The sequence below is a fragment of the Lampris incognitus genome, chromosome 7 (genome assembly GCF_029633865.1).
Source record: "Lampris incognitus isolate fLamInc1 chromosome 7, fLamInc1.hap2, whole genome shotgun sequence".
NCBI lineage: Eukaryota > Metazoa > Chordata > Actinopteri > Lampriformes > Lampridae > Lampris > Lampris incognitus.
This window is the reverse complement of record NC_079217.1, coordinates 49,692,823-49,764,911: the sequence shown is the minus strand read 5'-3', so window position 1 is coordinate 49,764,911 and position 72,089 is coordinate 49,692,823. Positions and strand designations below refer to the sequence as shown.

The 72,089-nt window shown below is 44.5% G+C and overlaps 1 protein-coding gene across 1 annotated transcript; it reads left to right on the top strand.

Annotated features, from left to right (window-relative positions):
• The first annotated feature begins 23,185 nt into the window (after positions 1–23,185).
• si:ch211-136a13.1 (HHIP-like protein 1) lies at positions 23,186–64,150 on the top strand. The gene is made up of 15 exons (XM_056282875.1): positions 23,186–23,494; positions 37,162–37,453; positions 38,742–39,021; positions 39,759–39,884; positions 40,142–40,285; positions 49,804–49,916; positions 51,950–52,090; positions 53,275–53,349; positions 56,787–56,913; positions 57,285–57,430; positions 58,973–59,054; positions 61,155–61,237; positions 61,581–61,720; positions 61,838–61,997; positions 63,468–64,150. Exons 1-15 carry the CDS (start codon positions 23,186–23,188, stop codon positions 64,148–64,150), a joined length of 2,901 nt encoding a protein of 966 aa, XP_056138850.1.
• Positions 64,151–72,089: the final 7,939 nt, after the last annotated feature.

Here is a 72,089-nt window from a genome sequence, read left to right as displayed (position 1 = left end):
TCTTCACCCGAGTGTCCAAAACATATGGCCGCAGATCTGGTGATACGACCACAAAGTCCATCATCGATCTTTGGTGTAAGGTGTTCTGGTACCAAGTACACTTATGAAATACCTTATGTTCGAACATGGTGTTTGTTATGGCCAATCCATGACTTGCACAGAAGTCCAATAACAAGCATGGCCGAATTAACCCACCAGGAGGCTCCGGGGCACGCACGTCCATCCCCCCCCCCCCCGCCCTGTCAGATAGTCTACACAAACAATACTAAACATTGTTAAATGTAAAACTAATACAAATACCCAAGTATTTGCATTAGATTGGGATGGCATAGCGTCGACTGCCATGTCACATGGTAGTCGACGCTGTGCCAATCTGCATGGGATTTGGATGGTGACTACAAAGTACAACACAAATTTGAATCACAAAACAAACAGAGATGAGAATAGCAGCTCACAGCACCGCCCCTGACCTTTTGGGCCCCTGGTGGTCTGGGGCACTCACCGGGCATGCCCGGTCCGTAATCCAGCCTTGATAACAAGGCACCACTCCGGTTCCAATCGGGGAGGCCGTTCACCCCCAGTCACGTCCCTCCAAGTTTCTCCATCGTTGTCCACGTGAGCACTGAAGTCCCCCAGCAGAACTATAGAGTCCCCAGGTGGGACCCTATCCAGGACACCACCCACACACTCCAAGAAGGCCGGATACTCCAAACTGTTATTCAGTGTGTAAGCACACACAACAGTCAGAGCCTTCCCCTCCAGTGACTCGCTGTCGTATAGCGCTCAACCGGGGACTTATAAGTATCCCCACACCTGCCCAGCACCTGTCACCTTGGCCAACTCCAGAAAAGTAAAGAGTCGTCCTGGCTGGCGTTCGTTTTCTGGACAGTGAAATTTTTGAATTGTGTTGCAAATTTACTGAATGGACTGTGCTGTTGACTGTTTGTGTGTGTGTGTGTGTGTGTGTGTGTGTGTGTGTGTGTGTGTGTGTGTGTGTGTGTGTGTGTGTTTTGGTTTTTTTTTTTTTTTGCTTTGTTCTGTCTGGTTTTGTATGTTTTTGATGGTGTCATTTTTTGGGAGGTTTTGGATATGTGTTTTTGTCTTTTTTTTTGCACTGCTGTGGGCTGGGAGAAACGAAATTCCCTCTCTTTTGTGTACACAAATATATGAATGAGGTAACAATAAATTGTTCCTGATTCCTGATCCCTGATTCCACTTGAGGAATTTGGTAGCAGAGCCCATGCTATGTGTGGAGGGGAGCCCAACTATTTAACTAGTTGGTACGGCTCCACCTCCCACACCAGCTCAGGCTCCCTCCCTACCAGAGAGGTGACATTCCACGTCCCGAGGACCGGTCTGCGATGCCAGAAGTCGGCACGGCCTGGTCTCGACCTTTGCCTGCTGCCTGGCTAGCATTACACCCCACCACAATGCTCATCCCCTCGGGAAGTGGGTCCATGGGGTGGTGGCTCCTTGGTTTTGTAATAATTTTTCTTTAATAAAAAAGCATTAAAAAACCATTTAGAGGGAAGATATGATTGATCAATTTTACTTTCATTTGAAAATACTCTCATTCAATTACTATTACTCTGACCGCTGTAAAATTATAGCTGGTCCACCAATCACCGAGCTGAGAGCATAGCATTTTTGTCCCAGCAACTGCAGAGGCAGCAAAATTCTGATAGGGAGACAAAGGGGCTTCTTTCATTTAACCCTTTACATTCCAACACAAACTGAATAGGCAGATTTGAAATGTATATTTCCTCAGAAACATTTTGTTTAGATGTTGATTGCGAAATTATGAATTGATGATATAAAATTAGAACTGATGACTTTTTAAATACATACATACATACATACATATTGCTTGCATTGCATGCATTGCATGCATGCATGCATGTATGTATGTATGTATGTATGTATGTATGTATGTATGTATGTATGTATGTATGTATGTATGTATGTATGTATTTCTGTACTTATTCCTTTCAACACAATATTCTGTAACGAATATCTTTCCATCTCAGCACTATTTTTAATTAAAGATAATAATCTATTGATATTCATATAACCCTCATGTCACACATTCCCTCACGTGATATGCATGCAGAGCTCATATGGAAAGATCAATTAATAAGTCATTTCATTAAGAACTTAGACGAGCATAGTCAGTAAAATTTAACCACTTGGTGAAGCAAACATTCGAGCAGCTTTATTTTATGTTGATTATTTGAATGTTTTAAAGTATTTTTATATTCCTTTAGTTCCTTTATTCAACGCATGCTTGTGTTTCTATTCCCTTTTTTATTTTCATTTAAGTGCTTTGTAATTTCCTTGTTGGGCAGCACTTTATCTGAAGTCACATTTACACCAAGTTCTGGAAACTGATTAAAAAGAGGATCATTTATCAGACTTTAGTATGTCATGGAGAGGTGTTCATAGGAGGACTGAGGAGCTAAAGGGATAAATCAAGGTCCTCCCCATAACAACTTGAAAACTCTTGAGCTTTAGATTGTTTATATCTAATGAAGTGTGTTGCCTCACTGAGTTGTTGCCTCAAGTGAAGGAGTTCAGGTATCTCGGGGTCTTGTTCACGGGTGAGGGTAGGATGGAGCGTAAGATTGACAGGCGGATATGCAGTAATGCAGACGTTGTACTGGACCGTTGTGGTGAAGAGGGAGCTGAGCCGGAAGGCAAAGCTCTCAATTTACCAGTCAATCTTTATTTCAACCCTCACCTAGGGGCACCGGAAGGGTGAGATCGCGGATACAAGCGGCTGAAATGAGTTTCCTCCGTAGGGCCTCTGGGCTCAGACTTAGAGATAGGGTGAGGAGCTCCAACATCCGGAAGGAGATCGCAGTAGAGCCGCTGCTCCTTCACGTCGAAAGGAGCCAGTTGAGGTGGTGCGGGCATCTGATTAGGATGCTTCCTGGGTGCCTTCCTTTGGAGGTTTTCCGGGCATGGCCAACTGGGAGGAGACCCCGGGGTAGACCCAGAACTCGCTGGAGGGACTACATGTCCAATCTGGCCTGGGAACGCCTTGGGATCCCCCAGGAGGAAGTGGAGGGTGTTGCTGGGGAGAGGGACGTCTGGAGTGCCCTACTTAGTTTGCTGCTACCGCGACCCGACCGCGGAGAAGTGGCTGAAGATGAATGAATGAATTAATATCTAACGAATATGTAAAACTACATATAAATGTTATGACTGGTTCATTTAAATTTGTCCCTAATCGGAAATGCCTTTGACTTATCTTTCTTCTACCATAAATACAGGTAAAATGTAATTCATTACCTATTCTCCTCTGTCTTCATAGATGTCTGAGATCCCCACCTTGAATATCCACAAAAAAGAGAGTGGAATCACCCGTTTGGACCAAGAAAAACGCCATTAAAAATGAACGGACCTCAACAGAGACGGTCAGAAAGAGGAAGGTGGCTGGAAGTTGGACGGCCACCGATTGAGACTGTGCAAAGCTGCATTGTTGGGACCTCAGCAAAGACACATGGATGATTCAAGAGAAAGACAGACTGATCAGGAGCATATAGACATTCACAAAAAGAGGTGGCTGATGTCTTCTGACACACAGAACCGGTGTAAGAGACACAGGGTTGACAGGAGCAATGGCAGACGGACAAGATGGTCCATCTGCCAAGTCAATGTTCTTTCAGTCAAAAATGTTCGGATATGAACTGGATTGCAACGCTGCCAGCACACCTAAAGACCGCCTGCATGCGAGAGCATTAACCAATTAATCAATGGCAGGAAATGATAACGATAGTCCAGGCCACAGGAGCAAGGACAAAACATGATAATACAGGCTCCAGCCATGGCGATGAACGATTTGTTTTTTTATTTTTTATTTTGCTTGTATCCTCACATTCTCACAGACTGTGACGACCCTCCCTCTTAAATATCCAGTACAATGGCAGCAGATACCTGTGATGCCCCAAGGGGGCAGTCTGGTCACCTTGAGGTTGTGATGCCAGAAAAGGGGCACTAATAACAACAGATAAGGGGATTATATTGAATTCATGAAGAGCATATTGCCGGACCAGCAATATCGACATTATTGTACAGACACCAAAGCATAAATTAACCAAACCGTCTGCAACCAAACCGTAATGTGTGAGATAGTAATACTTTCTTATTTTTCAGTCAATCTCAACAGCGAAACCTTGATACTATGTCTTGTTTGTCAGTGAAACACTATTTCAGCTATTACTATCATTAAGGACCAAATGATGTCTTTGCTTGTGTCATAACTGCTGTTTTTACAGATAAACTGTGAAGGCTGAAGCCAGAGTGTTCAGACTGAAGAACAGATTGATTAAGTCCTGCAGAAGATACCCCAAACACACCCCAGACACACGTGAAATGGAAACATATCCATCCATCCGTTATCCAGACCGCTTATCCTGCTCTCGGGGCAGTCATTGGGCAGCAGGCAGGGAGACATCCTGGACAGGCCGCCAGGCCATCACAGGGCCCACACACACACACACACACACACACACACACACACACACACACACACACACACACACACACCATGGGACAATTTAGTACGGCCGATTCACCTGACCTGCATGCCTTTGGACTGTGGGAGGAAACTGGAGCCCCCGGAGGAAACCCACGCAGACACGGGGAGAACATGCAAACTCCACACAGAGGATGACCCGGGACCACCCCTTTAACATGTGGATGGAAATATGGTTAATGTGTCTTCCTATGCCGAGAACCCTTACGATGGGGTCACAGAGAGTAGAATCAGTTTATCTGGACGCATTTATCGGACGTTTCATTGCTCATCCAAGTGCCCCCCCCCCCACTACAGAGACAAAATGACACACGCAGAGACATACACGCATACAAAGACAACACAGACAGATGAACAGTCATAGTTGTCAGGAGACAGACAGTATGAGACCTTCACTGTGTGCTCAATATGTGGGAACAACATGGCTCGGCAGGAATCCTGCTGACCTTAGGTTTGTACAGAGAGAGGGAGAGGGAGAGGGAAAGGGAGAGGGAGGGAGAGACACACAGAGAATAAAGCAGTTTGAATTTGAAAATTTGAATTTGAGAGAGAGAGACAGGGAGAGAGAAAGAGAGACAGAGACAGAGAGAGACAGAGGCAGAGAGAGAGAGACAGAAAGAGACTTTTTTCAGAGAAAGAGAGACAGAGAGACAGAGCAAGAGAGAGACAGAAAGAGACCTTTTTCAGAGAGAGAGAAAGAGAGACAGAGCAAGAGAGAGACAGAAAGAGACCTTTTTCAGAGAGAGAGAAAGAGACCTAGCGAGAGAGAGAGACCTTTAACCAAGTCTTTAATGGTCAGATTTTTCATTCACATTAAGATAACAATATTAATACAGATACTCGTATACATAATGAGAGAGAGAGAGAGAGAGAGAGAGAGAGAGAGAGAGAGAGAGAGAGAGAGAGAGAGAGAGAGAGAGAGAGAGAGAGAGAGAGAGAGAGAGAGAAGAGATGTGAGTGAGAGGGGGGTTTTAGAGTAGGAGGGTGGAATGTGACAATATGTTGTGGCAAAACCATGATGAGACCGTTCATAAGAGAGAGGGTTTAAGTCCAATATTCACTCCAGCTGTAACACTATGCCTGTGGTGGTTCCCCACTCAATATTCTTCTTCTTCTTTTCCCATACAGGTCTACAAGAAGAGTTCTCGCTCTCTGTTTACTTAACTATCTTGTTCCACTTCACCTCGATGGAGGGAAGTCTTCAAATCTTCTGATAAACGCTTTTCAACCATTTGCACTTCAGTGAAACAACCTACAAGCTTTACATTCTAAACAATATCTAGAAATATTCGTTAACGAATGATTTGCATTGGGTGTGATTTAAGAATTTGAATCTAGACCTACGTGAAATGTATTTTCTATACCAGTAAACTTATTTGAGCCATTTGTTTTGTTCGTACATTTTCGCAACTCATATTTCTTTACGAGAGTTTTTGAATTTTTTTTTTTTTTATTGGTGGAAGTTTTAACGAGTTGTATGATAAAACTTCCCTCTTCATTTTGGTCCATTAACAGTTCCCTCTATGCTACCATCATCATCATCAAGATTACACATCCTGTGTCCTGTTCCAATAAATTGACTAGAATGTGAGATTGCTGTCCGTCCCGTCAGTTCTCGCTAAATCCACTCGAGTTTGTTCGCACAAATCTAAATCGCAGTTATAGTGTTTTAGGGCTTTGCTTTCCCACCGTGAAAAATAGGTGTCTAGAGTAAACAACAACAAATGACACTCAATCCTTACTTCTTCAGTGGATGTGGGAAAACCCCAAAAGCAAAGCCTTCAGGAAATCGCCTCATCAAAATGATCAGGGTAGCAGTCTGAATCAGCACCAGCGGAGGCACTCGTCCTCCCGGATGGATAGGCTTGACTCAGAAAAAAACCCACAATGACTACACCTACCATTAAAGTAACGCAAAAGGGAAAAAGTGGATGCTGGTACAAAGCGCCATACGCAGAAGTATGTGGAGAAGCTTCGCCAACCGTCGCCATGGAGCGACACCGTCCCCTGCAGCATCACCAACCATTCGCCACAGAGCCCTGACACGCAGAATAAAGCTCTCTCACACACACACACAACAGGAAGACCCAGACACATCACTCTCACTCAATTCCCCCTCGGCATAAATAAAGTATTCTGATTCTGATTCTGATTCACACAGACAGATAGAGGAGAGTGAGTAGAGGAGGTTTCTCTATGACAACATCGAAACAAGTAGAAAAATATAAATCTGAACAACCATCCATCCATCCAGCCGCTTATCCCAAGCGGGGTCATGGGGATGCTGGAGCCTCCCTGCAGTCATTGGGCGCCAGGAAGGGAGATACTCTGGACAGGCTGCTAGGCCATCACAGGGCCCACAAACAAACAAACACACACACACACACCCCTAGGGACAATTTAGTATAGCCTATTCACCTGACCTGCATGCGCTTGGACTGTGGGAGGAAACCGGATCCCCCGGAGGAAACACACGCAGACACGGGGAGAACATGCAAACTCCACACAGAGGATGACCTGCGTCGACCCCCAAGGTTGGACTACCCCGGGGCCCGAACCCAGGACCTTCTTGCTTTGAGGCGACTGCGCTAACCACTGCACCACCGTGCCACCCTGAACAACGCAAAATATCTTTTAGATTTCAAATGTCCAGGTTATGAAAACATGCCTGAAAAACATGTCACGCAAATCATCATCACTCTGTGATCATTAAAGGGGAGTTCAGGGAATCAGAAACTTCTTTGAAGCACTTCCTAATGCAACTCGATGGATAACACCTTAAGTCCTTAATTGGGTTGTTATGGATGAGGATGCATTTGTAACACTACCTGTGAAGCAGTGCCTCACCTGGTACGTTCATCCCCATCAGCAGGACCTCCAGCGTAGTGCTAACCAGAACCAGTAACCTCTCGGGGAGGAGCTAATAAGGATGTGCATCAGCTAGCTGACTGTTATCCAATTTTAATATGTATTATTGCTTCCTCAAACCGATGCCCGTGTCTCACCGGGGCCATAACTAGCATTCATGTTACATCACAGTTAAGGAGAAAAAAATAGATGGCACATAGTTTTTAACTACAGACAAACATGCTTCTGAATTTCTAAATTGGGAGAGGACTATTGGGACCGTCAACTCGATTCCACTCCACTCCAGGAGATTTCTTCCTTCTTTTTTTGGGTGGGTTGTGGAGGTGTGGGATTAGCATGTTTTATGCCATAGGTGAGTTACATGGAATCACAAACAAAACATGGGCCGACAAGTTCCCATCATACTGCTCTAAAAACCAGAGCGACTGGTGAATACCATAATGGGGGGGGGGCAGAGACATCACTAGCTGTACTTGGGTAGGGAATTATAATAGCCCAATTTGTAAACAACCATCCGAATATCTGCAAGGACTTGCAAAATCCAACCACTATCAGATTTATGCGAGCATTCTCCATAGCAATCACACTTAGATGATCAAATAAATCTCCTGGACTGCAATATGGGAGATGTTGGTCAAATCTGGGATTCTCTCCCGACCAAATCCTTGAGAGTTGCAAAACCGGGTCATCATTTTACGGAGAGCTGTCAGCATAGCAGTCCAAAGTAAGTAGCAGTCAGAAGGGTTGGTTACGAACAAGGTCGTCCAATTGAAGAATGGCTCTGTTGAGCACTCTGATGACCCAGCACCCACTCTCAATGAGGCAAAACCATCACTATTACTATAACTATCACTATTATTACCACTACCACTATCACTGACACTTTCACTTTCACTACTAGCCCTGGCTACCAGGCCTGAGCACCAAGTTATCCAGATTGCCCTTTAAGTCTAACGTAACAAATACAAGTTCCTCAAACTGTCGTCTTTCAGGTAAGGACAATCTGTCTAAAAGAAAAGCACAACTACAAGACAAATCAGCAATAATGCAGAACTTAGCAATAAGTTAAATAATTAAGCAAAGTTAACAAACGAAATTAATGGGAGCGTACTCGACCAAAGGAAAATCAACAGTTAATATAACAAAATACATTAAAGCATGGAAGAGAGAGATGAGTATAAGAGATGGTAAAAAGATTAGGGGTGGAGAACTGGTTACAAATTCATATAGGATCAAACTTTTATGCAATGAATGTTCATGAGAGCCCATTTCTTGCCAGCTTTGTAAATGGAGAATCATGTCATCAACTCTGGTTACTCGGTCACATACTGAGTGTAGACCTTCCTGGGTCTCATGAACTAATTCAATGCTCATCTTCTCATCCAGCAGGAATGGTGGCCTTACTAAGCATACAAGTCAAAATACCATTCATTGTATCCATTTATGCAAAGCCAGACTATCTAAAATCTACTCAAGTGTTGATGAAACATGTGACCGATGTCACACTGCAAAGACAGATTTGGCTCACATGTTCTGGCACTGCTCTAAACTAGCAGGGCTTTGGGCTACAGTGTTCAGAACCCAGTCTGAGGCAATTGATATTGATTTACAACCTAAAGCCGAGATAGCCATTTTGGGGTACCGGGTGATAACATAGCTCTGAGTTCTTTGACACACCATGTGGCACAACCTGGACACATAGTAATGAACTCAGGGTCATCAGGTGTTTTGGGTCTTTACATCAGACACCTTCACCCAAGTGAACCAGCCAGGGGTGATCAAGTGCTAACTTGTGTTCACGTAGCGCATTATGCCGTGCCTCACCCCTCTTCACCCAGAGCCAACGGGAAGCCTTTTCAACGGCTTCCAAGATGTTTCTAATGGTTCTTCTCCTTTGCAGCCCACATATCCCCAAGAGTCCCAGGACCTGGAGTAAAGACTAGCCTGCAAAGCCCCTGCAGCCAACTTCACCAGCTCACAACGGGCCTTCCACGCATTCTTCTGACAATCAGCTACCAGCTCTGCATACCTGGCTCTCTTCCTTTCTTGTTCCTTCTGCATCTGATCTTCCCAGGGGACGGTTAGCTCCAGCAAAACCACTTGCTTTGTTTCCATGGACATCAGGACCATGTCTGGCCTGGGCGTGGTAGCTGTGATGGTGTCTGGGAACCTTGGTTGTCTCCCTAGATCAACAAGGAACTTCCAGTCTCTTGCTGTTGTAAGCATCCCAACTTGGGCCTTTGGCTGGGGTTGAGGCTTTGCCCCTGCTTGAACAAAGATGATGGTGCACTTAGTTGGGTGTTGCTGCTTGCTGTAGCTGATGTCAATGAAGATAGTGTCTGCTACTGCTCACAGAAGTTGGTCATGGCACCAACGATACCACCCCTCTCCCAAAGCCTTTGGACAGCAGTTGAGGATGTGCTCCAAGGATCCCCTTTTCTGGCAGAGTTGACAAGCAGGTGAGTCCAGGCCCCAGCTGAGCAGGTTGAAAGGGCTCGGGAGGACACCATACACTGACTGGACCAAGAACTTCAATCGCTGTGGTTTGGCCTTCCAGAGTTCTGTCCAGGTGATCTTTCGGCTGGTTGTATGCTCCCACTTGGGCCAGGCCCCTGCTTGCACATACCTACCATTCTGTTGTAGTGAGCTTCCTCTGCCTCTGTGCATACCTCCACCTGGATTAGCTTTTGCTTCTCTTTTCCTCAGGCTTTACTGTATCAAGGTCTTGAATTGCTCCCAAACCCAGCCCGACCTGTTGTCACAGTGCCCATCAGGATGCTGTGCCACAATATTGCCTCAGCATGCTCAACTGCCTTCTGCGCGTGCCACTCTCTTCATGTTCTGACCTCGATACCCCCAGAGGAGACCTTGGTGTCAGCAGAATCTATAGGTAGAGCAGGACTTCTCTGGCTCGGATGACCTTGAACTCCTGTGCCAGACTGCTGAGAGGAAGCTGTAGCTTGGTGTTATGCCCGTAAAGGGCAATGCTGCATAGGCTCCGTGGCAGCCCCAGCCAATCACACAGGAACTGGCTGATCTTCCTTTTGAAGCCCTCCATGACGGTTATTGGGATTTCATAGATTTGCAATGGCCAGAGGAGTCAAGGCAGGATTCCATGTTGGTATATACAGGCCTTGAATTTTCCAGGAATCCCTGATTTGTCCACTGTGGCGAGCCAAGTGTTGAGGTAATCACTGGTTTCTTGGCACATCACTGTGTCCTTCAGATTGCTTGTGAAGCTCTTATCCAGGCTTTTGACTGGCTTTTCCATCACAGATGGAATCTGGGTGCCTGCCGAAGAGAGGCTGAACTGGTCGGTTACTGTTCCTTTCCCGAGGACCAGAGACATGGATTTTGTGGGCTTGATGCTCATTCTGACAAATAGCAAAAAAAAGATGCAATTGCGTTTTGCCTCTATTATAACTAGGAGAATGATCCTATTGGGGTGGAAATCTGCTAAACCACCTAAAGTATCTGTCTGAATTAGTGCCTTGATGCCTTTCTTCAGGTTGGAAAAGATCAAATACTCCATTAGGGGATCAACCAAAAGATTTCACTTAGTTTGGATCCTATGATATTTTACTTTAAAAGGGTAAAACCCCTCCCCCTAAATTGCTGTTGCTTACCACTTTCTTTTACCTTCTTTTAAACCCCCCTCTTTTACAATAATGAGCACGTTTGTCTGGCTAAATGTTGTGGTGGTTAGGGTCAGGTCCTATGGCGGGAGCACAGAATCATGATGCAATCAAGCGATGTATGCAATCCAGAAATTTGTCTTGTTATTGTAATCTTTGTTGTTGTTGTTGTTGTTGTTGTTTTATATTTATCTATTTATACTTGTTAATTTATTTATTTACTGTTCATTTTGTTGTTGTTCTGTTGTGTTTATTGTTATTTTTCAGGTTTCTTTCCTCCTGTATACTCAGCTCCATTCAATTTTGTGTGATAGAGGTTATTTCTTTTTATCGAGTAGTTTTATTGAAACTCAGTGTTTCTGTTACCGTATTGAGACAAACACAGTTACTTTAAGTTAATATGTATACACGCAGCTTGGGTTTTGGGTGGGAAAAGTGTTTTGTGAGGGGAGGGAGGACAAAAAAAGAGGGAGAGATGAAACACCTGTTCTGTATTTGTTTGCTGATATACTGGTCTCTACTTAAAATAATTGCAGCAAACCCCCCCCCCCAAAAAAAAACCATTCGTTGAAGGGGCAAGCCCATTATTTAAGTTTAATTCAGCACACTGCAAAGTTCACGTTCTTTGCAAAGTTACCTCTGAAAGACTAAAGAATTGCCAGCAAGACGAAATCAATGACTCCAGGAGAAAGAAGATTAGAAATAAATGATGCTCTAATTAAGAATGAACAGTAATTATTGTAACAAACCCTACTACTACTAAATGAATGTGACTGGTCTTCATCCAGTTAACTATGAATGAATGATGATCCTCATTTGTTAAATAGAGCCATAGAGTCCTCCCTCTCTTACGGTGAAGAAATGAAATAAATGATTGGGCTTCACAGTGGGGCCAACAATAAATGAAAAGTGACCTGCCTTCATTTTGATACTTAACCATGAATAATGATGGGGACTTTCCTCACAAGCTGAGCTATTTAAAGGAATGTAATTCCGGCTCCATCATGGAGAATTTGACGACATGAAATTACTGTAATGATGGCGTGCTCTACTAGTTTTAAATCATCTTAATTCGACATTAAAACAGACACCCCAATAGACTGCAAGATCATGAAAAAAGGTTTTATAACTATTTTCACAAGGACAAACATTTTGAACAGAAATGTTTTAGCCCAAACTGACTTCATGAAATATGGTTTTGCATACTTTAGCACAACTTGCTCATTAGCTTTTCGCCTGTATTATCAACGGTGTGCTGCCAAAGCTGTGATTTATGAGTGTAGCATCATCAAACTCCTCAGATGATTAGCAGACCAGTTCAGGTCATTTATTTATAAGTAAAGGATTACACTGTATGTATATGAGACTATGCCTGTAGTCTACTGGTAAAGCTCTGCACTGTGGGACATTTATTTACAAGTAAACACGTCTTCCTTCAGGCGGCATGGTGGCGCAGTGGTTAGTGTGGTCGCCCCACAGCAAGAAGGTTCTGGGTCCGAGAGTCAGGGTAGTCCAACCTTGGGGGTTGTCCCGGGTCATCCACTGTATGGAGTTTGCATGTTCTCCCCGTCTCTGTGGGTTTCCTCCGGGTGCTCCGGTTTCCTCCCACAGTCCAAAGACATGTAGGTCAGGTGAATCGGCCGTATTAAATTGCCCCTAGGTATGAATGTGTGTGTGTGTGTGTGTGTGTGTGTGGGTGGGTGGGTGGGTGGGCCCTGTGTGATGGCCTGGCAGCCTGCTCAGAGTGTCTCCCTGCCTGCTGCCCAATGACTGCTGGGATAGGCTCCAGGATCCCCGCGACCCTGAGAGCAGGGTAAGCGGTTCGGATAATGGATGAATGGATGGACATCTTCCTTCACCTCCCTTAGCCAAGAGAACTGTACCTCACTTTGGGTAACAGCTCAACAGACAGTGCAAAGTCAATTTAAGTCATTAAACTGTAGTCCTGGTCTCTAGCTGAACCGTTTTTGAGTTAAGTTAACTAAGTTTCCTTTATTAATCCCCTTGGGGAAATTCAGTTACTGCAAATTTACTCATCCTAGCTGTGATCTGTGTAGCTAGGAGCAGTGGGCAGCCACCATGCATCACCCGGGGACCAACTCCAGTTCTCCTTTCCATTGCCTTGCTCAGGGGCACAGACAGGAGTAATAACCCTAACATGTATGTCTTTTTGATGGTGGGGGAAACCAGAGCACCCAGAGAAAACCCACCGCAGACACGCGGAAAAAATGCAAGCTCCACACAGAGGACGGCCTGCGATGACCCCCAAGGTTGGTCAATCCCGAACCCAGGACCTTCTTGCTGTGAGGTGACAGCGCTAACCACCGGGCCACTGTGCCCTTTTTGCTTATGTTTTATTTCATTTACATCAGAAGGCAACAAGTCTGGTACAAGGCCAAATGAAAGCACAGTTTGCAGCAAGATGCAAAAGTACACAAATGCCTTTTTAGTCATGTTAAAACATTATCTTACCTGGACCCTATATCCAAAAGTGCCCCCCCCCCCACTAAAATTAAGTGAGCATGGTTTTAGTTCATGGTTGGCACACGTGTCTTGTGATTACATGAACGAAGCGTACACTTCATACATTTCTAGAGATAAAGCCCGACGTTTCTTTGTGCTTCTCTGAGCTGGAAGACATTTCCAGAAGATCGAAGACTTGCCCCAAATGTGACCACTTCTAAAAGGTAGGCTAAAACCATTACCTTTGACTAAGTTATAAACCTACTGAGAGCTGCACTTTGACCCTTATTCATGTTGCACTTTGATCCCTTGGCTCTTTTTGTGCTATTTTATTTCTTCTATTTAATCCTTTAATTTCTTTTTCATTCCCTATTTCTTGTTCAGTGCCTTTTATGGCTGATGTAAAGCACTTATGCATGAAACAGGCTATACAAATAAACCTGCCTGACCTTGCTCTGCCTTTACTGGAAATGGCAGATCTCAATGTATTCTTCTTGTCTAAGAGCAAAATTCAAGTGAAATTCGGTACCAATCATACTAACTCTTAAGCACCTTTAGAGGATTTTATCAGTAGTCTTTACGCTGTATTCTCACAGAAGCCACATTTCTTTACACGTGAGTCTCTTGAAACAACAGTAAAACAAAAACCTTGTTAATTTGACTGGATGATGAAGCAGCTACTAACCAGTAACTGAGAGGGCTCTGGTGACGTGGCAAGATAACTGTAATATATGAAATCTTTCGCTTGAACGAAACTTCATTCATTTAGATATCAGACTATGTCCCCTTGACATACGTAGACTAGATGTGAGTCCAATAGGGCCATTAGGGTATAGGTGTCACTTCCAACGACAGCTGAAGAGAGATTGAATGAATAATTTATTATGCTTCAATTAAGATCATAACGGGACTACACAACACAGTCACATTAAGAGCAGATGAGAGCGGGCTGTGGACCAGCAGTCCTGAGTTGGTGGAATTAAACTCACGACTGATGAATTGGTTCCAGACTGTTAACGAACGTGTTTTTAGTCTTTTTCATATGGTTTTAGCTCCGGTGTTTTTAATTGTTGTTTTGATAAATGGGCAGTTGTGCCCTCATTTATAAGCTGTGTCCATGTTTCTGTGGCGGGGAACTCAGGTAGTGGCAGCGTATTGCCACAGGAAGCTTTTGAAAAAAACAAGCCAACCGCAGGCACTATTTGTGTGTCTGCCAATGTGTTGACAGGATGTTGTGTTGCTGTAAAGCCCCCTGGAGCAAATTTGTAATTTGTGATATTGTGCTATACAAATAAAATTGACTTGACTTTTCTTTCTTTCTTTCCTTCCTTTTCCCCTCCTTTCTGTCTTTCCTTCCTTACTTCCTTCATTTTTTCTTCCTTTCTCTTTCCTTCATTCATTCATTCATTCATCCATTCTTTCTTTTTTCTTCCTTTCCCCCTCCTTTGTCTTTCTTTAATTCCTTCCTTCCTTTTCCCCTCCTTTGTCTTTCCTTCCTTTAATTCCTTCTTTCTCTTTCCTTCCTCCCTCCCTTTTTTCTTTCTTTCCTTCATTCCTTCATTCCCTTTCCCCCTCCTTTCTCTTTTTCTTTCTTTCCTTCCTTTTCTCCCCTTTTTTCTTCCCCTCCTTCCTTTCTTTCTTTCTTCCTTCCTTTCTTTCTTCCTTTTTATTTCTTTCTTTCCTTCCTTTCTTTCAACATCATTTCTTTTTCATGTTTTCCCCTCATATTGAGAGGCTTTCAAAATATATGTGGAGTTAGAGGCTTTCCCTCCGCTTACATTCCAGTTTTTATTTTTTCCTTTCCCCTTTAATTTCTCCTCATCATCTTCTTTGACAAAATAACACATAAGGCCAACAACAATGGCCTTCTGGGTAACATTACGTACCCAAAACAATAGCTACAGCCAGGGGTTGAGTCTCTGGGGAACTATGTGACGCTGTGGGACACATGAGCGAAGTGAGTTTTTACCTGCCATATTGTTTCCTTGATGTAAACCAGCGTCATTCAAGCAGGTCTCTTCATCTATATTTCTGCTCAAGAGCAAAGTTAAGCATTGTCTAAGTGGGGAACATTGCGTCTGTGCGTGCATTTTGGATGTTAGGACTTCAGGCAACCATTGATGCTCCATCTGTAATCCTGCCAAGCAAGGGTCTTTGGGGAAATGAGGGTATTTGTGCATTTCCCACTCACGCACATATGCACGCATGCATGTATGCATGCACACAACACACTCATGTGCAATTGTTTCACTGTCAATGTCTTCAGACTACAAAGTCTTTAGCAGAACATCAGCAAACTTGTAACCTTTGTTGGTTACACATATTGTGGAGTAACAGAGTGGGGAAGATGCGCCACTTCGGCCTTCCCTCAGAAACCCTCACCCATTCCAACACAGAGACAACGATGCCCGCAAAACTGGGTTGTAAACACAGAATTCATGAGAAGAGTCCGCATGAACCACCACTGTGTTGGAATTCAGGACTTTGGAAGTAGAAATTGTCTGTTTATGAGCTTGCTATGCGACTTTTGCATTTTCTTTTTTTTAAATGGCGGAGCCTGGGGACATCTGTTTTGTGGTGGATGGTAAGTACAATTATATTGTACTAGTTTTAGTCGTACCGTTTTTTTGGTTGTAACAATATATCTGAGGAGACAATGTTGACATTCCCAATGGTTTGGCGTTTTATTTGTTAACATATTATTATACCTACCCATTCAAAACTGAGAGATTGAGTGATTGTGACTAAATTGTTAGCCTCCGTGGCTTCATGACCCAACGTTAGCATAGATGCCTAGCAATGATGTTCTCCTGACTTTACAACTTGAATGTCATGCATATATATTAGGGCAGCACGGTGGCGCAGTGGTTAACGCTGTCGCCGCACACCAAGAAGGTCCTGGGTTCGAGCTCCAGGGTCGTCCATACTATATCCATCCATCCATTATCCAAACCGCTTATCCTTACTCAGTGTCGCAGGGATGCTGGAGCCCATCCCAGCAGTCATCGGGCGGCAGGCGGGGAGACACCCGGACAGGCCGCCAGGCCATCACAGGGTGATGGCCGACTCTCACACACACATTCACACCTAGAGACAATTTAGTGCGGCCAATTCACCTGACCTACATGTCTTTGTGCTGTGGGAGGAAACCGGAGCACCCGGAGGAAACCCACAGACACGGGAAGAACATGCAAACACCACACAGAGGACGACCCGGGACGACCCCCAAAGTTGGACGACCCTGGGGCTCGAACCCAGGACCTTCTTGCTGTGAGGCGACCGTGCTAACCATGCTATATATATATATATATATATATATATATATATATATATATATATATATAACTTTGTTAAAATAAACTCAACTGTAGGGAAAGGGCTAACAAATCTACTACTACTACTTTCGGCTGCTCCCGTTAGGGGTCGCCACAGCGGATCATCCGTTTCCATTTCTTCCTGTCTTCTGCGTCTTCCTCTGTCACACCAGCCACCTGCATGTCTTCCCTCACCACATCCATAAACCTCCTCTTTGGCCTTCCTCTTCTCCTCTTCCCTGGCAGCTCCATATTCAGCATCCTTCTCCCAATATACTCAGCATCTCTCCTCCACACATGTCCAAACCATCTCAATCTTGCCTCTCTTGCTTTGTCTCCAAACCGTCCAACCTGAGCGGTCCCTCTAATATAATCGTTCCTAATCCTGTCCTTCTTCGTTACTCCCAGTGAAAATCTAAGCATCTTCAACTCTGCCACCTCCAGCTCCGCCTCCTGTCTTTTCGTCAGTGTCACTGTCTCCAAACCATATAACATAGCTGGTCTCACTACCAGCTTGTAAACTTTCCTTCCCTTTAACTCTTGCTGGTACCCTTCTGTCGCAAATCACTCCTGACACTCTTCTCCACCCACTCCACCCTGTCTGCACTCTCTTTTTCACCTCTCTACTGCACTCCCCGTTACTTTGGACAGTTGACCCCAAGTATTTAACCTCAAATGCCTTTGTCACCTCCACTCCTTGCATCCTGACCATTCCACTGTCCTCTCTCTCCTTCACGCATAGGTATTCCGTCTTGCTCCTACTGATTTTCAAAGGGCTCAACAAATAAAGAGCCAAATAATCAAGTGATTCAAGAAAAGTTTTTATGAGACAGCACAAGCCTGTTTCATGCCATAATGCTGATGATTGCTTACGGCATGAAACAAGCTTGTACGGTCTCATAAAGTCTTGCTTGGTAGGTGACAGAGCGGTGTCTCACATCACTGGATATTTCATGCTTATAATGTCTTCATTTGCCTCTCTGTCTGTGTCTTGGTGAAGTGTGAAGGGTAGACAGGGGCGTTTAGGGTCACTGAGACCTACAGCCAGCTGCAGCCCCACCCACACCCAAACACACACACACACACACACTTATTTTTATTGGATAGCTGATGAGTCAAGTCGAGCAGTTACTATATATGGCATTGGAAGGGCAGAGGCAAACGGTGAAGTCCCCTTCTTTGTTCTCTCTGGTTGGCCTTTCTGAGAGTTATGTTATCAGCTGGTGCTCTTGCAGGAAGACGCGACCAGTTCTTCCTCGGGCCAACTCCTGGTCAGAGATTTGTAGCAATGATAACTCATTTGTGGTATGCCTCTGAATGTGTGTGTGTGTGTGTGTGTGTGTGTGCATGCACGTGTGTTTGTGAATGTTTGGGTTTGAATACACAGTAAGTTTTCCAGTAAATACTGACTCATTCTGAATCATTCAATAGATTAGATTTTACAAGCTGAATTTAATGCGGTTATAGACAACTTTTCAACCCCCCACCCACCCCCACTGCCCCCCTAGCGTTCCAAGGAGTTTTATTGTTTGCACCGCTGTCGTAAAGACAACCGGACCGCTTTCCGCTTATTAGCAGCCTGGCTACTGTCCAAAGCATGAAACAACCATAAGAATCCCAATTTGAACTTGGAACCCCAATCTCAGTGTCATGATGAAGGCGAACTAAAACATCTGGTAGCATTCAGAAGTAGGCAGGTTGTGTTACTTATTGATCCAATACAAAGAATGCTGACTGAATGTTGCTTTGGAGCCCTCTCAAGTCCCAGGTGCTGTATCGAACTCCGTTTCCCCGTCGAGATCTGGTTCCCCCTAGCCAGAGTTCGACACAACACCATGCTTGATTAACCTTAACCTAACCTCACCCTCAACTTAATCCTAATCTTAACCTAAACTTCAATTGAATCCTAACCTTAATTTAACTTCAACCTAAACGTAAATTTAGCCTAACTTCAACCTAACCCTAAAATTAAGCTAAAGCTTACCTTAACCTAATCGTAACCGATAGCTAACCTGTTTCCATGCAACCGCTTTCATCTAGCTACGGGGAAACAGATTTTGGCGGGGAAACAGAGTTCGATACAACACCAGAGCTCGCTCCATGAAGTGACTACCCGTCAGAGGTTCACTCTTGTTTTACCTCTGTTCCCCGATACCACGAGATTTCGTTCTGATAGTGACGAAAATTAATCTATCGAATCGTCCACCAGTGGATTAGTGTTTAACTTGTTTCGTCCTGCGCTGGACGAATTTAAGTCAGTGGAGATTTCAATGGACCGTCGCATCATTTCAAAACTGACAGGGTAGATCAATCATGCTGTAACTGGCCAAGATGTCGCTGTTCAGTGACCCTAACCCTAACTACAGTAAAAGGCTTTGCACTATCGACACTATATCAAATTAAAATCAGGATATTTCAAGCAAAACATACCGTGTTTGACACCTTACTCACACAGGGTCACCGCACAGCGACATCTTGGCTAGTTACGTCATGACTGATCTACCCTGTTACGACAGTCCACCGAAATCTCCATTGACTTAAATTCGTCGAGTGCAGGATGAAAAGAGTTAAAACAATCGACGATTCGGTAGATTAATGTTCGTCCTCCTCCGTCAACGGGGTTTTTTTTTTTTTCTCTTTTAGAGTTTCTACTGTCACTTGGGTTGTTCCACCGTCCACAATTTCCGCTACTGGGCGGGGCGGGGCGGGCTATCATCTTCCTGTTTTGGTTGCACCGTGGTTGACACGCTTCCTTTGTGCCGTAAATCGAGCCTTCGTTTTCCTGAGAGCTCGTACCCGGTGGCAGATAGACTCGCACAGTGAAAGTTAAGCTTATGGGCAAACAATCTAAACGCACATGGTGTCATTATTCAATAGCCATTACACCGTGCGATCAACATTTACTTCACAATAATACTGTAACGTGCACGGATAAGACGACACGCCAGCCACTGGCTGGCGGGTCTGACCCTTTAGTCGAGCGGTTAGCGATGTCTTCTGCGGTGCGGGCGATACGGGTTCGCGTCCCGGCCGCGGCAGTTCCGATGGTTGCGTTGTCCCCCGAATTCGCTACAATACGTTAAATCAAAGAACGCTTTAAAGGCAGGTTGGAGAAATGATCTGTTCGTTTGCTCATAGTAAGTTCCCATAGCTGTTCTAATACTGATAAATCCCCTAGAACGTCTTTACTGTTGAGTTACACAGCCAGGAAGGGGTAAGACATGTTTGCAATGTTTGCAGAAATAGGCAATGACTTCAAGAATTTGAAAATCATACATTCTCTTTGTAAACGTTTGACTGTGTTGTGTGGTGGAAATTCATAAATAGCCATTGAATACGCGTAACGAAGTGCTGGCATCAGAGAACCATGTCTTGTTTAACTTTACCTATATGATGAGTTGTGTACATATAGCTTGTTGTGTATTTGTACCACGAGGTACTCACCTCTAAGTCAGGCGCGCGGGAAAATGTGCTAAGTAGGGGGGGCTGCCAAATAAAACGAAAAGTATTGCGGCGAGCCGGCGTGGAAGAACGAGTCGAGAGGCAGAGATCTCGTTTTTTTCAATCACAACTTCCGTGCCCCCATACACCGCACGACCCCGGGGGTGCTCTTTTATTCACACCGGCCAGAACTGACAACGTAACGAGTCCCCCCCCCCCGCGATGTCCCCAGGGGGCGGCATCAGTCCCAGTCACGGTCCTACAGTCAGTTGGTGATCTAACAGTAACAGTCCCATCAGCCATTGCGCTCCCCCGGTGCAGAACCGCCGACAGTCAGAGCGACCGCCTCCCCGGTCGCTACAGTATGACGTCATTGTTCTGTTTGTAAGGCGCGTGTGTAGCGGATTTGGAATGGAGTGTTTACTCACTTTATCATTAAAAAAGTACATTCCACGCAGCCCAGCCCATTGTCTAAAATAAAGGTATGTTTGATTTTTTTTTGCATTTGTGCGCTAGGAAAGGTTAGGCACACTGTTGGGTCCAAGAATGCTGGGATAGGCTCCAGCATCCCCGCCACCCTGCAAGCAGGATAAGCGGTTTGGATAATGGATGGATGGATGGATGTGACACAGCACCCACCTGTCACTACTGGGGGGGGGGGGCTGCACCCGCCACTAGGGAGAGCTGCCCCCCCTTCCCGCGCTAATGCTCTAACTAGGTGCAGAGTAAGCCTGACAAGATACTGTTACCGTTTACTTTTGAGTGATGGACTGGTGTCTAAAATCGGTGACTGTAAATGTGTAAGGCAAAATCATTATTTGTCAAATTGCTATCTATTCTTAACTACTGTCAATTATACATTTAAATAACATGCTAACGTATTTGTCCATAAATTAAGCCAGTGAAAGTGTGTGGCCGTGTATTATGGTTATTATCTGAGAGCAGGGTGATGAAATGTCTCACACCCAGCCAGCCAGATGGGAGTCTTTCTGTAATCTGAAGGCTGGCTGGGCAATAATGTGACACAGATGGTTGCAGCATGTCCATCCACATGCATGCACACGTACACATCCATGCACATACACATGGAAGTGCTCTTTTTCTTGTGGTCTTCAGTATATCGTCACCTGACTGGGATTTTCCATATCGTTTCCCTTTTTTCTATGTGATGATGTGTTAAAAGAAATGTAAAAAAAAGGGGGGGGGGGAGAAAAACGAGAAGACAATAAATCCCCATTGTACATCTATTCGGACTGGAAGGCATGCAGGTTTCTTAGGGGAACTTCTTTGCACCGTTTATGCGATGCCCGCAAAGATGCTAAGTAATCATCTATTTATAAAATCTCGTCCAGTATAACCGCGACTTTTTTGCACCACGTCAGCTCAACAAACTCTGAGGAAACCTGCCATTATCACAACTTAACAACCACGTGCTGACGTCGTTACATAATGATCTAACTGCTTTCCGGTAAAACAAATAAATAAATAAATGGAACAATAATGCAGGCGTTGCACGTGCAAGGTAACAATTTCTAAAATTCGCTCATTCAAAAGAGCAGCGCAGTGGGATCGATCAGATGACAGATGCCAGTCGTGCAGCGTCTGGCTGAAACCGAGACACAACGCGGGGGGATACAAAACGCCATGCTCCGTTTAACGTGGCTGTAAATGCGGCACAGTCACCATCAGATGCTGGAGATTTGGAACACACATTGAGAATCCATTGGTCTCAACTTCCAGCACACGTCCCGACTCATTTGACCGCACGCGCGCACGCACGCACGCAGACGCACACACGCGCACAGACACACACGGGCGCGCGGAAACAAATATACACTCATACACACCACTGTGAATGAGTCTGTCTGGAAATGGTCGAGAGACGGGGGGAGGGGAAGCGGGGGGGTCTGGGAATGTTGAAGGGGAAGAGGAGGCAGAGGGGAGAGGTGGAAAGAAAGTTGCAACTTCAGGGCATATAGACCGCTCGCTATGAGAAGGAATGCACGTGTTTTTGTGTGTGTGTGTGTGTGGGGGGGGGGGGGGAGTGAGGAGCAAGTGAAAAGAGGAAAGAGGACTAGAGGAGGAGGAGGAAAGAATCAAGAAGGGAGGGGTCTGAGTCTAGGTTGCAGCGTGGCTGGGTGTCTGAATGAAAGAGCCTCTCTTCCTCACGCTCCTTCTGTGCTGTGCGTATGGTTTTTGTCCCTCGCAGCCAACAAGCACATGTCCAGAGCAAACACAGTGGGACTCTCCGAGAGACAGAGAGATGGAACTAAACTTTACTTTCCTTTTATTGACTCTGGGCTTTTTCCTCTTTTAGATCCCATTGTCTTTTTGTGGCTTCTCTTTCACTCTAAGAAGCTGGACTTTCCCTCAGCAATGTGGCTACTTTTTTGAAGATGTTCTAGTTTTGATGATCATGAAAATACACTTTTGGGGAAAACTCCTGTGAGATGGATGTTACAACATAAGAATCATTACATGTGTCAGCAGGACTTTGGGAAATTGTTGCTGCAAGATTCCAGTGTTGACACACCACCTGGATGTCTTCAGTTTCAGCTTTGCGCCACACTTTTCACATACTATCACAGATAAAGATAAAGACGGATGCACACACAAAAAAAGATAAGAGTTGTATGTAGATGGATCGCTCATTCCCAAAGAGAGTTGTTGTCTGTTGTGTAGGAAGGACTGAAGGTAAATAAATGTATCTAACACAAAGGCACACACAGATTTTGAAATCCTCCACAACCCTCTGCTGTGTGTCAAATCTGTACTTGACAAAAACGGATGTGGCTGTTTCCTCTCACAAGTCTTCTGCACCCAGGCCTCTGATTGAATTTGCATTATCTTTGCATATGCTCGATTATCACATAAACTGTATTAAGCTGTTGATATCCTGACCTATGGGAGCCACTCTAACGAATGACATGACCCCACGGACCAAAACTATGATGCTGCCGCTAACTCTGGAAACCAGTCTTTCTCACCTCCTGCTACACCTCCTGCTGTTGTTCCTCCAATCCTGGCGGGGGAGCGCTCATCCCCAGTGTTTGGACTACAAGCCTCCGTTTGGGCCTCGCCAGCCACTGGTCTTCTGTAAGGAGTATGCCAAGTTTGGATGCTGTGATAAAGAGAAGGACAATGAGATATCGAAAAAGTTCTTTTCTATCATGGACTTCTTTGACTCCTCGGGTTATGCCACCTGTGGCAAGTACATACGCAGCATTCTCTGTCAGGTAAGACATTAAAATCATACAGTCCATATAAGATTTCTGCTTACGGGAATACATCATATTGCCTGCAAAAGCTAGATACATCTATGACTGACGAATGGGAAGATAAAGGTAGTTGTCAGAGTTGCCGATCCACAGCATTACACCGCCACTAAAAGAAAACCCTATAGATGTAGTTGAATCCCATCCATATGTATCAAAATAACACAGAGCCGGCCCGAGGCTTTACGGGGCCCTAAGCAGAATTTTATTTGGGCCCCCCCGCCTCAACCCCCAGCCCACCTCCCACCACCAAAAATATTATGTCCATGCTTGAGCATTACCATACCATTGTCATGACTTACTACTGTGCTGGAAAGTCTTAAAATAAACCAGCAGACAATGCATTTACTGAACAACTTAACTATTTTAATTGCTTTTGAACTGTGCAAAAGTGCAGAACAGTAACAAAGAAATAAATTAAATAGAAACTTAGATAATAACATACAATGAACAGAGGAACTTCTAACGTTTAACAATATAACAGTAAAGATTAAAGACTAAGTAGAGGAATAAAAACTTTTTGGAAAACTATGGTGTTCAAAGGTGTGCTAATGGTTCAGAAAATATCCCAAAATAAAGTGCTTTGATTTATCATTCTCCTTAAAATCTTTGTTTCCTGGCTTTTCTGGAGGCAAAGTCATTTATGACATCATTGGAGGAGATCTCGCGGCAGACTGTGTTGTTAATGCTTATAAGTGCCAGTCCACCCAATCTCTCTTGAGCCATGGAAGATCTTAAGTATGTTTTTATCAATTTCAGTTTGGAAAGGCTGCACTCTGCGAAAGCTACAGTCACAGGGAGAGTGCAGGCTATCCTTAGAGCTACCCAAAGATTTGGATATAACTCACAAATCTGGTTTTCAGACAGGTAAGTCAGGAGCTCAAATGCTGTCATACTGGCTTGGGGGAGTTCTGGAAGACTCTCCATTTCTGTAGCCAGTTCACTCCCATCAATGTCCGCTTCTTCTCCACATGCGAGTTTCTCCCCAAGAAGCCTACATTGAGCCCTCCATGTCTGTGGGTCAAGTTGGCTGAAATTCAGCAGCACTCCAAAGTTGTCTCTGACTTCCCCCAGAGACTGAAAGCGGTCATCCAAAGACTGAATGCTACAGTCTACAACAGCATTAAAAAAAGGACACTTCCAGTCTCTCCATGGTGTCAGCTTGTGGCTCTACAGCTCCCTCATAGGCAAACATCCTTTTTGTGGTCCTCAATCTCTTCTCCTTCAGCACTGCCTCAGTGTTCATTTGTTCTCAGATCTCTTTTGCTGAGACCTGTGCATCATTAAAATCAGTTCTCCTGTAACTGATTAAATTGTTTTTTTTTTGTTTGTTTTTTGGACGAGAGCCACTGCAACATCAAGCTGCATGTTGGCTGACTGAAGGAGCTTGCTTGTGGTGTTGATTTGTGACAGAATGTCATACCAGACCACAAAACAAATCTGAAATCTAAATGAACCAATTTCTTCGGCAAGGGAGTGGGCCTCAACTTCCACCATTGAGTCATGAGTGTTCTCCCTGACTTCCAACAAAGCTTCTCTCACCTTGTCTGCTTGGTAGCGCAACGGTTCAACACTTTTGATTCAGCTTTCCCATCGCGTTTCACTCCAGGACTTGAGTGTGATGGTCACATGCTTCTGCAAGATGGCCCACCTTTGAGGAGAACATGAGAAGAGTCTGAAATTTTTTCAAGATTTCCAAAAAAACAAAAACAAGAAGCATCTCTGGATGCTTTGGCAGCATCTGAAACCATGAGGTTCAGGGTATGTGCACCACAAGGCACATAAAGAGCACGTGTTTTTTTTTTCTAACAGCCTAGCCCGGACACCTTGATTTTTGCCCTTCATATTTGCCCCAGTGTCATAAGATTGTTCCCTACAGTCCTGGAAAGGGATGTTTAATTCTTCAAGCTTCTTTAGAATCAGTGCAGAGAGGCCTAGACCAGTTGTTTCAGGAACTAATAGAAACCCCAAGAAGTGCTCCTTAATTGCTGGTGCTTTGCTGAGACTGACTGTGCGCACTACAACAGACATCTGCTCTTGGTGGCTTACATCAGGGTGTGCATGAACCTGAACCCAGTTCTGACATAGGCAGCGGAAATGATTAAACCTGTAGAATTAATTTGTCAGTCTGTTAACAACACGATATAATATTTAGTTAGTTTTTTTTTGACAATTACTACTGATATGATATATCACATACAAAAATATATATATTTATCAACCTGTCGTGTTTGACATTTCAAGCGCTCTTGCAACCATTTAGTTCACTTATGCCTTGGCCTGGCTCTGAAACAACATCACAAACCTTATTTCTTTCTTCAAAATGACAAGGATATCCTTGTGCAAAACTTTATAAAACGGCATACATTTTATAGATGTGTTAGGATTAAAATGAAAGAAGAAATTACCTTGCGACCAGTGGTGGGCCGTGTATTTTATACCTAGGAATCAGGAATCAGGAACATTTTTATTTGTCATTTTATTTCATGTAAAAAATACATGAAATGAAATGAAATATCGTTTCTCGCAGCCCACAGCAGTGCAACACAAAGACAAAAACACATATCCAAAAATTACAAGAACACTTATATCACACTACAAAAAAAAATAACTGTCCAAGAGAACGAACACCAGCCAGGATGACTGTTGAAACTGCCTGGATGGGCTAGCAGTTAGCTTAGCCTGCCCTGCTTCCATGTCCTATCAGACCGCCCTCGGTGTTTCCTCCTTGGGTGCAGCTCCGGGCAGGGCCGTGATCCCTGGGCCCACCGGATGTAGCAGACCAGGCTCCCCCAGCCGATCCAACGCCAGTTCTCCCAGCCAGACACCTTCGACACACCTCCCCGCACTCCACACGACAACTCTAAAAACACAGCCAATGCTAGGTGAGCTGCCGCCAGACCGCCCTCAGTGTTATCGGAACTGCTGGTCTGCATGGGCTAGCAATTAGCTTAGCCTGCCCCGCTTCCGCGTCCTGTCAGACCGCCTACGATGTTTCCTCTTCAGGCACAGTTCCGGGCATGGCTGTGGTCCCTGGGCCCACAGGACGCAGCAGACCAAGCTCTCCCAGCCGATCCAGTGCCAGGTCTCTCTGCCATCAAATGAAGACACAAACTTACATGCAGTCATGGACAGAAACACTGCATGGACAGTACTGGGTGAGGCCGCTGCAAATGTGAATTCGCGCCGCCATCTTCCCACACTGGAAGCAGAACTAGACCTAGGCCTTCAGTGCTATCCTCTCGCAATTAAACTGCCTTCGAATAACCTCACCATGACAATAGGTCTATAGGCTATTGTTGGTCACTGTAACCACCTCATATTCATAGCAATAACTCTTATCGAGTGGAATAAAGGGATTTAACACGAGACTCAACACCAATGAGTTAAAATACAGTAATTGCTAGACATAAATACATGGTGACTGAAACCATCAAGGATTTACCACCATTATGCAATATGACAGGATGATACATCACAAATAGACATCACATAGCCCAAATGAATTGTCATTGCCAAGGAAATAAGAACAAACTCACAGCAAATTGTCACATTTGTTCATATGACCACCAAGCAGGCAGAAATGTCGCTAAACACAAATAACACAATCAGGATTCAACAGGCTTTCCCACAAATTCAAGCCAAGCTGCTGGGCCTAAACGCATATGCCACCATGCACACTCGGAGGCATGGTTAGGCCACTGAATCTGAACATCATTCACGCCAGCAACAATGATCAGCAAGCATTAATCAATAGTTAGTAAAGATAAAATCCATAAGAAAGATACACAAAAATCCATCAAACTTACCAAAGCTGCTCATCATTTGAAGACAAAGTCCATCCTCCTTTCTTTCTTTATATAAAGAGTTCAATGACATGGTTGTACAGTACACTGGTGTGCTTCAGTTCCAATAAAAATCAAACCAAAAAATCTAAAGTACATCTAAAAATCTAAATGCCACAAAAGAAATCAAAGAAGCTTGAATCAGTTTGTCTGGATACAACGTTTATTGACAGATAAGTTTCATCACTCAACAAAGTGACATATTCAGTCTAAACTGACTGCAGGTATCCCCACCCTTATAAACAATACAGTTGCATAACAACCGAAACCAATGACCAGGTTTCATATGCAAATAATGTGAACATTAAATACAGATGCAAAGGCCATGTGTACTATTCACAGAGGATTTGGGAATGTTTGCAATCACAGTATTGTAAGATGATGATAGATGTACTCTTAAGCTAGAAGGCTCTGGCAGGTCAAAGAATACGCCCAACATGGCAAACTCGAAATCTGACTGGTTGAAGAATATGATAGTCAACAAGATCTTCCCCATTTGCTTCAATGGCAGAGGGATTCGCTCGAAATTCCAAAGGCCTCAGGGAAGATTTTTCATCCGGAGACAGCAGAGGGGAAAATGTGATTGAATAAAAGCTCTAATTTGTATGAGCTGCACTGGAAGCAGCTTAACTGAGGGAGAGAGTAGCAATGAAATAACGTATATAGACTGCTAGGAGGGAACCTTGTAAAATACATATAGCATTAATGAAAATATATATCAAAATATAAAAATATGATTTTCTGATTCTGACAGTATCTAGGCCAGCAGAGAAGACCTTGCTAACCCTGATGGCTCACGTCTGCTTGCCACCTGGCCAGTTCGAGAACGTACCTATATTTAGGGTACATGCTATCCTGTTCCAAGACAGGACATTAATGAATCAGGTAGCTACTCAAGACTGTACTACCATGAACAAATAGGGGTACTTGCTTACATTTGGAGTTGTATGACTAATAGTAATAGCTACAGCAGTTTCAGTAGCAGCAACAAGTGTGTATTATGACCTCATCATTTATTTCTTCTCTTTGACACACCTATATTCACATAGTGCAATGACATTCAGAAGTATAATTAGTGAGGAAATGAAATGAAATAGAACAGAAATGATTAACTGAAGTCTTACATCAATCAGTGACGGAACCTGGAAATTATTTGTGTGCAGTCTCTCTTTGATTTCCTGAACCCCAGTTCAGACATGGAGAGAGGAACTTTAAGGGGAGGCCTGACCAAACTTTAAGCGGCACTCTAAACTCGAAAATCACAGTCATAGTATTCACGTCTGTGATAATGACAATGACAAAGTGGGAAAAAATAACAGTCGGCAAAGGTTTTCCAGACCGTCTTGCATAACATCACACTCTATGTTAAGACTGTGACAAATTTTTTTCACTCTTAAAAATATAGGTTTGGTAAAAGGTTATAAGTTGTAAATACACGTTTCTTTGACTGCAGTAATTATACCCTGTAGAATTTCTTTCCAAGCTGTGTGCAAGTTGCATCTTGGGTCAAATGACAGGGCTGCAGCATGGCTGGCAACTGTTGTTGGTGTGTTTTGAGTGAGAAGCAGTCTAGGCAAGCTTAGCAAGTAATTTTTGGTTTTCATGCAGACATTTTTTACTTATCGCACTCATTATCCTCCATGAAATCTGCCTTGTGTCTGTTGGTTGGTTCGTTCAGTTTGTCATTATTTTGTTCCTCTCTCATTCACACGCAATTTTTTTTTGAAGTCCCTAATTGTATTTTGACAATTTTAGGTGAGTGATTCATCGAACTGGTACTTTCAAAATCACACTAATTGCACACCGCTTGTCATATTTCGAGAAATGTGGGAATTATGTTTTTCACAACATTGAAAATGTGGCTAAGGGGGACAACAAACGAGTCCCAAATTTCTGGGTTAATTGACATAAACCGTTGTTTACACATGTATGCCATATTTATTTTTCACTGTTTTGAGTATCTTGCCATAAAAAAAAAAAAAAAAAAGCTCAATTCACACCCATTTCACCGATTGGCTTGAGGTGGACTGCATTGTTTGTGGGCGGCCACATACTATATACAACGGACTTTAGTCAAAAATGTTACCTGTCAAAATGAAGCTAGTCAAACTATCTCACTGCTGAGGTGACGCGATTCTTTTAACCAGACTTGAGACGCCTGAATAAGTGACACATTGACCTCATTTATTTTCAGTGTAGATATATGCCAGCCCTAACCATTACATCAACATATTTTCAGTGACTGAGAAAATGAGAAAAATAATTTGGGTTTTAAAGCTGATTTATATCACCAGGCACCCTGCACCCCCCCCCCCCAGAACTGTTGATATATGATACTGGGCTGAATGCAAGGCATAGCCTTGTAGCAATATCTTTTATTTGGATATCTACTGTTTTCTAATACCAGCTATGTTTGCATTTTTGACCACTAAAGCCCCACTGCGGTTGTCGGCTCTGTGGTTCATGGTTTGAGGTGAAGGAGGCCCCAAAGGTGTTCAGGTTACCCCCCCCCCCACTCCCAGGGCACTTATCCTGAGTAAACCTAACACACTGGAGCCTCTGTTGTAGCTGCACTGCAGGAGCCCTCTGGCCTGATATCAGACAGGCCGGAGACGGAGGGAGGGCAGAGTGTTTGAGGGCACTTGGATGTATCCGTGCAGACGTGTGTGTGAGTGAGAGAGAGAGAGAGTGAGAGAGAGATGAGCGAGAGAGAGAGAGAGAGAGAGAGAGAGAGAGAGAGAGAGAACAAAGGGCTTGTCATTATCCCCCTACATTGATCATCTAAGCAAACACTGACTTCCTCCTTATGCTAAGAAGCAGGATATATTAGGTTCCTACTAAACACAGATGGAGAGAGAGAGGAAACAACAACAGAGTGAAATAGAAAGGAAAGCCAAGGGCGACATATGCAGACACAAACAGTAGAGATAGATAAATAGACAGATAGATAGATATCATACATAATAATTTATATGCTGAAGCTTAAGGAGTAAGAAAATCCTTATTACTTCCTCAAAATAGGACATTTTTGGAGCCAAGACGTTTTTAAGCCAACAGCAACACGCAGCAGTAGGAAGAGAAGAAGAAAAATTTTCCCTTCCCCCCCTCTCCCTTCACCTGAGCCAAGCCGTCTTCTGCACCAGTTTGCTTTATACTGAGCCGTAGGAGGCATCTATCTTCTTTTCTTTTCTTTTTTTTTTTTCCATTTTCCGTCTTCTCCTTCTTGACAGAGACTTTATTATTTGATGGCCGTCATCTCCCTTGGGTGTTCACAGTATCTCTCTCATAGCAAGAAGAAGGGAGGAGGAAAGAGAGTTACCCGCTTGCACTGAGCCCATGTCCCTCTCTTCAGGAGGAACTGAGATTGGAGACATGAGGCAATCATCTCACTTTCCATTTCTGAGTAATTATCATCTGATTTCTTTCTGAGTAAGGATAAGGAGGCTTTAAATATGGCGGGGAATGGGCAGGTAACTCCTGATTCGATATAACAGTGACATTTCATACATATAAATGTGAACAAGGGCACTCCAAAGTTTGGTTTAAATTCTGAAGAAAAACAGCATCAAAAAGCACCACATTTTAGCCACAAAATCTTGTCATAAATTCCTCTTGTATTGAAGCTTGGGCTTTTTTCAGCCGGTCCAAAATGAGAACTTTCATCTCCGCTTGTCCTGTTGCCCCAGTTCATTAAAACCACTCTTCACTAGTGGGAAGCCACATAACGTGGGCCCCTGATCCATTTCAGTCTAAGCATTTATTCCTCCAAATGGGGCTTGAGAGCAGTTTTCCAGTAGGTTCAGGGTGAGGGTGACTTAACAGAAAATGGATACTAAACTCAAAAGGCTTAAAAGCTTCCAGTCTGGAAAGAGGCGTCCATGATGGTGTATGTAGGACTTTTCATCTGACCTGTGTCTGTAATGATACAGTTTTGAGGTACAGGCGTAAAGATCCACAATCAGAATCAGAATCAGAGTCATCTTTATTTGGCCATGTATGTTTACACATACATGTATTTTGACTGCAGTTTAGCGGCTCTCGTTGTACTTACATAGAATATCAGCACAGCAATCTTCAGGAAGATATATAAGGAAGGACTATACTACTACTACTACTACTATTACTACTTTCGGCTTCTCCCATTAGGGGTCGCCACCGCGGATCATCCATTTCCATCTCTTTCTGTCCTCTGCATCTTCCTCTGTCACACCAACGACCTGCATATAAGGAGTGACTATATACAGGTGAAACAGGAAGGCAATAGTGCCATGATGCCGAGTGCAGAGATGCTGGAATAAATATGTTAGCAGGTTACTTGTATACATGAGGTAGGTGTATACATGACAGGATATACAGTATATACAACATGCTTAGATTTATTATGACAATGTTAAGTGTACATCCGAGTGACAGCATGCGGAAAGAAACTGTTTCTATATCGGGTTGTTTTGGCGTACAGTGCTCTGTAGCGCCTACCAGAGGGGAGGAAATGGAACAGGTTGTGACCAGGGTGTGATGGGTCTGCAGTGATGTTGCCTGCCCATTTCCTGACCCTGGAGGTGTATAAGTCCTGAATGGAGGGCAGGTTCTTCCCACATTTCCGGTGTGGGAAGATGGCAGTGCGAATTGATGTTTACGGGGGCCTCACCCATCAAGGCAGTGTCTTTGTCCACATCTGTGTCTAAATTTTGTCTTTGTTTGATGGCTGGGAAAGCTGGCGCTGGATGGGCTGGGAGAGCTTGGTCTCCTGCGTCCTGTGGGCCCAGGGACCATGGCTCTGCCTGGAGCTGTGCCCAAACAGGAAACACCGAGGGCGGTCTGACAGGATGCGGAAGCAGGGCAGGCTAAGTTAACTGCTAGCCCATGCAGACCGGCAGTTCCAGTAACACCGAGGGTGGTCTGGCGGCGGCCTCGTCTGGCATTAACTATGGTGTTTGTGGTGTCGTCGTGTGGCGTGAGGGGAGGTGTGTCGAGGGTGTTTGGCTGGGAGAGCTGGCGTTGGATCGGCGGAAGGTGCCAGGTCTGATGCACCCTGTGGGCCCAAGGGCGGTCTGACAGGATGTGGAAGTGGGGCAGGCTAACCTAACTGCTAGTCCATGCAGACCAGCAGTTCCAACAGTCATCCTGGCTGGCATTCGTTCCCTTGGACAGTGATTTTTTTTTAAAAAATTTTAATTTTGGATATATGTGTTAGTTTGGCTATGTGTGTTCTTGTAGTTCTTGTAGTTTTTGGATGTGTGTTTTTGTCTTTGTGTTGCACCTCTGTGGGCTGGGGGAATCGATATTTCGTTTCTTTTCATGCGCGCAAGTACATTAAATGACAAATAAAGTGTACCTGATTCCTGATTACTGAGGTTGGCTGGCACCAGTGATTTTCTCTGCAGTTCTGACTGTCCGTTGTGGTCTGTCCCTGTCCTGTTTGGTCATTCCTTTACTGGTACTGATCAGATTATGCGATGGTGTGATCTTAAACGTCTTCTTTGATGACTGAAAGAAAAAGAGAGACGGAGACACTTTCAGAGCGGAAAAAAAGAGAGAAAGTGACAATAAAAGACGAGACAATAAGGGATCAAATGACAGTAAGACAAAGAGATAGGGAGAGACAAAAACTACCAGACCGGGAAAAAAACAAAAAAAAACCTTTTCTTCCCAGCACACAGCTCAGTATGAGTCTATTCTGAACTGTGCAATGTAATCTCAAATTATAGCAGTGTGACACAGAGGGATTGAGTGGGAACAGATGTCAATAGTTATACTTATTTATCCTGCCCCATGACACCAGAGGCCAAATACGGATCGTCTCAGAACAACAGCTTTTTACTTTACTTTCTCATTGCCGGTGAAGCCAGACTGTAAAACTGGTGTTGTTTAAGTTTACGTTCCCCATCCTCGAGCTTGTTTAAATCCCTATACCTTTGTCTCGCAATTCAATCCACAGTTTATTTGCTTGCGCCAACCCAGGTCATCTGCCAGACGGGTTACTTAGTTTTGAATTTGCAAAATGTGCATTCAAGTCTCCTGCAAAAGTAAGAGTATCACCCTAAAGAATGATTGTTATCCCCCCCAAAACTGCAGCTCTCTTGGTAAAACCATCACACTGTAGGGAGCTATTGTGTAATTTTAGGAGAAAACTTTGTTGCGCAAAGTAAATCTGTGCAGTCAAGTAAGTCAGACAGCACACACATGACAATAAATGAAGCCCGTACAATGACTAGGATAAAACATAAAATAGGATGAAACGTGAGTTTACGTCTGCTCCCAATTTCAATCTGTTCCAGAAATGTCTATTGTGTAAAGTTCAGTGCAGCTCAGACTGACAGCAGCTCCTGTATTGTCCAATATCTATCTGCCCCCTGCCCCCTGCCCAGCGACAGGTTTTCTTGTCCTTTGACAAAGACCATCTGTTGGAGTTGGTGGGACTCTTCTATCAAAGCGTTTTTGCTTTATACGTGTGGCAGAGTGTGTTTGTCTTTGTCTTTTTGCTTTTGTGTGGGTGTACACGTGTTAAAATGTTCAGTGTGTCTATGATACTGAAATTAGATTACATAACCTGTCTGGTCATGCAGTTACAGACAGACAGACAGACAAACACACACACACATACACACACACACAAAAGCAAATAATATTTATTTAAGTTTTTAAATATCCTGTTTTGCTCGGTTTTTTGTTGTTAGCTCTGGGGTCATAAAAAGTTATGCAGCATAACTGGGGAAATGCCAAGTACATTTGTATTTTAAATGACAAAATGACTAAAATACATGACTCGTTTCATTTTATTTTTTTACATGTCGGTTGGTATATGGACTTTTACAACACAAATACAACAACACTTTGCAAATGAGCAATCCGGAGAATTGAGAGTTGCCGGTAAAAAGAAAAAAAAACTCTGAATATTCTGTCCAAGAGTGAATAGTGAAAACAACTTACCGCCTTTCTGCAGTGTACTGCGCCAACAAAGCCCTTAGATACGTACATGGTAGGCAAACTACATACTCTAAAAGTGCTCATAGGTGTGACTATGTGCAAGACTATGTCTTTGTCTGTCCTGCAATGGACTGATGACCTGTCCAGGGAGTCTCCCTGCCTTCTAACAGCGTAACATTTTCCGCTTCCGGTGTGGGAAGATGGCGGCGCAAATTCACATTTACGGCGGCCTCAGTCCAGTACCGTCCATGCAGTGTCTTTGTCCACGTCTGCATCTAAGTTTGTCTTCGTTTGATGGTTGGGAAAGCGAGCGTTGGATCGGCTGAGGGAGCTTGGTCTGCTGCTGTGCCCGCAGAGGAAACACCGAGTGACAAGATGTGGAAGCGGGGCAGGCTAAGCTAACTGCTAGCCCATGCAGACCGGCAGTTCCCACAGTCCTCCTGGCTGGCGTTCGAGCTCCTGGATAGTGATTTTTTTTTTGTTTATATATATTGTAGCGAATTCGGGGGGCAGTCTGGGAACCGTCACCACAGCCGGGACGCGAACTCGTATCTCCCACTCCGCAAGCGACAATGTTAACCAGTCATCTAAAGGGTCCGACCCGTTAACCAAGGGCCAACGTGTCTACTTATCCATGCACGTTACAATATATACATATATGTGTGTGTGTGTGTGTGCGTGCGTGCGTGCGTGTTGGTTTGGATATATATGTTCTTGTAGTTCTTGTAGTTTTTTGTGTCGCACTGCTGTGGGCTGGGAGAAACGATGTTTAATCTCATTTCATGTGCGCAAGTGCATGAAATAAAATGACAAAGTGTTTCTAATTCTGATTTTGATACACCAGGCTGAAAACACACAGGAGAAACCTGAATCAAATACAAAACGGCTGAGTGCAGAAACCGTCATGGAATGGTAGGTCGGGGAAATTAAAGCAATCAATTAAAACGGAAACATCAAGGTAGAAGAATGACAGAATGAAGGTTATTGTGACAGAGGAATTTTAAGAGCTCTGCTTGAGGAGTCAAAGAAAGGTAAATCAGTTCATCTGGACATGTTTATTAAGCGAGAACCCAAACCCCAAAATATGCTGCGCCAGAAACTGGTCCACCCCAAGGATCGGGGTCCCCGCCACAAACAGAGCAATATCGTGTACGCTGCTAAGTGTCAGGAGGATTGCCGTGACTTGTACATTGGGGAAACTAAACAGACGCTGGCCAGGAGGATGGCACAACACAGGACAGCTAACACGTCAAGACCAGGACCAGTCCCCCCTACATGCCAGTGGCCACTCTTTCAAGGATGAAGATGTGCACATCCTTGATAGGGACGAATGCTGGTTTGAACGCGGAGTCAAAGAGGCCATCTATGTTAAGAGAGAACGACCATCCCTGAACTGAGGGCGGGGGGGGGGGTTGTAGGCTATCAATAAAGGCGAACTGCGAAATAACATTTGTCTGCCCATTCTTGTACTATATTTATACTTTTCAATTGCACTGCAATGTGGAAATATATACCGTCTCAGCTGCGGCGCCTGACAGCCCTCTCACGCACAGCAGTGACGTCACGCTTCCGTTCACCTTGGCCGTTCACTGTTGATTACTGTCGGAGCCCAAAAAACGGTATTCGGGACAGCCCTAGATTGCAACCATTCCTAAATCCTCTGTGAATAGTACACATTGGCCATTCTAACTGTAGTTAATGGTCATGGCAATTTGCATATGAAACCAATGGTTTCTCTCTCAATAGACATTGTGTCCAAATGAAATGACTCAGCTTTCTTGGATTGTTTTACCTGGATTATTGAGCATGCAGCAAGTTTGTCAATTAGGGTCTTTGATTGGGTTCAACAGATTGGCCTTAGAAGATGTGAGTTTATGGAAAAGTAAATCATGTAAACTCATCTAGTGACATAGTCGGTCATATTGTTCCTTTTCTGCAAAAAAAAAAATTATTGAAGTTAAAGATGCAGTATTATGCAGCATTTGTTGCTGTCCATTGAGCCATACATTAACCAAACTGCTTATCCTGCTCTCTGGGCCGTGGGGATGCTGGAGCCTATCCCAGCAGTCATTGGGCGGCAGGCGGGGAGACACTCTGGACAGGCCGCCAGGCCATCACAGGGCGCATTTGTTGTTGTTTGATTGAATAATAGTGGTGTTGTGCATAGTGCCCAGCTGTACTTCCTGATCACAGTGATGATTTGCTAAACTATTCTGTCACTTTGACTAAATGGGAAGTCGGTCTCATGGTGGTTTGGTGTATCCGTTCGCCTGAAGCTCACCATGCTGGGTGTGGCCAGCGTGGTTGTGCCTTAATAACTGAGTGGACCATACTCAGATCCATTTAAACCGAGCAGCATTTAAACACATGTGCTGTATATAGCCTGCTGTATATAGCCTAGACCAGTCATGATGAGGTGGTAGTGAAGCAGAAAAATAGGCATTGTTTATTTTAAAATCGTTTGACATTCATTGTTTTGTACAGTCAGAGAAGAAAGTGTTTGCTGTAGGACGTGTGTCAGTGTTAGCATAAGATAAATTAATGCTTCATTAGTGGTGCTCCCCTGTGTGTGTTGTCTGATCAGACTGTCTGTATATTTAATGGCTATTTTGAAACATATCCATTGCTGAGACGGGCGCTTGATTACAGCCATTGAAATCAGCTTTTGATGAAATCGGCTGTTAGAAGTGGAGTAATACTGGTGAAGTGATGCAGTTCCTGTGAAGTTATAGTACATAACACATGGCTATTGGCCAAACAAGTTGCTCGATCACATAAAACTGTTGCATAATATGACATTTTGTGTATGGTTTCACTGTTGTCTGTGTAAAGCTGAATCCTATTTCCCTTTATTAGGAATGTTCACCATATGCTGCCCACCTCTACGATGCTGAGGATGCCAACACACCCATGCGGGTGCTACCAGGCCTGTGTGGAGACTACTGCTCAGACTACTGGCACCAGTGTCGCTATACTCTTAGCCTGCTCCTGGAGAACTTGGAGAGCACAGGGCCTGGCATGGGGCCTGGCACTTTGGCTCGGCTTGCAAATACGACTGCTGGGATTGAAGAGGATCGCCAAAGGTTTTGCGACTTTCTAGAACTAAAGGACATACAGTACTGCTATCCCAATGTGCTGACAAATGCAGGTACAGTATATACACGACTGAGCAGATGCAAATGCCTAAACACAGGCCCAGATGGGCAAATTAGCACAGGTTTACCGACAATTAGTGGTGATGGGGTGGCCAACTTAGCAGGGTATCTACTAAAACTGGGCAGGGTAATTAACACAGACGCAGCCTTGTTAACATAAACTCATTTTGTGCATGTGTTCTTTCAATTGCTCCAAGTGCATTCGGGAACCCTTCTATGTTATAAAACCCAGGTTTGATTGACAGCATTGTGGTTATTTGGGAACCATATATGATTCTACAGTCTTTATATTAGTACATTACAATAGACTTGTGAGAGTGTGGGAGATATTGGTCCATGTAAAGCTTATGGCATATGCAACGAGGCTAATATGCAAAAGTTTCACCCACTAATTCCCCCTGTCATTTGCACAAAGTGCTCATTCCAACATGGCTCAAGACTAACGGCGACAACACAAAATGTGTTTGGGATGAACAGAGAACTTATAGCACAAAAAGTAAGGAAAATTGTGTTTGGTAGATTATTTCTTTGTTGTAACAATGCTTCTTGGCAATAAATCTTATATCAGGCACCTGATTGTCAGCACCTGGGGTACCAGAAGCTCAAAACAAGAGTCAGTAGCAACAGCAAAATAAGCGGTTTGGCATTGGCAGAGAAGATTTGGCAAATTATTCATGGGCGCAACCCACATACTCAGCTCTGCTGCTCATCCCACAAATGCATGTCCCTTACACATGTGGCCCCATTTAAAAGGGAAATAAACAGGCTTTCCAACGGTATAAGATTTATTGCCAAGAAGCATTGTTACAACAAAGAAATAATCTACCAAACACAATTTTCCTTACTTTTTGTGCTAAGTATATATAATTGTCCTGCACCCCAACCACTATTTATCTTAGCCTCTTCCTTGTAGTCACTTGGTATTGCCCATGTGGTTTCACTTGAGGTAGCATTTCACAGCAAAGCTGATGAGTCAGCTTGCTTTTCTGGGTTGCTGGTTAGCTAAAGATTCAGACAAGTCAACTTTAAGTCTGCAGAACCATTGCAAAAAATGGTTTTATGTGATGTTAGCTACGTGATTGAAAATGTGCAGTCAATACTAGACCTACTTCCAATCACAAACTTAAAACAATGATCCCGTATCATTCTGTTCACTACAGACACATCTATGACACTACGTTCCCTTGTTATTACTTTTTCTACCTCTGACACACACACATTTAATGTTGCCCCCCTCTCTGTCTTCTCATTATACCACCCACCTGTCCTCATCCTCACCAGATCTGAATGCTAACCTTGGCTTAGTACGTGAAAATCAGGAGGGCTGCCTTGAGCTGTGCCTGCAGGAGGTTGCCAACGGTCTCCGTAACCCCGTGGCCATGATCCACGCTGACGATGGGACTCATCGGTTCTTTGTGGCAGAGCAGCTCGGCTACGTGTGGGTGTATCTGTCCAATGGCTCAAGGGTGGACCGCCCTTTTCTCAATCTCACTCAGGCTGTCCTCACCTCACCCTGGGCCGGTGATGAGAGGGGATTTCTTTGCATAGCTCTTCATCCAAGGTAAATATATACATTTTAGGCATCCGGGTAGCGTAGCGGTCTACTCCGTTGGCTACCAACACGGGGATCCCAGTTCGAATCCCCATGTTGCCTCCGGCTTGGCCGAGCGTCTCTACAGACACAATTGGCCGTGTCTGCGGGTGGGAAGCCAGATGTTGGTATGTGTCCTGGTTGCTGCACTAGTGCCTCCTCTGGTCTGTCAGGGCAACTGTTTGGGGCGGGGTGGAACTGGGAGGAATAGCATGATCCTCCCATGTGCTATCTCCTCCTGGTGAAACTCGTCACTGTTATGCGAAAAGAAGCGGCTGACAATGCCACATGTATTGGAGGAGGCATGTGGTATTCTGCCGCCCTCCCGGACCGGCAGAGGGGGTGGAGCAGCAACCGGGACGGCTCAGAAGAGTGGGGTAATTGGCCAAGTGCAACTGGGGATAAAAGGGGGGGGGGGAATCCCCCCCCCAAAAAAACACACACACATATATATAGTCATCTCATCTTCAGCCACTTTCCTGGGGTCCGGTCGCGGTGTTTCTTCCTTTCACGCAAGCACTTGTTCAGCTGATTTCATTGTTAAATCCCCTCATACTGTGGTTGAATATACTCTTATTTCGAAAGTTAGCTGATTGGAATGAAGAGCTGCTTACTCCAGGCCCTAGATGGCACAAACCTGGTAATGCCCCGTCACTATATGCAGCTTTAACTTTAACTTTCGGGACAAATTCTCATTGTATACCTAGGTTTACCACGGTCAGGAAAGCCTACGTCTACTACTCTGTATCGGTCAAGAAGCAGGAGAGGATACGCATCAGCGAATTCACTCTGTCCGCCCATGATGACAACCAGCTAGACCACTCCTCTGAAAGGTAGGGAGATGGGCTGAGAGATGGAAAGATGGAAATTGTTTTTTCCCCTTGTGTTTGCATGTGCTTTCCATGTATGCATGTGCACACTCGTATGTATTCTCCCGTTAAATATAGGAACGTCTTACGGTGTTTGTGTCTATGTGTCATGCACATGTGTGTCTGAGTGTGGAGCATACGTGTTTGTGTACACGTCCTTGTGAAGCATGGAGAAAGACTTGTGCATACTAATTCACTTGTCTCCATCTCTCTTTGCTCAGAACTATTCTGGAGGTGGGTCAGCCCGCATCCAATCACAATGGAGGACAGCTTCTCTTTGGTCACGATGGATATCTATACATTTTTATTGGAGATGGTGGCCGAGCCGGGGACCCTTTCGGAAAATTTGGCAACTCCCAGAACAAGTGGGTTTGATTAGAAGACTAAAAGTGACCTCCCTTTCACCTTGGTCTTAACAATGAGATAGATAATATTTAGTTGTTTTTGTTTAGTCATGTTCTACATAAAGCTTGGTATCTAATTGGTTTTTTTGGGTAATAAAACTGAAAATTAATGCTAACAGTGGCTGTAGGGGCACACATTCAGCTGACAGAGGCAAGTGACATAGCGGAATGAGATACACATAAACCCACATTTACTCTACTGAAACAGGGTACAAATCAGCACACGGCCGACTTCCTTATTACTGAGGCAGTACTTGGTTGCATCAATAATACTGCAATGCGATAAACATGGGGTTACATCAAACTAGCTTTCCAAATTGCATATTTGCTAGTGTCGAGCTGTGAGAAGGAAAATGAAAATGCAGACGAAAAAAATCTATTGAAGTAAAATTTGGAAACCCACTACGGCTCGAAGGAGAAAACACAGAGTGGTGGCAGCTACGGACTGACTTTTACACAGCAGTGACTGCAGTTTTCAAACTTCAAAATACTCTGGGATGTATGAGATTGTTATGGAAATTTACCTGTGAACACTCAAGACTCGGGAAATAATCACACAACACATCGATGGTTGGTGACAAAAGATAATTAGCATTGTGCAATACGGAGAATACAAGCAGAACACCTCATGGGTTACCTTCCTTCATTCTCCATTCTCCCTATATTCTCAAATAGACAAAGACGATCCCTTCCTTGTCTTAATTTTTCTCAGACAAAGAAAGATCTACTCTGGGGCGTCCAGGTAGTGTAGCGGTCTAGTCCGTTGTCTACCAACATGGGGATCGCTGATTCGAATCCCCGTATTACCTCCGGCTTGGTCGGGTGCCCCTAGAGGTACAATTGGCCGTGTCTGTGGGTAGGAAGCCAGATGCGGTTAGTGTCCTGGTCACTGCATTAGTGCCCCTTCTGGTCAGTCAGGGCGCCTTTTCGTGGGGGAGGGGGAACTGGCGGGAATAGCGTGATCCTCCCACACGCTACGTCCCCCTGGTGAAACTCCTCACTGTCAGGTGAAAAGAAGCGGCTGGTGACTCCACATGTATCGGGGGAGGCATGTGGTAGTCTGCAGCCCTCCCCGGATCGGCACAAGGGGTGGAGCAATGACTGGGACAGCCGGAAGAGTGGGGTAATACAATTGGGGAGAAAATGTGTGTATGTGTGTGTGTGTGTGGGGGGGTCTACTCGTTGGTCAACTTCCACTAACGAATATACATTTTTCCGTGCCTAATACCATAGGTTGAACATCTGGCCATCTCCAGCGAAGGGGGGGCCCATATGGGATTACAAGACACTGAGAGTTAAGCAGAACATAGACAGAGACTCAGGGCACCTCAAAGAGCTCCTTACAGCTCCTAGTACCAAATAACACAACCTCCTTTAAGGCACTGAGAAATCTCCCCATTTAAGAAATTCCTTATTCTTCTCTCGGGAGTTCAAGCAGACTCTAGTGTCGCAACCAGAGACTCACACAAAACCCTTTTCAGACTTTTTGAATAAAAGACAACTCTTAATATTTGATCAGCTCTGAGCCCTTTCTTGTTTGCAATGATGATGGACAGGTTGACGGACGAGGTCAGGCAGGAGTCTCCATGGACTATGATGTCTGCGGATGACTGTGATATGTAGTGAGAGTAGGATGCAGGTTGAGGAGAGCCTGGAGAGGTGGAGGTATACACTGGAGAGAAGAATAAAAAAAGTCAGTAGGAGCAAGATGGAATACATACATGTGTGAATGAGAGGGAGGACAGAGGAATGGTGAGGATGCAAGGAGTAGAGATGACGAAGGCATATGAGTTTAAATACTTGGGGTCAATTGTCCAAAGTAACGGGGAGTGCAGAAGAGATGTGAAGAAAAGAGTGCAGGCAGGGTGGAGTGGGTGGAGAAGAGTGTCAGGAGTGATTTGTGACAGAAGGGTACCAGCAAGAGTTAAAGGGAAGGAAAGTTTACAAGCTGGTAGTGAGACAGTTATGTTATATGGTTTGGAGACAGTGGCACTGATGAAAAGACAGGAGGCGGAGCTGGAGGTGGCAGAGATGAAGATGATAAGATTTTCATTGGGAGTAATGAAGGAGGACAGGATTAGGAACGAGTATGTTAGAGGGACAGCTCAGGTTGGACGGTTTGGAGACAAAGCAAGAGAGACAAGATTGAGATGGTTTGGACATGTGTGGAGGAGAGATGCTGGGTATATTGGGAGAAGGATGCTGAATATGGAGCTGCCAGGGAAGAGGAAAAGAGGAAGGCCAAAGAGGAGGTTTATGGATGTGGTGAGGGAGGACATGCAGGTGGCTTGTGTGACAGAGGAAGATGCAGAGGACAGGAAGAGATGGAAACGAATGATCTGCTGTGGCGACCCCTAACGGGAGCAGCCGAAAGTATTAGTAGCGGATGAATAAATGATAACTCTTAATGTTTCACGTTAATTTTCTTCCACAAGAGCTTGCTTATACTTTGCGCTGTTCTGTCTTTCAGAACCTACCAACTGTTATGTGGGTGGTTGTCAAACCAAATTCTGCAACTCATGTGGCAATTAGTATTTGCATTGACAAGGCAGAATGTATAGCAGCCATTATACGGTTGATGCCACAGGCAGTGTAAATACTGTTAGTACTTGAACGTGCGTTGTTGTGGGTAGATGTCAGATCAGATTCTTTGACAAATTTGCATTTGCAATGACCCAGCGTGAAGCACGACATCATATGGTTGGGCATACATAGCATTTATGTTTATGTTGTATAATGCTGGTGGGTGTCAAACTTAGATTCTTTGCCCATCAACACAAGTTTAACAGGATTACATTTAAATGGTTGATTTTACTCTCACCATTTGTGGAAAAAAATAACGAGTCAGCATTTGTAAAGAAATAAAATGCCCTATGTCATTTTAAAGCCAGTATTAGATTATATGTAGATTATATGATGTGTTTATGCCGAGGGCTGTGTGAAGGGCAACGTATGGACCTCTCACTAAAAGGACTGCAAGGCATTACTGTGTTGGTAAACATCATTACTCACCTCCCAGCATATATGACATCCATATTCAATCCATATAAAGACATGACAAAAAAAGAAGCAATGACTCAAGTGCTGCATGTTATGGATGTGTCAGTCCATCACATTATTGAGCACGTGTGTGTGATTGAGTTTGTTTACATGCATTTTATTGCATGTTTTATGTTTTCACATTTAGCAGTTTTATCAAAAGGTGCTACAAAGAGAGTCAGAAAGGAAAAGATATATTCTGAACCTACAGGAACTGTAGAGCGCTGTAGTGATAGTAATGATATCATAATGATATGATAATGATATCTATACCAGCTCACTTGGTCCAATCATGATGTAATGACATCATAGCCATGAGTGTAGGGCATTTCAGTCAATCAATTTTTGTACACACACAATTGGTACAGCAACAGTGGTAATCAGTGTAATTATCAAACGGAAAATTCACAAATGTTCAACCTTATCTTTGTGTATTTGTGTTGGAATGACAGATGGGTTCAAGGAGAAGGTGGGATTACACCAATGATCGGCTCTGAGCCCTTTCTTGTTTGCAATGGTGATGGACAGGTTGAGGGACGAGATTAGGCAGGAGTCTCCGCGGACTATGATGTTTGCGGATGACATTGTGATCTGTACCGAGAGTAGGGTGCAGGTTGAGGAGAGCCTGGAGAGGTGGAGGTATGCACTGGAGAGAAGAGGAATGAAAGTCAGTAGGAGCAAGACGGAATATATGCGTTAATGAGAGGGAGGACAGTGAAATGATGAGGATGCAAGGAGTAGAGGTGATGAAGGCGTATGAGTTTAAATACTTGGGGTCAACTGTCCAAAGTAACGGGGAGTGCAGAAGAGAGGTGAAGAAGAGAGTGCAGGCAGGGTGGAGTGGGTGGAGATGAGTGTCAAGAGTGATTTGTGACAGAAGGGTACCAGCAAGAGTTAAAGGGAAGGAAAGTTTACAAGCTGGTAGTGAGACCAGCTATGTTATATGGTTTGGAGACAGTGGCACTGATGAAAAGACAGGAGGCGGCGCTGGAGGTGGCAGAGATGAAGATGATAAGATTTTCATTGGGAGTAATGAAGGACAGGATTAGGAATGAGTATATTAGAGGAACAGCTCTTGGACGGTTTGGAGACAAATCAAGAGAGGCAAGACTGAGATGGCTTGGATATGTGTGGAGGAGAGATGCTGGGTATATTGGTAGAAGGATGCTGAATATGGAGCTGCCAGGGAAGAGGAAAAAAGGAAGGCCAAAGAGGAGGTTTATGGATGTGGTGAGGGAGGACATGCAGGTGGCTGGTGTGAAAGAGGACGATGCAGAGGACAGGAAGAGATGGAAATGGATGATCTGCTGTGTCGACCCCTAACAGGAGCAGCCGAAAGTAGTAGTAGTAGCTCTTTGTGTCAGGGACAGCACATGAAAAAAACCTGCAGCCGTTCCAGAGTGTTTCCGCATCTCTGGGGCGGCAGTGAAACCGATTTTTTCCGACTGCCAAGGGACATGTCGTGATGTCATTTGGCAGCTGAAAAAAACTACAGTCTAGAAGGGCTTCTAATACTCTCTACTGTACCCACACTCTGCTGTAAACACTCAAAAAACACACCCTCTTCTCACAGCGAAACTACGTTTCCAATGGTGGAAATTATGTCCCACAACTAGGACAGAGGATTTTATGGACGACGATAGAGGCTTACACATAATGCATTCTGGTACATGTAGGCACTGTGGGAAACACCGATTTGTCCGTCAGTATAGTACACAGTGAGGACTTAATTGCTCCAATCCACTACATTACTCATCAGTACTGTTGCACATACACAAAACCATCTATAAAATGTTCTTGTAAATGATTTGGAAATCCAAAATAGCTGCACAAGGTCACAAATCTATATCATAGTCATGCTTAGATGCCATCGATGGATTATGGTAGGCCTGGAAACATCCAGTTTTTTTGGGCCATTCTGAATGAAAACAGTGAGTGAAAAATGCCCTGATAAAGATCCATTCCACCATTTGTGGGCCATGTAGGAGAAAAGTCTAGTCCTATATAGAGCTCAGCCCTCTTGAGGTGGGCATTGTTCGAAGCCTTCAAGACGTAGAACAAAGAGCAGGAGTAATTGGTTTGTGGGTGCACCAGTGCAATTCCTTGAATAGCCTGGAAAGCCAGCAGTAAGGTTTTGAACTTTATGTGGGCTGCAGCAAAGAGCCAGTGTAAGGACAAAAAGCGAGTGGAGCTGAGCACATCTTGGCGGGTTGAAAACACAACATCATTATGGACTCTTTGCAGCAGTTGGATCACCAGCACCTGATCAAGAGTTGCACACCATGTCTTTATATGTACTGTCAAACCTGATAGATGGTGTACTGAGAAAATAACCATGAGCAGGAGACCACAACAATGTAGTCAGGAACTGGAGCCTGTTGTCAATCATCCATCCGAGTTTCCTTGTGGATCCAGGGGGCATAGTCATCAATGTACCGCGCCTGATCATTATTCCCTTGGAATGGAGGGTTTTGCAGGGATGACCAGCAGATCAGTTCTGGACAAGCTGAGCTGGTTTCGCCACTCCCTCATCTGGGAAGATATGTCAGTGACCCACACAGACAGCTCAGTGTCTTTTGGTGAAAATAAAATGTAGAGTTAGCGAAGTAATTGCAGTAGAAACCATGTGTCGAGATGACTGGACCAAGTAATGTGGTATAGAGTATAGAGACGAGTGGGCCAAACACTGAGCACTGAGGCCTGATTCCTTGAGTTGAATGAGGTAGATAGGTCATGAAGGATGGCAAATGATGACATGGAGACAGCTTTGGCTAATTGGAGTGCTTCAGTCACTGCAAGAAGAGCAGCTTGACTGGAGTAACTACTCTTTAACCTAGACTAATTTGGAGATTATTTTAGCTCTGTAATAAAGGACATACTTCTTTTCTATGTCTCTAAGGATAAAACTGTTTTATGGATGAACTAGTTTTACTGGAGTGGCATGGTGGCGCAGTGGTTAGTGTGGTTGCCTCACAGCAAGAAGGTCCTAGGTTCCAGACCAGGGGTAGTCTAGCCTTGGGGGTCGTCCCAGGTCGTCCTCTGTGTGGAGTTTGCACGTTCTCCCCGTGTCTGTGTGGGTTTCCTCCAGGGGCTCTGGTTTCCTCCCACAGTCCAAAGACATGTAGGTCAGGTGAATCGGCCATACTAAATTGTCCCTAGGTATGAATGTGTGTGTGTGTGTGTGTGTATATGTCGACCCTGTGTGATAGCCTGGTGGCCTGTCCAGTGTTCCCCTGCCTGCCACCCCTGCCTGCCACCCAATGACTGCTGGGATAGGCTCCAGCATCCCCGCGAGCAAGGATAAGCAGTTTGGATAATGGATGGATGGATGGATTGTTTTATTGGCTATACCCAATGGCTGTTATTTCACAGAGGTAACTGGCTGTCACATCAAATCACAGCAACGTTGATGCTCTGAGATTTATTTAGATACTCATGTAAAAAAGAAAAAAAAAACATGACATACCTTTCTACTTATATTACTATAATAGCATCTGTTGATGCACAACACTGTCATACACACAAATTATGTGCATTATACTGACAATATGACATAGGAGCAAGGTAAACACTCAGCAGAGCATATAGAGGCAGAGATACAGGGGATGCAGAAAACTGTACTTATGGAAGTTCATCTCTACTTGATATATTTTATGCCCAATATATATCATATTAATACCAATCTAATATAGGAAGAGAACAAGGTTGATTTGTACATTCAATGCCATTGTGACCGTGCTCCCCCGAGGCAGACATTCCTCTTAGACAAAGCTGCGACATAGCACTGGTACTGCTGACTGCCTCGAAACCAGCTGGCTTAGCACTTCATTAGCTCACAGATTAGTTTTAATGAAGAATGATGACAGGCTGTTTTTAGGTCAGCTAAAAGCTTAATGTAGAAAAGTCACAATGGCACATTATACCTTTCCAGTGCTTCTGAAGTATAATTTCATGTTGGTAGCTTACAGTTGGTGTGGCTGTGTCAGGTCAGTATTATTCTGGACTGTGGTATGGTGCAATGGTAAAGAGTGTTAGTCTTGGCACCAAGTGGTTTCTGTGTTGTTCAGGCCTGGAAATGGGACTAGGGTGGCAGTGGAGCCAAGACTGAGCCAGTTCAAAACACTGTGATGTGACACACACACACACACACACACACATATATATATATATATATATATATATATATATAACTTTGTTAAAAGGAACACTCAACAGCAGGAAAAGTGCTCAACAAATAAGGAGCAAAATAATCCAGTGATTCAAGTAAACTCTTTATGAGACAGTACAAGCCTGTTTCATGATGATTGCTTATGGCATGAAACAGGCGTACACTGTCCATTAAAGAATTTACTTCAATCAATAGATTATATAACGTTGTTAAAATAAACATTCAACATTGGGGAAAGCGCTCAACAAATGAGTAAAATAATCCAGTGAGTCTTTATGACTCACTGTATTATTTTGCTCCTTGTACTATACAGTCTCATATTGTCCTTGTAGTGTCTCATAAAGAATTTACATATATATATATATATATATATATATATATATATATATATATATTTATATAAAAAAGGTGGCACCGTGGTTAGCGCGGTCACCTCACAGCAAGAAGGTCCTGGGTTCAAGCCCCGGGGTAGCCCATCCTTGGGGGTTGTCCCGGACCATCCTGTGTGTGGAGTTTGCATGTTCTCCACGTGTCTGCATGGGTTTCCTCCGGGGGCTCCAGTTTCCTCCCACAGTCCAAAGACATGTAGATCAGGCGAATCGGCCGTACTAAATTGTCCCTAGCTGCGAATGTGTGAGCGCGTGCATGTGTGTGTGTCGGCCCTGTAGTCTGATTAAAAGACTGGCAGCCTGTCCAGGGTGTCTCCCTGCCTGCCGCTCAGTGACTGCTGGGATAGGCTCCAGCATCCCCGCGACCCTGAGAGCAGGATAAGCGGTTCAGATGATGGATGGATGGATGTTTTGGGGTGCAGTGTTCTGTAGTGCCTACCAGAGGGGAGGAGTTGGGACAGGTTGTGATCAGGGTGTGATTGGTCTGCAGTGATGTTGCCTTACCGTTTCCTGAGTGTGGAGGTGTATAAGTCCTGAATGGAGAGCAGGTTGGCACCAATGGTTGTCTCTGCAGACTTGACTGTCCATTGTAGTCTGTCCCTGTCCCGTTTGGTTCACTGACATTTCTCACCTATGAGGATGTCTGTTCATGGATGGAGAGTATCATCAGCATAAATGTCTTAACAGAGGGCTTGACACTGTAGATGTAAACCTAAACTAGACACAGGTCTGATTCTGTTGACGTTCCTGTCAGTAGTGTAACAAGCCTGGACAGTAGGACAGTGCTGGGTTTGGATACTAACCAATGGATAAAGAAATTAATATATTCCATGAACGGTTGAATGAGTGGATGAATAAAAGAGCAAGTGGTCGCTAACTGGATGAGAATCTAACAATTACTCAGTGGAAACTATATTTTGCATTTTATTTTCCGAAACAGAAATTTCCCTTGTGGCAGCGTAGCTATGTTAAAATGTCAGACACTAACTAATAAGGATTAATATTGAGTTGTACGCAAATTGCAAAACTACGATAACCTTGAAATGGCTGAACCAAGTTTCACTCATTATATCCCGTTTTCATTTGGCTCAAATCTTTTGGGTGGAAATTGAATTTTCTAGGATTTAATTTCAGTTGTTCATCTTGGGAATCCTGAGCTGTGGAGAAATGCTCACACAACCCTGTAGTTTAGGATCCACTGGCATGCCAAGGCTCTGATGAAATAGCAGTCCTTCCTTTTCACTACAGCTGTACTTAGCCGTTACCGAGGTATGAAAAGAGAAGTTCTGTTGACATGTTGCATTAGCCATGCCAGGGAGGAGGTCGACTGCACCCTGCCAAGTTTAATATTGATTCTACACACCGCGGGCCACCACACACCGGTGTGCAGACGAGAGCAGGAGTGGGGGCATGGAAAGAGGGAGACATCCAAGAGGACAGAGAGAAGGAAGGATAGCAGGAATGAGAGAGGGAGATGGTGAGGAGGGTGAGGGGAGAGAAACATTCAAAGAACAGGGAACAAGAAAAATGAACTAAGGGAAGGATTGAGGGTGAACGTTGGACAGGGGGGGGGGAGAAAAGGACAAACATAGGGAGGGGGGTTAAGTAGCGATGAACAGAGGGAGAGGACTGTGAAGAGAGAGGGATGGGTAGAGGAAGAAAAAAGAGGAACGGGTAAAAAGAGAGAGGAAGGAACAGGGAGAAAATGAGGGATGGAAGACAAGTCAGTGGAGAGACAGAGATGGAAAAGAGTGAGACTGACGGTGAAAGATGGAGTGAGAAGACAAAGAAGCAGAGATTGGTGGTGGGAGAGGGTGAATGGGACTGAAGATGTCTGCTATAACTCTTTCTAACTCTGTTTGTGTGTGTGTGTGTGCTTCTAGGTCCACTCTTCTGGGCAAGGTGCTTCGTGTCGATGTTGACAACAATGATGATGGCGCCCCCTACAGCATCCCATCAGATAACCCCTTTATTGGGGAGAAGGAATCATACCCTGGTTGGTCCCATACCACAGAACTGCCATTGCATTTTATATCTACCAAATCTAGCGGATGTAATTTAAAGGTAGAGCGAGTAAGATTTTCCTGAAAACCAATGTATAGACCCATACAAAAACAATCCCTCTCAAGCATCAGTTATGACCCACTAGACGAGTGTGGCGGTGTCTGTATCTGCAGAGACCCTGTCCTGTGTCTGTATTTTCTTATTTTGCTGTGTACGGGATGTTTCTGGTCGTTAACCTTTGGACAGTGGGACTCTATAAAACCCTAGCGACCAGGTGCCAGATTGAGATCGTAAGCACGCATCCAAGAGGAAGAAGCTATGACCATGGCGGACACAGCGCCACAAAGACGCAAACAATAGCTAGGCGAAACGCCCAGTGGAAAAAGCTCGTTCCAAAACGAGTGTGAATCTGGGGTTGGCTTTCACCCGCTGGCAAGCACTGAAGGAGAGGATGGGGATGAAGAGCGACACGGAGCTGCCCTGGACACTGGGATGTGTCCTGGCTACTGCGGTTAGGGGGCGTGTCCTTCTGATGTCGTTGAGCTGGGGGGGAGGGGCCAACTTTGAACGTCATGTTTACAAACCGCAACCGACAACTCCTACTCGTTTCTACCTTTAATCATATGTGGGACAACTTAACAAAAACTCACACAAGGTGTATTAACAAAATATGTTCACTACCCAGTGCAGCCAGGGAGCAATGTGTTAGCTGAACGAGAAAAATCAGGAATCAGGAACACTTTGTCCTTTCATTTCATTTCACTTCATGTACGCTTACATGAAATATACGATATTTCGATAAATGTATGATGTATGGGTCGGACCCTTCACTCGACAGGTTAACATAGTCGCCCGTGGTGCGGGAGACCCGGGTTCGCATCCCAGCTGTGGCGGTTCCCGGTTCCCAGCTGCCCCCCTAAATTCGCTACATTGGTGTCAGAAGTAGGGTGCTGAGACCGTGAGGCCACCGGAAGCACGTGCGCCCAGAGCGTGAGGGAGCTGATATGCTGAAGCCCGGGGACGCGCTTCCCGAAGTAGTGGGGGAGGGGTAATGTAACGTGCACAGATAAAATAGACTCGCTAGCATTTGGCTAACGGCTTGGACCCTTTGGTCAACTGGTTAACGCTGTCGCCTGTGGTGCGGGAGACCCGGGTTCGTAGCCCGGGCTAGCTCCGAATTCGCTACTTCGAAACGATATTTCGTTTCATTACATGAAATGAAATGTCATTTCCTCCAGCACACAGCAGTGCAACACAAAGACAAAAACACCTACCCAAAAACTGCAAGAACACACACACATCTAAACTCACACAGATATCCAAACTAAACGAAAATAAAAAAATATCACTGTCCAAAGGGACGAACGCCAGCCATGATGACTGTTGGAACTGCCTGCTGCATGGGTTAACAGTTAGCTTAGCCTGCCCCGCTTACGCATCCTGCTCTCGGTGCTTCCTCCTTGGGCATAGCTCCAGGCAGGGCCGTGGTCCCTGGGCCCACCGGCTGCAGCAGACCAAGCTCTCCCAGCCGATCCAGCTCCAGCTCTCCCAGCCATTAAACGAAGACAAAACTTGAACGCAGGCGTGGACAAAGACACTGCATGGACGGTACTGGGTGAGGCCGCCGCAAACGTGAATTCGTGCCGCCATCTTCCCACACAGGAAGCGGAAGTAATAAATAATAAACAAATAAAAAAAGAAATCTAAAATAAAACTGATTGTCCTCATTGACATTAGCATTTTATAGCCAAAAAAAAAAAACCAAAAAGAAAAACACCCTCTCTTGAGATGTGGCTTGTTTTCCCAACAGCAGGCTTGTTCTTAACAGATGCTTTGATACTCAAAGTATTTTTATACGTGGAGATAAAACAACCTCACTTTTAATATTTCTTTCAGTCCTGACTTCAGGAAAATGTGTCATTTTGGGCATATCTCAGTAATGTCAGCCACTTATTCAGGACACAGTCCTGTAGCGGTCAACATGATCAAATTCCCCTCTCTCTCTCTCTCTTTGTTTGTTTTCAGAGATTTATGCCTATGGTGTGCGTAATATGTGGCGCTGCTCCATTGACCGTGGGGACCCCATAACAGGCGAAGGGCGAAGCAGGATGTTTTGTGGCGATGTGGGCCAGAACAAATATGAGGAGGTGGACCTCATAGTTAAAGGTTTGACACAGGATTTTAAAAATAGCACATCATGTGAGGATATGTCACCTTTTGGCTCAAATTCCCGCATATGGGATTTCATTAGGTATCAATTTAGCTGGAACCTTATCCCACTTCCAGCACTCAGAGTGATTTCACCGCTGTCAACACTGGTGACCATTTGCCAGTCACTGCCCATGTTCCAGTAAGTTATGATGCCAGAAAAAAATAAAAATATACTGGGTCATTTAAAGTCAGAATGTTGATGCATCAATACAGTGTCAGCACAGGGATTAGAGTAATGCAGTTAGTTAAAATTATATACTCCCATCCAGGCACGCGGGAAGATGTTTTAATTAGGGGGCTGCCACCTAAAACGAAAAGTATTGTGGTGAGCCAGCGTGGTAGAATGAGTCGAGGCAGAGATCTCTTTTTAATCGCAACTCCCGTGCCCCCATACACCGTACGACCCCGGAAGTACTCATTTATTCACACCGGCCAGAATGGACAACAACGTAACGTGTCCCCCCCCCCATGTCACAAGTGGCGACATCAGTCCCAGTCACGGTCCTACAGTCAGTGAGTCAGTAAACGGTCTCCTACTTAGTCTGAGTCGAACCCCCAAAACAACAACACAAGAATAACCATAACATGAACCCCACATCATTAAAACACAATTTTAAGTCTAACATTAACAGTCCCATCAGCCATTGCTCTCTCCCAGCGCAGAACCGCCGACAGTCAGGGCGACTGCCTCCCCCGGTCACTACAGTATGACGTCATTGTTTTGTTTGTAGGGTGCGTGTGTAGGAGATTTGGAATGGAGTGTTTACTCACTTTATTATCAAAAATGTACATTCCACACAGCCCAAGCCCACTGTTTAAAATACATGTTTTATTATTTTTTTTGCATTTGAACGTTAAGAAAAGGCATACTGTTATATGAAATGCAAATTGATTGATTGATTGATTGATTGATAATGTTGGGTCTAAGATGTTACACAGCCACCTGCCACTACGGGGGGGTACACCTTCCACTAGGGGGAGCTGCAGCTCCCAGCCCCCCCCCCCTTCCCGTGCTAATGATCCCATCAGTTGAATTTGTCTTATGTGTGTCTAAGTTATTCCCATGACATTTAGCATTTGATTGCATTGTTTTTGTGCTGCTCAGAAGTTGCCCTGATTGTATCAGTCTACTTTTAAAGGAGGAAACTATGGATGGAGGGCAAAGGAAGGCTTCAGCTGCTATGACCGCAAACTTTGTCAAAACTCCTCTTTAGGTGAGTCAGTTGTTTTGACTCGTGTCATTTGGGGTTAAAGCCTTAATTGAATGACGTATTTACACGGCGGGGTACATGGTGGCTTCTGCAAAATAGGATATGTATATGTATGGTGTACCATGAAGTAACACATGATGATATTTTGCACTTTCACTTTATAGCTGGGGTTAACGGGGGTAATACATCTATCTATCTATTGATCTATCTCCATATATATAACTGTTAAAAGAAACACAACAGTAGGGAAAGTGCTCAACAAATAAGGAGCAAAATAAGCCAGTGAGTCAAGTAAATTCTTTATGAGACAATACAAGCCTGTTTCATGCCATATGCAATCATCAGCTGTCAGTAAAGCTACTCGGGAAAGAACATACCATGTACTGGCTCGTCATGCACATCACGTGCACAACGTCCAATGGGGAAGGGCGAGGTGCAACATTCAAACACAGGTGATCGCTAACGGAGGTCTTGATGAGGCAGTAAATGGTATGTCCTCTCCCCAGTGGCTTTACTGACAGCTGATGATTGCTTATGGCATGAAACTGGCTTGTACTGTCTGATAAAGAATTTACTTTAATCACTGGATCATATGTATATATATATATACACTACCGTTCAAAAGTTTGGGATCACCCAAACAATTTTGTGTTTTCCATGAAAAGTCACACTTATTCACCACCATATGTTGTGAAATGAATAGAAAATAGAGTCAAGACATTGACAAGGTTAGAAATAATGATTTGTATTTGAAATAAGATTTTTTTTACATCAAACTTTGCTTTCGTCAAAGAATCCTCCATTTGCAGCAATTACAGCATTGCAGACCTTTGGCATTCTAGCTGTTAATTTGTTGAGGTAATCTGGAGAAATTGCACCCCACGCTTCCAGAAGCAGCTCCCACAAGTTGGATTGGTTGGATGGGCACTTCTTGCGTACCATACGGTCAAGCTGCTCCCACAGCAGCTCAATGGGGTTCAGATCTGGTGACTGCGCTGGCCACTCCATTACCGATAGAATACCAGCTGCCTGCTTCTGCTCTAAATAGTTCTTGCACAATTTGGAGGTGTGTTTAGGGTCATTGTCCTGTTGTAGGATGAAATTGGCTCCAATCAAGCGCTGTCCACTGGGTATGGCATGGCGTTGCAAAATGGAGTGATAGCCTTCCTTATTCGGAATCCCTTTTACCCTGTACAAATCTCCCACCTTACCAGCACCAAAGCAACCCCAGACCATCACATTACCTCCACCATGCTTAACAGATGGCGTCAGGCATTCTTCCAGCATCTTTTCATTTGTTCTGCGTCTCACAAACGTTCTTCTTTGTGATCCAAACACCTCAAACTTGGATTCATCCGTCCACAACACTTTTTTCCAGTCTTCCTCTGTCCAATGTCTGTGTTCTTTTGCCCATCTTAATCTTTTTCTTTTATTGGTCAGTCTCAGATATGGCTTTTTCTTTGCCACTCTGCCCTGAAGCCCAGAATCCCGCAGCCGCCTCTTCACTGTAGATGTTGACACTGGTGTTTTGCGGGTACTATTTAATGAAGATGCCAGTTGGGGACCTGTGAGGCGTCTGTTTCTCAAACTAGAGACTCTAATGTACTTATCTTCTTGCTCAGTTGTGCAACGCGGCCTCCCACTTCTTTTTCTACTCTGGTTAGAGCCTGTTTGTGCTGTCCTCTGAAGGGAGTAGTACACACCGGTGTAGGAAATCTTCAATTTCTTAGCAATTTCTCGCATGGAATAGCCTTCATTTCTAAGAACAAGAATAGACTGTCGAGTTTCAGATGAAAGTTCTCTTTTTCTGGCCATTTTGAGCATTTAATTGACCCCACAAATGTGACGCTCCAGAAACTCAATCTGCTCAAAGGAAGGTCAGTTTTGTAGCTTCTGTAACGAGCTAAACTGTTTTCAGATGTGTGAACATGATTGCACAAGGGTTTTCTAATCATCAATTAGCCTTCTGAGCCAATGAGCAAACACATTGTACCATTAGAACACTGGAGTGATAGTTGCTTGAAATGGGCCTCTATACACCTATGTAGATATTGCACCAAAAACCAGACATTTGCAGCTAGAATAGTCATTTACCACATTAGCAATGTATAGAGTGTATTTCTTTAAAGTTAAGACTAGTTTAAAGTTATCTTCATTGAAAAGTACAGTGCTTTTCCTTCAAAAATATGGACATTTCAATGTGATCCCAAACTTTTGAACAGTAGTGTATATAATCACTGGATTATACACGTGTGTGTATAATCCAGTGATTCAAGTATTTACTTGAATTGAATCACTGGATTATTGTTGTTCCTTATTTGTTGAGCACTTTTCCTTTAGTTTTGAATGTTTCTTTTGACATAGCTTTATATATAAAATGTATTACTGTTACTACAGCTGTGCCATTTTTCTTTTACAATTTACTTGCCTAATTCTATGGACATTGGTGTCTTCAAATTTTGAGAGCATATGGTTCAAGAAGCTTATCCAAAATAGAGAGCATTAATTCTCCCTTTTTTTTTAAAAGAAGGGACGATGTCGACTGTAAGTTTTTTTTTTTCTATCAAGGTAGTAGAACAGCTGATAGAGAATCGGAGTAAGGCCAAAGGAGAGGAGGCCCCGGCACAAATCTGTGCCAGGACAGCCGGGGTTGATTTGGGTCATTTATAAACACAAGCCATTTACAGGACACTTCCAGCTGGTCTGTCTCAAGAAGACATAAAACCCCCTCAGCATAATAGGATACGTATGTGTGTACCACTGATCAGATGTCGTCTTGGCCATGTTGATCTGATAGAGAGCCAACAGATCAACATGGCAGTCTCATGGATCCGTTTCATCAAGTCGCATCTAAAATGGTAAAAATATATGTATTGTCTCCAATACATATATTTGGACTGACACAATCCAATCAAGGAAAAGAAAAAAAAAGCTGGGGGGCGTCCGGGTAGCGTAGTGCTGTATTCCGTTGCCTACCGACACGGATCACCGGTTCAAATCCCCGTGTTACCTCCGGCTTGGTCGGGCGTCCCTACAGACACAATTGGCTGTGTCTGCGGGTGGGAAGCCGGATGTGGGTGTGTGTCCTGGTCGGCCGGGGCGCCTGTTCAGGGGGGGGGGGGGAAACTAGGGGTAATAATGTGATCCTCCCACGTGCTACATCCCATCGGTGAAACTCCTCACTGTCAGGTGAAAAGAAGCGGCTGGCGACTCCACATGTATTGGAGGAGGCATGTGGTAGTCTGCAGCCCTCCCCAGATCGGCAGAGGGGGTGGAGCAGCGACCGGGACGGCTCAGATAATTGGGTAATTGGCCAAGTATAATTGGGTAGGAAAAGCACAATAAATAAATAAATAAATAAAATAAACAAAAAAGTTAAAAGTGGCCTGTTTAGAGGTTTAGTGAGAACCCCAAACTGATTTGTATTCATCTTTACCTAGATGACATCTTGCCCATCTTTGCCTACCCTCACAAGCTGGGCAAGTCTGTGACAGGAGGGTACATCTACAGAGGCTGCCAGATGCCCAACCTCAACGGACTCTACATTTTTGGTGATTTCATGAGTGGGTGTGTGTCCGTGGTAAACAAAGCAAAACACGCACATTCATCACATTTGCGATAGGTTTTTTCATCATGCTCTCATAACAGACCCTTTAAAGAGATGAGTTTGTGAGCGATTTTTTTTTTTTTTGCTTTCCTCAAATCCCTTTTAAAACTTGCTAAAAGCCTCAAAAAGGTGATTACAATATTTCATCCGTCACGGCACGTTTCTTTGTGTGTTGTCATCACTGCAAATATGACTACAGCTGTCATGTTGGTGTTTTCATACAAGTGTACCCAGTTATTTTTCTACACGTGTTTGTGTGTGTGTTTATGGGTACCAACATCTGTGCTTGTGTGTATGTGTGTCGTGTGTGTCTGCATGGGCATGAGTTTAGGCGTCTAATGTCACTGAAGGAGAATACCGCTACGGGTGAATGGCAGTACACTGAAATCTGTATGGGAAAAGACGTGACCTGCCGATTCCCCAGACTCATCAACCAGTTCTACAGATACATCATCTCTTTCGCCGAGGACGAGGCAGGTACTGACTTTGTGTGTGTGTGTGTGTGTGTGTGTGTGTGTGTGTGTGTGTGTGTGTGTGTGTGTGTATATAGTATATCAGAATCTGAATCACAAACACTTTATTAGTTATTTCATTTCATGCATTTGCGCACATAAAATGAAACGAAACATCGTTTCCCCCCCCCCCATTCCAAGTAAGTGCAACACAAAGACAAAAACACATATCCAAAAACTACAAGAAGTACAAGAACAACGAACACATAGCTAAACTAAAAAATAAAAATAAATCACTGTCCAGGAGAAAGAACACCCGCCAGGATTACTGTTGGAACTGCTGGTCTGCATGGGCTAGCAGTTAGCTTAGCCTGCCCCACTTGCGCGTCCTGTCAGACCGACCTCGGTGTTTCCTTTTCGGGCACAGCTATAGGCAGGGCCGTGGTCCCTGGGCCTACAGGACGCAGCAGACCCAAGCTCCGTCAGCTGATCCAACGACAGCTCTCCCAGCCAGACACCTTCAACACACCTCCCCGCCCTCCATATGATGACACTAACACAGTCAAGGCTAGGCGAGGCCGCCACCAGACCGCCCTCGGTGTTATTGGAACTGCCGGTCTGCATGCGCTAGCAGTTAGCTTAGCTTGCCCCACTTCCGCGTCCTGTCAGACCACCCTCGGTGTTTCCTCTTCGGGCACAGCTACAGGCAGGGCCGTGGTCCCTGGACCCACAGGACACAGCAGACCAAGCTCTCATGGATTTATGTGTGTACGTGCGCTTGTATTTTGACAGATACATTTTGTGACTTTGCTGAAAAGTAGATAGGGACCTGTAAAAATGAGCGTGGCTTAATGCTGCCGGTGTTATTCTAAGCTCAGATATTTGAACTGACCACATCAACAGATCATATTCTAAGTCAGACGGATTTTGAAGTGTTGCTAAATGCATTTCGGTATCGCAAACATGAGATTTTCCAAACCACATCTGTTTCCGAGGGGTTCAGAAATTCACCTTAACAGTCACAGTTGAGTTACTCACTTCAAATCCAGTTTTAATTAAATTACTTCAACAAGCCAAGGCTGTCTTAGTTTACAAGTGAGTCTTGCATGTATACTGATGGTTTTAAAGATCTGCTCTAATCTCTCCTCCTCTTTTCTGTCCCTCTCCCACTGAGATCAAAGGGAAGAACATTTTTAAAAAGTTCATGTCAGGTCCAACTTCCACTAATCCCCCCCCCCCGCCTCATTTTCTTTGTAGCTTTCTCACCATATCTCTTTCTTTGCTCTTTCCTCCTCTCTTTATCTGTCCCTCCATTTCCTCCATCAATCACGCACACCCGACTGCTTAATCTCCCCCGTCCACGCGTTCCCTCCACGCCGTTTCCAACCCCCTCCCCAACCCTCACATCCCATCTGCATCTCACTATCCTCTTCTTTTTTTTTACTCCTGTTTGCCTGTCCTTTTATTTCTTCCCTCCCATTCACTTTCTCGTATTATTTTAATATATTTTCCCCAATCTCTTCCCCTGTCCTCCCCCCGTCTCCCTTTTCCACATCCCTCCCGCTAGGTGAGCTGTATTTCCTCTCCACGGGTATCGCCAGTGCATCGGCCAGAGCAGGGGTCATCTACAAGATAGTGGACCCTTCCAGGTGAGCAACGACTGCACATCAAGACAGCAGAAATATTTGACAACTCAGGTGAGCTGGCGTGATATTGGGGGGGGGGGAGTGACGCCAACTCTAGAATTGCATTATTTTTTCTTTGACTTATCAATGGGTCACAACAAGAAGGGTCAGTTTCACTCACTGACTCACTCTTTGGGTTCAGACCCTCGCACAAGTCCACCAATAGTCATGTTTCAACCCAACTTTCGGATAAATTTCAAGTGAATGATTAAATGTCACAAAATAAGTCACGTGAATTAAAGGTTCATTTCCATGAAATCTGATTAAACAAATAAAAACCTGACGGTAGGCCTTTATGTCCCATGTCATATGTCCCTATGTCAACACCCACAAGAAAGCTGGACCAGTCAAGATGAAGAAACTGCTGATCGTGTGATTAAACTATATTCTCACTTCATTTTTGTATTCAGCAAATGGGGTTTCCATTGCAATTTAGCCCATTTCTTTTTATCAAATAAAAGGTATATCCACCTGAAGTGGGCATAAACACATTTGATATTGAACTTTGAATTTGGGGGATTTTGTTCAATATTTGCAGTTTCAATCAAGCTCTTTTTATTCACAACAACATTTGCATAGAAACCCTTGGATGGAAACAGAAAATTAGGAGTATAGTATATTGAAAAAATTATGCTAACTCCAAAATGTTTTTGTTTTTTGACACGTCAAGGTGTCAGCTCAAGAACATTCAATTTCACCCCCTTCTCACTCTTTAGGTCCAAACTTGGTCAGTTATTGAACTTCTTGCACATGTTTCTCAATGAAGAATATCATCTGTGAATGTTCTCCTTCATCCAGGTCATGGTTAGCCAAAGGAGTTGAATCAAGTGCAACTGGACTTGGTATATAGAATGAAGAATATTGTGTATCACAGAGGTTCCTCAGTGTCAATAGGATGCTGGACATAGGGACTAGAGTCACTGATAAATCTGGATCATAGGGTCCAGATGACACCCATCTACCTACTTGACCACTATCAACACACACATGCTATGGATGTACAGAAAGTTAAAAAGATGTTTTTTGAATGGATGACACCGGGCTTACAAGTGGACTGCCTGTTAAAAAAAATAACAAGCTAAGTGCTAAAAAAAATCTAGACCACCATATCAAGATTTTATATCACACCTTCTCAAATGGGAAGTGACCACAGAGCTCATGCCCTACCATTAGTTAACAGTAAATAAAATATCACCCTCCTCGAGGCCTTTATGTGAAGTGATCAATTTCCATCCATTCATTACCCAAACCGCTTATCCTGCTCTCAGGGTCGCGGGGATGCTGGAGCCTATCCCAGCAGTCATTGGGTGGTAGGCACCAGTCCATCACAGGGCCAACACACACACACACACACACACACACACCTAGGGACAATTTAGTACGGCCAATTAACCCGAACTACATACGTATATGTTCAGTTTACCACTGTTATGGTACAGCCGCGAAAAGCACACGGCCGCAACTTGCTACTGCAGTAGCACAACGTGAAATGGAGAGAGAAACCCAAACACAGAGCTGATATGAAAACACAGGCGAGTAAACTGGCAGCTATGCTTACGTCACTGCAGCCATGAGCCGGTTCGGGACCCCCGCGAGGACGTCTCCTCTCAGTGGTCCGAAGAACGCAATCCCAGCTGCCGTGAGCGGCCAGTCCTGTTCGTTTTAGACGGGGTTCAAGTCTCTTGTTTGTAGCGGAGCGAGAGAGAGGTGTGTGCAGAAAACGCTGTGCCTGCCGCTGAGCGTGTGCCAGTTCCCTCACTTCTTGTGCTCGCCGGCGGTGACCAATGATATTAGTCAGCCATTCCCGCCAAACGAATGGGCAGGACGTGACGTCACACGCAGGAAACCTGCTGCACTGGGATTTGTAGTTTTTCCCTCTTTAAAAAAAAATATCCCGGGCGTCACACAGCGTACAGCACATCAGAATAAGCACAGCTGTGGCATCTCATGTTTACAATCAGCTCTGCACAAAAAATAGAACGGAAGGGGAAAGAAAGACCCCAAAACATACCTGCAACACCACTTAAAATGAACATGTTGTGTTTCCCTTCCCCTATCACACAGGAGAGCAGCACCAGGCAAATGCAGCATTAAGCCCTCCCCAGTAAAGATAAAGGGCAAGCTAATTCCTTTCTATCCCAGAGAAGGTAGGGCACATGTCAAAAAAGTTGATCTCTCTCTCTCTCTCTCTTTTGCTAGTTGTTCTGGATTTGATACAGACTGGTCCACTATTCATTTGTTGCAGCTAGAAAAAATGCAACTTGATTGATTGATTGATTGATTGACTGACTGACTGATTGATTGATTGATTTTAAAAATGTTTCCAATTTTGTGTCACGGCCAAGGCAATCAGAAATATGCAACGTATTGATGTTGTAGCCGTATAGATGAAAGTCTGTAATGTGAATTAGTGGATATCATCATTATACATTACATTCAGGGTGCATCTTATAAGCTAATAATATTTATTGGTTTGTGTTGTTTCTGCAGAGTTTGTGATCAATAAAAAACCCCGCATCACTACTGTCCCTACGACAACCACAAGAAAAACAACAACAAAGGCAACGACTACAACAACAACAAAAGCAACAACAAAGGCAACAACAACAAAGGCATTAACAACACCAAAGGCAAAAACAACAACAAGGGTACCAACAACAAAGGCACCAACAACAAAGGCACCACCAACAACAAAGGCCATTACAGTGGAAACAACAACTATAAAGGCAACACCCTCACCTGCACAGATGTCCACAGCAATACCCGCCACTGCCACAAGGCCCAATCGCAGGCCTCCCGGTGCACCTGTCACCCCTAAGTTTTGGCCCACTGTTAGGCCTTCCATTAAACCTAATGGTAGACCTACCCCCACCTCGGCCCGGGGACTAGCCATCAGCATCAGACCAGGTCCGCTCTTCTTTTGCCCTTTACTTCTGCTCTCTGCTTTAACACTCCATTAGCAACATTAACGAACTGTCAGACCCTCCAGTATATGTAAATGCGAGGTCGCTTGGAAATCATTCTGCAATAATTTCCTGTGTTGTGTATCATGGATAGCGATTTTGATTGAATCCTTTCAAAATTATGAAGAGTCCTTCTCAATTGTAATCAAAAACACTTTTCCCTATAACATCACAAGTTAAGAACTGTCTAATCAAAGCACTTGAAAAGCAGATCTTCATAACTGTCTTCTTCCTTTAGATTTTTTTTCCATTGATCTTTTCACACACCAAATCAATACAGCATGTACTGCAAACCACTTTTTACAAGAAAAAAATCACCGCTGAAACTTTTGTTTTTAATAATAGAAAAAAAAATGCAAGATCCTGGAGGCACTGACAGTATTCACCACTTCAACTTCTGTTCACCCTTTTTCTTTTAGGACTGGTACTAATAGAAATGACAACCACTGCTCTGTTCACTGCTGTTTTGTTGACTATTAACTGAGAATAATAATAATAATAATAATAATAATAAGTCCAAAGACCTGCAGGTCAGGTGAATTTGTGTGTGTGTGTGTATGTGTGTTGGCCCTGTGATGGTCTGGTGGCCTGTCCAGGGTGTCTCTCCGCCTGCTGCCCAATGACTGCTGGGATAGGCTCCAGCATGCCCGTGACCCTGAGAGCAGGATAAGCAGTTTGGATAATGGATGGATGGATGAATAATAATACATTTTATTCTTTTAGACACTTTACATTATGCAAAAATAAACCTTAAAGCAACACACCAAAAGCATACAACACAACGTTAATCCCACAATAAAAGCAGTTCTGAAGAAGTGAGTTCTGATGAGTGAGGTGAACGTAGACAGATGGGTGCAGTCTCTGGTGTGATTGAGGGGGGGGGGTCCAGAGGGAGGGGGCAGCTACGGAGAAGGCCTTGTTGCCTCAAGATACTTATACAAGTTAAGAGAGTCATTTGCACTAGTTTGTTATTGAACTCAGGCACAGTAAAACCAACTAGTTTACGTAGCGTTCACTTGCGGTTTTAACTCCCGATGTTTTATCAGTTGCGTAGTAAAACATTCTACGGTTGGAGAACAGGTACTTGTTTGTGTGTAAGCCATTTGCACTATCGCATCATTGGGTACAGTGGAATTATTTATTTGTTAAATAAATCTGTTTGCATCTGACAAAAACCTCAGTTTGGACATTCATCTTTGTGTGTCTGTGTCTGTGTCTTTTCCTTGCATGGCTCCAAATAAAAACCTTCTTTTGAATCGCTTTCATGAGCTTTCGCGACACCTTGACCTTGTGAATGTCACCCAACACCCAACACGTCTGTACTGGAGACATGCTTTCTTTTGTCCTACAACCCAGCAGAAAGGATTCCATCATTTCTCATCGAATAAAAAGGGTGATTTTGTTTCTCTCTTAGGTTATCGGTCCACCATCATGACCGCAGCCAACCGTAGGACTGCTCAAACCCCCGTCATCTTTACCACACCTTCGACCAGGAGACGAGAGGGTGCTCCCTTACCGCGCCCGACTCGGACCTCTACGCGTCGTCCCCAACCCACGCAGATGATGACAACCCCCCGACTAGCATATTGGACCCCCAAGCCCTCCATGTCCTCCAAGCCCAAACCCCAGGAAGAGAAGCTGCATGTTGGGGGGAAACTCGACAGCGCCAGGGAAGGTAACCAAGTCCATAAGCGGCCCCGGCTAAGAGGTCGGGGTCGAGGCCGCAAGAGAGGAAGAGGGGGAAGAAAACTACCAGTTGGGTCGGTGAGGCTGGTGAGTGCCGACGGTTTGTCAGATCGAGGCCGGGTGGAGATCTTCATCGGCGGGGAGTGGGGGACAGTGTGCGACGACCTGTTCACCAGCAAGGCAGGGACGGTGGTGTGTCGGCAGCTGGGCTTCGTGACGGCGCTGGCTGTGCTGAAGAAGGCGGTGCTGGGAGAGGCGGACCGTAGCGTCCGGATCCTGTTGGATGACGTGCAGTGCGAGGGCAAAGAAAGATCGCTGCTGGAGTGCAAGAGGTCAATGGTCGGGAAGCACAACTGCTCACACGAGGAGGACGTGGGAGTAATATGTGGTTATGACGTGGAGGAGGAGTGAGGGAAAAGATGAAATGTGAGGTGTCAAGAATAGCAAGGGAGGAGTTAAGAGGACAGTTATGCTATCTGAGGAGAGAGAGGAGGAAAAAAAGTCATTGGAAGTTGCCGTATTGAGGAAGTGAAAAGGCATGACATATGGATCTCTGGTTATCCTATAGACCCTATGTCACACATAGTATGCATGTGCATTTTGGCAGCAAAAGAGGCACCTTCTCCATCTCCGATCAATGCAGAGTGCAAGAGTATTTTTGATTGATTGATATTTACATTTTTAAAATGTCATCTTGTTGTGTTGTGGGTTGCCAGAACAAATCTAGCAGAACTAAAGGTATTAATTTCTAGACTGTTCAATAGACCCTTTCATGACCTACGTCACGCATAGTATGCATGTGCATTTTGGCGGCAGCATCACATGATCAGTTTACCGACCGTAAAAGGGTCTATAGGGCAGAAGTGAATAGATGTGTGAGGTGAGGAGAGGAACACATATTTCACAAATGGGAAAAACGAAATGACATAAATGTAACACACATAATGTGGTTTGGCGGTTTTGCTAAAAATTGGCATGATCCCTGTTATTCCCTCCCTGTTCTTTTCTTGACAGACAAGGCAACCATCATGTTATTAATATAGCGTTCCTTCTGTTTTTCCATAATGTTCTTCATCAGAGTACTCGTTCATACACTGCTCACACAGAAGTGAGGCAGAGTATTATAAAAAAGGAAGGATAGTAAGAAGAATAGGATGTCCCATTTCAGCTCTTTGCTCCACAAGTTCTTGACTTTATCCAGTGTTTTATTGTAAACACAGCTCCAGTCTTGCTCACTGTCACGCTACTTACAGCATCAGTCTGTGACATCCAGTAAACAGGCCATTGCATTTGTCTCAACAGCACAAACATGTCTAGCAGCTAAGATCAAATGTGACGCGTGTTTTGTGAAGATATACGTATGTGTTTTGTATTGTGCAACTTCAACAGTGTTATTCTCTTGTGAAACTATTTTGCCATTTTGCTTTATGCGACGGTGTTGGAATAGATCATAAAAGCACTCTTATAAGTCATTTCACAAATTAGGAAATGCTGGACATTTGTAAATCAAGTCTTTTTTTATATTATTTGTGTAACAGACCAGGCACAGGGTGCCTAAAGATATAAATAAACTCATTTGCCAAATATTTTTATTCCTTTCTAATTTTATAATGGCCGTTTTGTTTTTTTGTTTTTTTTCCCCCTCCTTTTCTCCCCCAATTGACCTTTCGCAAAGTCCTGCCCCCTTAGTTACTGTTGCTATGCCCGTCAAGCATTTCAGAACTATCCAGGAAGTCGCCGGAAAACACCAAAACATGAAGGAAGAAATCAGCGCATTGTGTGGGTAAAAGTAACAGTAATAATACGTTAGCTGTATTAGCTATCAATAATAGCTAGTAGCAGGCTTAGCTTGGAGCAGACAGGTATTTTTGTTGATTTTGGATGGATTAAGCTGGCCATGGAGTCTGCTATACTGCCAAATCTATTGCCGACATTGCGCTTCTTGCGTTCTGGGTTTCGGGAAGGGAAAGAAAATTACACCCCCTCCAAACTTTTCAGATATCTAGTATCCGATCTGCCGATCCCATAGGCACACCGTTTCAGCATTTTGCTGTGTGTTTGAAAGCTTGACGGACCGTTGCTAAGGTAGGATTGGACAGGCACCGTTCTAGGGCGGTACTTTGCGAAACGTCAATTGTACTTGGCCAATTACCCCACTCTTCCGAGCCGTCCCGGTCGCTTACCCCCTCTGCTGATCCGGGGAGGGCTGCAGACTACCACATGCCCCCTCCGATACACATGGAGTCGCCAGCCGCTTCTCTTCACCTGACAGTGAGGAGTTTCGCCAGGGGGCCGTAGCACGTGGGAGGATCACGTTTTCCCCCCCCCCGTTTCCCCCCGAACAGGCGCCCTGACCGACCGGAGGAGGCGCTAGTGCAGCGACAAGGACACACCCACATGCGGCTTCCCGCCCACAGACACGGCCAATTGTGTCTGTGGGGATGCCCAACCAAGCTGGAGGTAACATGGGGATTCGCACCAGCGATCCTTGTGTTGGTAGGCAACGGAATAGACCGCCATGCCACCCAGACACCCCCAATGGCTGTTTTCTTGAATCATAGTTCAGAGAGAAGGACTCAAAATTACTCTTGAGAGCACAACCTTGGAGAACGATGAGTAGTAGATTTGTACTCTCTCTTTGACAGTCTTTCAATTTGTTGAAAAAATATTGTGCAAGTAAGGGAGTAAGGGGTGAAAATATGCACACACGCACACACGTGCACACACACACACACACACACGTGCACACACACACACAACCACTGAAGACACAGCCTTTGCTTGTAGGGTGTAATGAACGTCATCGAACAACCTGTTTTCAGCTCTTATCATCCTGTTATGTGAAGTTCTAGAGAAGTCCAACACTTCACAGTAACTGTGATGTTGTTTCCCACAGTGCTGCACGCTTTTCTCGTGAAAATCAAACGGTTCATTCCAGATCACAACGCTGGGGGCCACATGCCCGTAAGTCAAGTCAAGTCAAGTCAAGTCAAGTCAAGTCAAGTCAAGTAGGGTTTATTTGTCCCCACACGGGCAATTGTTGTGTACCAGCGGCAACATGTAAACACACAAACACTCCACAGAACACATAAGGCAAATAAATACAGCATGTAGTGAGGAGAACAAAGCCAACGAAAAGCAACGCAACAGCAAGTGGCGTTAACAGTGTTTATCAAGGTGGAGCTGGTGTTACCTCTCACTGCTGGAGTTTAGCAGTGAAATGGCTGAGGGAATGATGGAGTGTTTGTGTCTACTGGTTTTGACTACTGGGTATTTGTAGCAGGAAGGTGTGAACCTCTTGGTGCAGGGGGTGGGTGCTTTGCATAGCAAATTGGTATTACAATCAAAGTTCAGCTTGTTATCGGTTATAGTGCCCAAGTGCTTGTATGACTCAACAATTTCAACCTCCTGACCATTAATCTTAGCGTTGACTGGGTTGGAGGGGTCACGTCTAAAGTCAATACACGTGTCTTTGGTCCTAGTCACACTCCCTGGCACCATTTGGAGAAATGGTCTATGAAAGGACCATGGGACATTTCACACTCCTTCAGCAGGCTCACTGTCACTGTGTCATCTGCAGATTTCACAATGTGATGGTTTTTGAACTCACTGCGGCAGTCATTAGTGTACAGGACGTACAGGAGAGGAGGGAGGACACAGCCCTGAGGGGAGCCGGATTATGTGGACGTCAAGCCAGGAAAGTGTCCATTCACTCTCACTCGCTGAGATCTGTTGGTGAGGAAGTCCAAAGTCAATCCAACAATGCTGGTGTCCAACCCAAAACGTTCCACAAGCTTCTGCACTAGCAGGCGAGGCTGATGAGAAGTCTACGAACAACAGTCTGGCATGGTTCTTACTACCCTCTAAGTGACTGTGAATGAAGTTAAGCAGAGTTATGGTTGCATCCTGAAGCCCCCTGTTGGTTCGATATGCAAACTATAACGGGTCGAGAAGATGCTCCGTCCCATCCAGAAGTTCCTTTTTAATCAGTTTTTCAAATGACTTCATAAAAAGAGAGGTTAAAGCTACAGGACTATAGTCATTCAAAGTCCGAGGGTGGCTCTTTTTTGCAGTGGGATCTACTGTAGGTTGTTTCCATAGATTGGGGATCTTTTGATGACAGAGTGACATATTGAAAATATAATGGAAAATAGGGCCTATTTGAACAGCGCAGCGGGACAGCAGACGGCTACCAATGTTATCAGGGACAGGGCTTGTTTAAAAGTATTCACAACACTCTGTACAGAAAAGAAAGAGACATGTTGACTAGAGTTCAGTAGGTTGTGTTTTAAAACAGCAGTTTCTTTACTACAATCATGCACATCAAATCTGGAGTAAAATTTATGAAACTCCTGTGCTAGAGCCAGATCTGCTGAAGAGCCATCTAAAGCCACCTAAACTCCTGTGCTAGAGCCAGATCTGCTGAAGAGCCATCTAAAGCCCTCTTTCTTTGCTCTGTCTTTTAAACCAACAACTGTCCTGACACTGTTCTAGGATGAACCTAAATGGTTACTGCTCAGTTTGAGAGCGAGTGAGTGAGTGAGTGACTGAGTGATTGAGCGAGTGAATGAGTGAGTGTATGTGTGTGTGTGAGAGAGTGAGTGAGTAAGAGTGAGAGTAAGTGAGTGAGTGAGCGAGCAAGTGTGTGAGTGAGTGAGTGAGAAAGGGAGTGAGTGAGTGAGTGAGTGAGCGAGCAAGTGTGTGAGTGAGTGAGTGAGACTCCATACTCTGTACATAGACACATATCACACACATAGTAAACACACATAAGTAAACACTGTTTAAATTGGTTATTCACTGAAAACCCTAAAAACAAGGTTTATGTCATCTGTGTATGTATACATATGTGGACAGATACAGAATTTAACCTGATAAAAGAATCTAGCAGCTTTCAGACTCAGACTAGCTATTTGGAAAACAACTGCGTTGTGATCAGTGCCTTGTCTTGTGTAATACCTTACAGTGTTGTACGCAACAGCACATTCAATTTGAAACAGCACAATGCACTCACTTTGGAGAGGTGAGCATGAATGAATGAAGAGAATGTGTGTCTGTAAATGTATGAGTGGGCATAGATGTGTATGTGTTTATGTGTGTGCATGCACATGCCCGTGGATGTGTGTGTGTGTGTGTTGTCAGTAGGAACTCACTGTGGCTAAGTAATGCCTCGGGCAAGAGCCCAGGGTGGGACCAATTGGCCTGTTTTGTACCAAAGATAAGAAACCAGGACTTAGTTCCACTCTATATCACTCCAGATAAGCTTGAGTCCAAGCAGTTTCGTAATGCAAACGAAGCAGCGGACACGGGTCAAGCAACAAAAAAAAGACCTAAGCACAGCATGAGGCAGGTCTGAATATGAATCAAAATGTTGAATCAATGATGAAGTCTCTGCCAAAACTTATCCAATATTCCTGAAATGTGATGAGCATGCCTGCAACATCCTGAAGCAATTATGAGAAGCAGCATTGCTTTTAAATGGGGATCAAGAATTAGAAAAGACCACATTCAATACCAGTAGTTGGGAAAGGGAGAAGGTAATGGCTGCAGCCTGCGGGAAGGCGGAGGGTTGACGCTAGATCCAACGGTGTGATTGGTTGTTACGTCGGCCAATAGACAGCGCGGAACCTTGAAGCGCACTGACTTTCAGACCGACAGACAGAGCAATAGTTGGGGCGAATTAAGTTAACATTAGTTAGCTAGCGATAGCAAAAGCGGTAGGGTTAGGGTTAGGGCTACAGTACGATCTGGCAATGTTAAGGTCAGTTGTAAGCTAGCTAGCTAAATGTTTCAGTGCGCATCGTTTGTTTCAAGTCAGTGCACTTCGAGGTTCTGCGCTGTGTATTGGCCGACGCAACAGCCAATCACGGCTACTTCCATGCCTACACCCCGTTGGATTTAGCATCAACCAAGGTGGAGTGGGACGTCCAGCCCCGCCCACAGGTCCAGCCTCGCCGACAATAGATTAACAGTGACAACGATTTATGCAGAAAATGTCTGTGTTTAACATAAACCCAAGAAAGTTTCACGTTTTGTTCTGCAACACAAATTATGGTCTTTAATATCACGACTGCTAACTTTGAAGCTATTATGTGCTTCAAATTTCTGTTAGTTGCCTGTGTGAATCAAAATATAAGGAAAACGGTGAGTATAATAACTACATTTACGTGTCATTAATTTCCATAACTCTGCCTAATACAGAATCATGCAGAATGTGGCAGTAACATATATATACTGCTATAACGTAGTCCGTGCCAAATCAGAAGCACGGCGAGTAATCGGTGTGGGCTGGGGAATGAAGCACGGTGACGTAACCCCCCCCCCCCCCCGCTGGACATCCAACTCCGCCTTCCTGCAGGCTGCCACGGGTACTACTTGGAGAAAATACTTTCAGGAGGACAAAAGGTTCCTTCATACACCATGATAATACTACACTTAAATAGAAACATCAGCGATGCAATTTATTTATTTGATGATTTGGTTTTGATATACTTTAATGATCCCCGCAGGGAAATTACACTCGGCATTTAACCCACCATAGCTGTGTAGCTAGGAGCAGTGGACAGCCGCCAACACCCGGGGACCAAATCCAGTTCTTCTTTCCATTGCCTTGCTCAGAGGCAAAGAGAGGAGTACTAACTCTAACATGCATGTCTTTTTGATGGTTGGGGGGGGAAACCAGAGCACCCGGAGAAAACCCACCGCAGACACAGGGAGAACATACAAACTCCACACAGAGGACGTCCTGGGACGACCCCCAAGGTTGGACTACCCCGGGGTTTGACCTTCTTGCTGTGAGGCGAAAGCGCTTACCACTGCGCCATCGTGCCATCTACATTACACTGCATTATAACATTGACTATATCTTTTTATTTGTATTTAAATGTCTTTTTTATTGCCCTATGTTGCTTTTACATTTTGTCTTAATGCCTCTTATGTTTCAAGTAAACCGCTTTAAATTGCCTTGTTGCTGAAATGTGCTATACAAATAAATTCCCCTTGCCTTGCATTTAGTAAAGCACACGTGCGACTTAGTAAAGCGTGCACACGCGCGCTCTAGCAGTCTTACTAGTGGCCCTTCAAATGGGAACATAGTACCTGTTCGCAAAACTTCGCTCAAAATGCCTCCAGTATTATGAACAAGGAGGGTTTACACTATTTTAAACCATATCAAGGGCCAAGTCTATATGGCGTCAACACCAACATGAGCCCTCTGAGTTTGTGTAGTCCCTCGCCTATGCCCTCCATTCCCTTAGCCGAGGGTGGTTGATGTTCCCTCAGTTAAAATGCTGCTTAACACGCACAAAACGTCTTTGCCTCTGTGCTTCATTTAACACACACACACACACACACACACACACACACACACACACACACACACACACACACACACACACACACACACACACACCCTGCTCCTCCCTACACTTGAGTTAATGGGAGCAAACTGTAAGCGAGCATAACGCAAGGAAGTTATTCTGAGTGACTTTGAGTGGCTGTTGCAGTTAGAAAAACGCTATATAAAATGCAACTTGATTGATTGATTGAATGGTTTTACTGGTCAACACACACACGCGGACGTGCAGACCACCCCCAAGATGCCCTGCTCGCTCCTACTCTGAGCTACGGATAAAGAAAACGAGACTGTGTTGGACAAACTTCTCAGGATTTCACAACCTCCTCTGTCTATTTTGGCGGCACGGTGGTGCAGTGGTTAGCGCTGTCGCCTCACAGCAAGAAGGTCCTGGGTTCGAACCCCGGGGTTGTCCAACCTTGGGGGGGTCGTCCCAGGTCGTCCTCTGTGTGGAGTTTGCATGTGCTCCCCGTGTCTGCGTGGGTTTTCTCTGGGTACTCCGGTTTCCTCCCACCATCAAAAAGACATGCACGTTAGGGGTAGTACTCCTATCTGTGCCCCTGACCGAGGCAGGGCAAGACGAGCTGGAGTTGGTCCCCGGGTGCTGCATTGGTGGCTGCCCACTGCTCCTAGCTACACAATTTGCAGAGCATACCCCATTTTTTTTTCTTCACTTGGCATAATAAAGCATCTCCACCCATCAACCCATCAGAGAGAGAGAGACAGACATCTGGTCCACAAGCTGGCAATTAGGAACACTTAAATTCATACACCCACATCATTTAATCTACATTAAAATATGCCCTAGCTCTGAGCTGACAGCAGATTTAGACAGAAGCAAGAACAACAACAATTATCCTTCATTTGAGGCGGATTCTGTTTCTATCTGCTTGCTTGTCTCTTTCCCACTTAGAGCGACTCAGTTCTGCAACAACTGCTGTGACATGGACACAGGACGACAGCATGAGGTTGCAAAAGTTTGTTGATACACGGCCACCG

Bases quoted from the DNA above. Each gene is read 5' to 3' on its own strand.
- si:ch211-136a13.1 (XM_056282875.1), top strand. From the start codon at position 23,186: ATGACCCCACGGACCAAAACTATGATGCTGCCGCTAACTCTGGAAACC. The intron at 37,454-38,741 runs GTACAGTATATA...CATCCTCACCAG, and splicing joins CAATGTGCTGACAAATGCAG to ATCTGAATGCTAACCTTGGC. The intron at 56,914-57,284 runs GTGTGTGTCCGT...GCATGAGTTTAG, and splicing joins TTTGGTGATTTCATGAGTGG to GCGTCTAATGTCACTGAAGG.